This window comes from Hylobates moloch, unplaced genomic scaffold (assembly GCF_009828535.3).
Source record: "Hylobates moloch isolate HMO894 unplaced genomic scaffold, HMol_V3 SCAFFOLD_12, whole genome shotgun sequence".
NCBI classification, from domain to species: Eukaryota; Metazoa; Chordata; class Mammalia; order Primates; family Hylobatidae; genus Hylobates; species Hylobates moloch.
In genome coordinates this window covers 63208753-63279989 of record NW_026652287.1, presented here as the reverse complement: position 1 = coordinate 63279989, position 71237 = coordinate 63208753, and the positions used below count along the sequence as shown (strand labels likewise).

Sequence of the window (71237 nt, the reverse complement as noted above, 5' to 3'; positions counted from 1 at the left end):
ACTCCTAAACCATACTCTCTAATCTTGTGGCGTTTGTTAATCCAACAAAGGCAGTCTGGTCCCCAGACAAGAAGAGGGTTTGTTTCAGGAAAGGGCTGTTTTTTGTTTATTTGTTTGTTTTTGTTTTTGAGATGGAGTCTCACTCTGTTGCCCGGGCTGGAGGCGATCTTGGCTCACTGCAAGCTCCACCTCCCGGGGTTCATGCCATTCTCCTGCCTCAGCCTCCTGAGTAGCTGTGACTACAGGTGCCCGCCACCACGCCTGGCTAATTTTTTGTATTTTTAGTAGAGACAGGGTTTCACCACGTTAGCCAGAATGGTCTCTATCTCCTGACCTCGTGATCCACCCTCCTCGGCCTGCCAAAGTGCTGGGATTACAGGCGTGAACCACCACGCCCAGCCTAGAGGGAAAGGGCTGTTATCTTTGTTTCAAAGTTAAACTATAAACTAAGTTTATCCTGAAGTTAGTTAGGCCTATGCTCAGGAATGAACAAGGACAGCTTGGAGGTTAGAAGCAAGATGGAGTTGGTTAGGTCGGCTCTCTCACTGTCATAATTTTCTCAGTTATAATTTTTTACAAAGGCGGTTTCACCATGTGACATGTAGTATCGGGGGAACCCACCCCCGATAATTCAACGTGGGTTCTTTTCTATTTTCCCTAAGTGTCGGCCGGTCTGAGAAATAAAGGGAAAGAGTACAAAAGAGAGAAATTTTAAAGCTGGGTGTCCGGGGGAGACATCATATGTCAGCAGGTTCCGTGATGCCCCCTGAGCCGTAAAACCAGCAAGTTTTTATTAGCAATTTTCAAAGGGGAGGGAGTGTAAGAATAGGGTGTGGGTCACAGAGATCACATGCTTTAAGGGCAACAAAAGATCACAAGGCAGAAGGTCAGGGCGAGATCACAAGGTCAGGGCAAAACTAGAATCACTAATGAGCTTCCATGTCCCGCTGTGCACGCATTGTCATTGATAAACATCTTAACAGGGTTCGAGAGCAGAGAACTGGTCTGACCAGAATTTGCCAGGTTGGAATTTCCTAATCCTAGCAAGCCTGGGGGCGCTGCAGGAGACTAGGGCATGTTTTATCCCTATCTACATCTGCATAAGGCAGACACTCCCAGGGCAGCCATTTTAGAGGCCCTGCCCTGGGAATGCATTATTTTCCCAGGGCTGTTAATTATTAATATTCCTTACTGGGGAAAGAATTCAGTGATATTTCTCTTACCCGTTTTTGGCAATAAGAGAAATATGGCTCTGTCCTGCCCCACCCACAGGCAGCCAGACTTTAAGGTTATCTCCCTTGTTCCCTGAAATCGCCATTATCCTGTTCTTAAGGTGCCCAGATTTCATATTGTTCAAACACACATGCCCTACAAACAATTTGTGCAGTTAACGCAATCATCATAGGGTCCTGAGGTGACATACATCCTCAGCTTATGAAGATGACAGGATTAAGAGATTAAAGTAAAGACAGGCATAGGAAATCACAAGAGTATTGATTGGGGAAGCGATAAATGTCCATAAAATCTTCATGATTTATGTTCAGAGATTGCAGTAAAGACAGGTGTAAGAAATTATAAAAATATTAATTTGGGGAACTAATAAATGTCCATGAAATCTTCACAATTTATGTTCTTCTGTCACAGCTTCAGCAGGTCCCTCCGTTTGGGGTCCCTGACTTCCTGCAACAATGTAGTGTTATTTTTCCCATTTTATTTACTGGATTTCAATGAGAGTCCCTGCTCTAAAGTTGGAGCCAGCATTGGAGTCCCCAGAGGGCTTGTTAAAACAGAGAAGGAGGCCTGGCACCGTGGCTCACGCCTGCAATTCCCAACATGAGAGGATCGCTTGAGCTCAGGAGTTTGAGACCAGCCTAGGCAACACAGGGAGATCCAGTCTCTACAAAAAATTTTAAAATTAGCTGTGTATGATGGTGCACGCCTGCATCCCATCTACCTGGTAGGCTGAGGCAGGAGGATAGCTTGAGCCCGAGATGGAGGCTGCAGTGAGCTATGATCAGGCCACTGCACTCCAGCCTGGACAACAGAACGAGACCCATCCCCCACCTCCCCCTCCCCCAAAAGTAGAGAAGGCTGAATCCCATCCCCAAAATTTCTGAATCTTTAGATTTAAGTTGTTGCCCCAGAACTTGCATTTTCAGCCAGTCCCCAGGTGATGCTGATGCTGCTAGTTTGAGAAGCCCTGAATCAGAGCGACATCTAATATTACAACGCAAAGACCCCGCCCATTGGGTACTATCCCCATTTTCCAGTGTGAATTTAGGTCCCTTGGGGTGAAGCGGCTGGCCGATGCCCACACGCGCAGGAAGAGCACTGGGCCTCTCCTCCTGGACCTCCGAGGGTGGGCGGGGTTTAGCGCGGGCTGACGCAGGCTCGGAAGCGGCCCCTTTAAGGGGAAGGCCCGAGGGCTGCAGGCTGCGGCGGTGGAGACCCGATAAGATGTGCTCTCCTTCCCGTCCTGGACCCCCAGCCTGACAAGAGGCTGGGCAGAAACTCGCGATCCCCAGGCCCTGCCTGTGCACCAGCGGCTGGCGCCAGGCCAATGACAGTACGGGAGAGGGCGACTCTCCCGGCCGCCTCGGTGGGGGCCGGAACTTCCTGCACTGCAGCCTCGCAGGTCATTTCCCAGCGGGGAGGCTGAATCCCCAGGAGCTGGGGACCCCGGGTTGGGGGCGGGGCCGGTGGGGCTGCTCCCGTGAAGCTGCCGCGCCGGCTTTCCCAGACCGCGCGGGCGACAGTGAGGCCAGGACCCCCTCCGCGCCTTTGCACCAGCCGTGACCCCTTGCAACGGGGGTACCAGGCGGAGCTGCGCGCTCTCGGCGCCCCCAGAGCCTGCGCCCCGGGCCCCGTGCGCATTTTGCACCGGGGAGACTGAGGCTAGGAGTGCGACCCTCAGCCAGGAGGGGTCACACCTCGCCTGGGGCACGGCCAGGTGGGTGGCAGCCTCAGCCTGCGAGACCCCCTGCCCCCGCCCCTTGGTCGCCCGCACCGTGGGGTCCTGCTCTGACCACAGACTCCGATGGCGGCGGCGGCGGCGCTGCGGGACCCCTCGCAGGTAAGTGCTTGGACGTTAGGCCCTTCGCTGTCGGCCCCCCACGCTTCTGTTCCGGGTGTTGAGACGCAAAAGATGGCTTTGTTCTAGGACTTTTCGCCTTTCCCATTTCCTTGCTTTTGAGTCAGGGGACCCTGGAAGGGAGTCGCTCCCAGCTAGGATCCTGAATCAGGGCAGGGTTTATATAGAGTGGCTTCCGTTACTGAAACGGAATGGGATGAAGGGAGAAAGGGCTTTGTAGGCACAGGAACCAGCATGCGCCAAAGCTTGGGGGGTGGGGTGGGGCACGGTGTGGAGACTGAGTTTGGAGTGTTCAAGGAACCCCACCCAGGTCACTGTTATTATGTCTGCTGGAACCAGAGAGCAGGTGGGCTGAAGACAGCCCAGAACGGCAGGCTGAAGAGCTGGGCCTCTGTTCTGAGGGTGTTGGGAGCCATGGAAGGTTTAGGGCAGAGGAGGAAGATGTTGTGACTCAGGTCTTAACAGGCTCCCTGTGGATGCACAGTGGAGAACTGAATGTGGAGTGAGCCGCAAGCAGGGATGCCAAGGAGTAGCCTAATGGAATAGCCCAGGCCAGTGCTGCTGCTGGCCGGACCACAGTGGGGACTGGAGGTAGAGGAAGTGATTGGGAACTTGATGTCTTTTAAGTCAAGCTGACCAAATTTTCCGATGTGGAGGGTGAGAAACAGGAGGGAAGAATCCATGGTTTTTGGTTTGATGAATCCAGCTTTATGAACTGAGAAGTTGGTTGTAGGAGGAATTTTCCATGGAAGCAGTAGAAGTTAGGTTTTGGCCAGGTTGAGCCTGTGATGTCCCAGAGACCCCCAAATGGAGTTGAAGGTGGGCAGCTAAACACACAGTTAGGGTGTTCTGAGGGAGTTGTTAAGGTTGTGAGAGACTGGATATTCATTCAAACAATGGCCAGATCATGTATACAAATAGAACTCTGCCCCAGAACCTGCCCAGGAAACCAACCCCCTTATCTACAATAAACAACCCATACAGCAGGAAGCCAGCCTGCTGTCTGTCAGACCCACAGGAAGCCAGATTGCTATCTGGACTGACAATCCAGGAAGTTAAAACAATAACTTCTGTAATGAGCAGTCCCAAATGGCCAGAGTTTGATTAATAACAGACAGCTTTCCTAATTTTTGCTCCTGCTTCTAAGAACAACCAGAGAAAGGCAGATATGCACCCTAACCAATCACATAGGATGCCCACTTCTAGTTCACCCACCTACGAACGGGAGCCTCCAACCAGGGCACGCCTGAAGCCTTCCTTTTCTTTTGCTATAAAACTCTCCCCCTCCCGGCTTGCATTGAGTCTCTCTTGCTATAGTGAGCTTTGAGTAAGTAGCCTTGGCTTTTCTCATTTCATTGGTCTTTGTTTATTTCAACAGTTAGAAACATCCAAAATGTGACATCTGGTGTATGGACGGGAGCGTAGCTGTGTGTCAGATGTAGGAGGTGAAACTTCAGGTCATGGTGACAATGATGTTAAAAAAAAAGAGGAAGGTGGGGCTGGAAAACTGAGAGCAGGGTTCCTGCTTGGGGACTGTGGCTTGTTTGGCATCATAAAGACAGGTGGGGAACAGTAGTGGTCATGGTGGTGATGGGGGGGCTATGTGGGTGTATCAGAGGATCTGGCAGGTGGCCAGATCATCCCAAAGAGTGTAGACATGAATGAGATGGATGCTGAGGCTTAGCAGTAGAGGAGGTAATATTGCAGTGAGGCCTGGGCTGGTGCTTACACACTCACCTATGTTCTCACCAGGCTTCTGTGGTGACCCTTGATGGGGTTTGTCCTCAGGCTGGGGAATTAGCTTGGGGCAAGAGGAGTCAGTTGGCAGAGTTGCTGGGCTTAGGTGGGTGGGGGTAGGATGGCCAGAGAGGTTGGCTTTTTTTTTTTTTTTTAAATGAGTGTGAGTGATGACAGGGTCAGAATGTGCAACAAAGAAGGCCAAGCGTATGTGACATCCATGTGTGCCGTGGGTGGCTTCCGTTGAAGCCAGGCCAGGGGAGCTAGGGGGCTCCAAGGCAAGGGTGGAGTGCTCCCTCTCCCCCTTACCTGGGTGTTGCCCTTGGCAGTGGAGGCCATCAAAGGTCTGGAGCAGGCTGGGATGGTGCTTGTGTTTGCCAGGCACTCTCTGGATGCCATGTGCAGAGTGACACGTGGGAGCCCATGGAGATGGCTAGGATGGGGGCTCGGATGGGGAGAAGGTAGCAGTGGCAATGGGAGGCTGTGGTGAAGGTCTGGAGCTGTGAAGAAGGTGCAGTCCAAAGAGTGAAATGCACGTGGGAGGGAGTGTGAGCTGTTCACCCCAGGGCTCTGGACTGGGGTTTAAGGGAGAAGCCCACAGTTGTATCTGAGAAGCGTGACATTGGTGACACTAGGGGAAGAGGCTGGCAGAAGAGGGAGCTGGGCCCTGGACTTCAGGCCCAGACCTTAGAGGGTGCCTCTCTGCGCCCTGCCTGTTGCTGCTGTGGGCTGACATAGTGGTCACATGAAGCGCCCACAGAACCAGGGCCTGCTACCTCCTGGAGCTGTAGAGCTGGGGAGGAGAGTGAGCAGGGGATGGATAGGGAGTCCCAAGGACAGAGACTGATCATGGAACGAACTGTTCCCATCATGGCAGAGCTGCGTGACCTTTGAGGACGTGACCATTTACTTTTCCCAGGAGGAGTGGGTGCTCCTCGATGAGGCTCAGAGACTCCTGTACTGCGATGTGATGCTGGAAAACTTTGCACTTATAGCCTCGCTGGGTAAGGCTGTCACCCCTACCCCGGTGTCCCGAGTTCCTCTCTGCCTGTCCCCTTTGCCCAAGAAACAGCTGTTTCCTTCCCACTGGCACTGCTTCCATCCCCACTTTCCTGGTATGTGTGTTGTGGCTTCTGGGGCTGAGCTATGTGCATTGTTCCCTCCTCTCCCTAAGCGGCCCCCACACCTGCTGCCTGAAGCCTTGCAGGGAAGCTCCAGGCATGAGGGGTCTTGCGGTTAGCCACATGACTCCCTCTGACTCGGCCATTCCCTCCTGGGTGATTATCCAGATCTGACAGTTCTGTGGTTTAGATTCTGTGCCTTTCCTCTTGCTAATATTTCCTAAGCCTGAGTGTGCCAGGAATTCCAATCACTGATGTGGTTACTGCTTGCCGTGACCACCCAATGTCCCTGTGTCATACAGAGTTTCCTGTCCTGTAGTCTATCATGGGGTAGTTCAACTGGGCACGTGCTGGCCACTGACCCACTGTGTCTTTCCCTTAGGACTTATATCTTTCAGGTCCCACATCGTTTCCCAGTTGGAGATGGGGAAAGAGCCCTGGGTGCCTGATAGTGGGGATATGACTTCAGCCATGGCCAGAGGGGCTTATGGCAGGCCTGGCTCTGGTAAGCAGCGATGGGAGCTGGGGGAGGATGTGACGTCACCACTGTGTTTACATCATACCAGCACCTTCTCTCCTATTCATCATCATTTGATACGAACGCCAGTAGCCAGACCACGTCTCTGCTTTTCCTTACCTGTGCTTGACACACTGTCTACTTGTCATTACTATTCTGAGTTGGGCCCCTTGGCTGTGCCCCACCTTTCTGGCCTCCGTTTCTCTCTTTCAGCTTCTTCTGTGGCACTTTCCAATACCGGCCTACACTTAATATGTTGTGAGATACGTGCTTTTCCTTGACGTGCTTGAACACCAGCTACTCAGTTGCAGGTTTTGCTGGGTCTAGATGCTCTCACTGCATAGCCCTCACAGGTTACCAGCAGCCCAGGCCCTGCCAAAAGGCCTTTAAAGAGAAGTGAGTGGGAGACCCTGCCTCTCTGCCCAATACTGTCCCCCATCCTTGTGTCCCTGGTCCTGATAAGGCCTCCTATATTTTGTGACCTGGCCAGGCACAGTATGGCAGAGCAGATTATTCCTTACCCTGACCTGAGCCTTCTTGTGTTGCCAACAATCCCATGGACTCATTCTTGGGTCAGCCAAGCATAGGTGATGGGGCTCTTTCCTTCTATTAAAGTTTATACGAACTTCACCAGCATTTCTCTGCTTTCAGATTTTTGCCGTGGAACAGAGGACAAGGACTTACCTTCTGAGCATAATGTTTCTGTAGAAGGAGTGGCACAGGACAAGAGTCCTGAGGCAACTCTATGCCCCCAGAAGACCTGCCTCTGTGACATATGTGGCCTACGTTTGAAAGACATTTTGCGTTTGGCTGAACACCAGACAACACATCCCAGGCAGAAACCATTTGTGTGTGAGGCATATGTGAAAGGCTCTGAGTTCAGTGCAGACCTTCCCCAGAAACAGGTGCAGCAGAACGTACACAACCCTATCAGAAGGGAGGAGGGCCAGGCTTCCCCTGTAAAGACCTGCAGAGGCCACACATCAGATCAGCTTTCCACCTGCCGGGAGGGTGGGAAGGACTTGGTGGCCACAGCAGGGTTTCTGCAGTGTGAGGTCACTCCCAGCGATGGGGAGCCACACAAGGCCACCGAAGGTGTGGTGGATTTTCACATTGCACTAAGGCATAACAAGTGCTGTGAATCTGGGGATGCCTTCAATGACAAATCCACTCTTGTTCAGCACCAGAGAATCCACAGCAGAGAAAGGCCTTATGAATGCAGCAAATGTGGAATCTTCTTCACTTATGCCGCTGACCTCACTCAACACCAGAAAGTTCACAATAGAGGAAAACCATATGAGTGCTGTGAATGTGGGAAATTCTTCAGCCAGCACTCCAGCCTTGTTAAACATCGCAGGGTTCACACCGGTGAAAGCCCTCACGTCTGTGGTGACTGTGGGAAATTCTTCAGCCGAAGCTCCAACCTCATTCAGCATAAGAGGGTTCACACTGGTGAAAAGCCATATGAGTGCAGCGACTGTGGGAAGTTCTTCAGCCAACGTTCCAACCTCATTCATCATAAGAGGGTTCATACAGGCAGAAGTGCCCATGAGTGCAGTGAATGTGGGAAATCTTTCAACTGCAACTCCAGCCTAATTAAACATTGGAGAGTTCACACTGGAGAAAGACCTTACAAGTGTAACGAATGTGGGAAATTCTTCAGCCACATCGCCAGCCTCATTCAACATCAGATAGTTCACACTGGCGAGCGGCCTCACGGGTGCGGCGAGTGTGGGAAAGCCTTCAGCCGTAGCTCTGACCTCATGAAACATCAGCGAGTTCACACTGGTGAGCGGCCTTATGAATGCAACGAATGTGGGAAGTTATTTAGCCAGAGCTCCAGCCTCAATAGCCATCGGAGACTTCACACTGGTGAACGGCCTTACCAGTGCAGTGAATGTGGGAAATTCTTTAACCAAAGCTCCAGCCTCAATAACCACCGCAGACTTCACACCGGTGAGCGGCCTTATGAGTGCAGCGAATGTGGGAAAACCTTCAGGCAGAGGTCCAATCTGAGGCAGCACCTGAAAGTTCACAAACCAGATAGGCCTTATGAATGCAGCGAATGTGGGAAAGCCTTCAACCAAAGGCCTACCCTCATTCGGCATCAGAAGATTCACACCAGAGAAAGGAGCATGGAGAATGTGCTCCTTCCCTCTTCACAGCACACACCAGAGATAAGCTCTGAGAACAGACCTTATGAGGGTGCTGTCAACTACAAGTTGAAACTTGTTCATCCAAGTACCCCCCCTGGGGAGGTTCCCTAGGAATGCTAGCTATGTTGGAAGCTTTCTGGAGACAAGTTACATTCTCTTACTGTGGATTTTATCAGCGTTTTTTCACTGCTGGGGTTGTGATAGAAGCCATGTCAGCACCACACACTGCAGCTCTCCAAAGAGTGTGTCCACCACTCCACTGTGCTCAGGGAAGGCAGACCTCTCCTCTCTCTTTCCAATCCCTAAAGGGAATTAGGAGTAATCTGAAGCCATGGGAAGATGTCATTCCCACCCTGTATGGCTGGTTTAGCCATGGACATGACTGGCTTTTGGCTCTGAAGACCTGAGCAGGGTTTTGCCAACAGCTTGTTCTAGAGATTTCCCTTTTTCTGGGACATTGTTGGTCTCTTGTTATGCCTGTGAAGGATTTGTCCAGCCTTCATGTTACTCTGCACAACTTATCTCCTGTGCATTGCCCTGGTTCATGCGATGATAACGGCCTTATGATAAAGCCTTTAATCCTCCATGTTCTGATCACTGTGTGGGGTGGTTCAAGAACAGAATTAAGATCTACCAAACTGAAAGGGTCTCCAGATTATCTTGGAGGGGACAGGAGGATGGCAGAGAACAACTGTTAATCCAGACTTGACGTCATTTGCATTGCCACCAAGGCCTCCTAGGAAAAATTGTAGGAATTTATGGGTATAATATTGTGATCTGAATGGCATGAATTTTTACCCCAAGGAAGGGGCAGTTGTGACAACCTCTAGTGCATGTGGGAACAGCATGAATTGGGTCCCTTATTCCCAGGGGGTGCCCCATATTCCCCAACACTGTAAAGCAGATGCTGTTTAGCACCTGCCAAGGAGCCATATGCCCTGAAGTTCAGCATTAGGCAGATATCTCTTAACTGTAAGACATACCAGGCCCAGCTGGGACCATAATTTGTACAGAAACACTGGATGTGATTAATAGGGAGTAGGTGAGATTATAGCAAACCAGCAGAAATGGACCTGTTCTAAAGGTGCATCCATGAATGCTCCCTTGAATGTGGCTGTGCAGGATTCAGGGTTTGCAGAAATTCTCAGGACCTCTAGACCTCTGTCCTATGACTAATGTTACTGGCAGAGCAAATAATCTAAAGGTTTTGGTTTTGTGGATTACCATCTCTGTGCTGTGCATCTCAAGGCCAGTGCTATGCTAGCAGGAAAATAGGGACTGAGAAAAAGCAGATCCTATACTATAGGGACTGTAGTATCTATGACGTAGCCAGCCATTCTTTGCTCCCAAGGCAAGAAGAAAGAGATGGCAGAGTCAATATAGGGTTGCCAAATCGGATTTTCTAAAATGAGTAGGAGGTTGGATTTTTATGTGCAACAGTTTCTTTTAATGCTTTGTTGATATGTAATTGTCATGCAATTATACGTATTTGGTAAGTTTTGTACATATATTATGTACACTCAGGGAACCAATACCATAATCATGATAATGAACGTATCCATCACCTGCAAAGCTACCTCATGCCCCTTTACAGTCCCTCCTTGCCTTCCCTAGGAAACCGTTGATTTACATTTTTTACCTTAGATTTGTTTGCCTTTTCTAGAATTAACACAATTGGAATCATAAAATATTTTTACTCTCTTTTGGTCTGGTTTCTTTCATGCAGCATAATTATCTTGAGAATCATCCATGCTGTGTGTATATATAGTTCATTCCTTTTACTACTGAGTAGTGCTGTACTGGGTGAGTGCACCATAGTTTTTTACGGTTTATTTAAAAATGTTTAAAAAATCTGATGAAATATACTTAACATGAAATTCACTATCCTCACCATTTTTAGTGTATACTTCAATGGTATTAAGTAGATTTGTATTGTTATGCAACCATCACCACCATTCGTCTCCAGAACTCTTCAATCTTGCAAAACTGAAATTCTGTACCCGTCAAGCAATAACTTCCCATTTTCCCTTCCCCAGCCCCTCAAAACCACCATTCTACTTTCTGTCTGTATGAATTTGACCACTCTAGGTACCTCATATAAGTAGAATAATAAGTATTTGTCTTTTTGTAGCTAGCTTATTTCACACTTAGCATAATATCCTCAAGGTTCATCAATGTTGGAGCATATGTCAATTTCCTTTTTAGGGCTGATTAGTATTTCCTTGTATGTGTTGCATTTTGCTTATCTATCACATGTCAATGGATGCTTGGGTTGCCTCCACCTTTTGCCTATTGCGAATAATGCTGCTCCGAACATGAGTGCACAACAAATATCTCTTCAAGACCCTACTTTCAACTCTTTTGGGTATATGCTCAGAAGTAGAATTACTAGATGATATGTAAATCCATTTTTAGTTTTTTGAGGACCTGACATACACTGTTTTCCACAGAGCTGCACCCTTTCACATTCTTACCAACAATAAACAAAGTTTTAAATTTTTCAGGGCCAGGTGCGGTGGCTCATGCCTGTAATCCCAGCACTTTGGGAGGCTGAGGCCGGTGGGTCATGAGGTCAGGAGATCGAGACCATCCTGGCTAACACGGTGAAACCCCGTCTCTGCTAAAAATACAACAAATTAGCTGGGCATGGTGGCGGGCTCCTGTAGTCCCAGCTGCTTGGGAGGCTGAGGCAGGAGAATGGCGTGAACCCGGGAGGTGGAGCTTGCAGTGAGCCAAGATCGCGCCACTGCACTCCAGCCTGGGCAGCAGAGCGAGACTCCCTCTCAAAAAAAAAAATTGTTTTCCTACATCCTCACCAGCACTTGTTTTTGTTTTTTTTTGGTGGTAGCCATTCTAATGGGTGTGAAGTAGTATCTCATTTGATATGCTTTCCCTAATGATTTGTGACTTTAAGTATCATTTCATGTGCTTACTGGCCATTTGTATATCTTTGGAGAAATTTCTATTCAAGTATTTTCTCCATTTTTTTTTTTTTCACTCACCCCTCCTTATCTCCATTTTTTTTTTTTTCTGAGACAGAGTCTCGCTCTGTCACCCAGGCTGGAGTGCAGTGGCACGATCTCGGCTCACTGCAAGCTCCGCCTCCCAGGTTCACACCATTCTCCTGCCTCAGCCTCCCGAGTAGCTGGGACTACAGGCGCCTGCCACCACGCCCAGCTAATTTTTTGTATTAGTAGAGATGGAGTTTCACCATGTTAGTGAGGATGGTCTCGATCTCCTGACCTCGCAATCCACCCGCCTTGGCCTCCCAAAGTGCTGGGATTATAGGCGTGAGCCACTGTGCCCGGCTTCTTATCTCCATTTTTGAATTGAGTTGTTGAGTTTTACAACTTTTCTGTATATGCTGGGTACCAATCCCTTATCAGATATTTTCTCCCATTCTGTAGACCTTTTTACTCTGTTCATAATGTCCTTTGATCAGAAAATTTTAAATTTTCATGAGGTTCAATTTGTGTTTTCTTTTGGTGTCTTTGCCTTTGGTGTCATATCTAAGGAACCATTGCCACCTATGTCTCTAAGAGTTTTTATAGCTTTAGCTCCTACATGTAGGTCTTTGATTCATTTTGAGTCACTTTTTGGAGTTAATTTTTGTATATGGTGTTAGGTAAGGGTCCAGCTTCATTGTTTTGCATGTGGATATCCCATTTTCCTAACACCATTTGTTCAAAAGACTGTCTTTTCCCCATTGGTTGGTCTTGGCATCCCTGTCAAAAATCATTTGAGCATATATGTGAGGGTTTACTTCTGAGCTCCATTGTATTCTACTGGTGTGTATGTCTGTCCTTACACCAGTTTCATGCTGTTTTGATTACTGTAGCTTTGTAGTAAGTTTTAAAATTAGGAAGTGTGAGACCTTCAACTTTGTTCTTTTTCAATATTCTTTTGGCTATTCAGGATCCCTTGAGATTCCATATTAATTTTAGAATGGATCTTTATATTTCTGCATAAGACATTATTGGGATTTTAGTAGGGATTCCACTAAATCTATAGATCACTTTGGGTGGTATCGACATCTTAATAGTATTAAGTTACCCAGTCTGTGACTATGGAATTTCATTCCATTTATTTATGTCTTTGTTTTCTTTCAGGAGTGTTTTGTAGTTTTCATTCTACAAGTTTTCACCTCCTTGGTTAATTCCTAAGCATTCTGTTACTTTTGATGCTAATGTAAATGGAATTGTTTTCATGATTTCCTTTTCAGATTGTTCATTGTTAGTGTATGGAAATGTAAGTCATTTTTCTGTGTTGATTTTTTTTATCCTGCTAGTTTGCTGAATTCATTTATTAATTTTAACAGTCTTTGTGTGTGTGTGTGTGTGTGTGTGTGTGTGTGTGTGTGAAAACTTTAGAATTATCTACATATAATATCACCTGTGATCAGAAATAATTTTACTTCTTCCTTTCCAATTTGGCTGCCTTTTACTTCTTTTCTTCCATAATTACTCTGGCTAGGACTTCCAGTACCATGTTGAACAGAAACAGAGAAAGAGGACATCTTTGCCTTGTTCCTGATCAGAAAGCTTTTGGTTTTTCACCATTGAGAATGATGTTAGCTATGGGTTTTTTATATATGGCTTTCATTATGTTGACATAGTTTCCTTTTATTTCATTTTTTGAGGTTTTTTTTTACATGAAATGGTATTGAATTTTTGTCAAATGCTTTTTCTGCATCAAAAGAGATGATTGGTTTTTTTTCCTTTATTCTGTTAATATGGAATAGTATATTGATTGTTTTTCATGCATTGAACCATCCTTGCATTCTAGGAATAAATCCCACTTGGACATGGTGTATAATCCTTTTAACATGCTGCTTAATTTGGCTTGCTAATATTTGATTGAGGATTTTGGCATCAGTGTTCATAAGGGATATTGGTCTGTAGTTTTCTTATGTTTGTCTGGCTTTGGCATCAGGGCAATTCTGGCTTCATAAAATGAGTTAGGAAGTGTTCTCTCCTTCAGTTTTTTGGAAAAGTTTAAGAAGGATTGGTGTTATTCTTTAAGTGTATTCACCAGATAAGCTGTCAGGTCAGGGCTTTTGTGTTGTTCTTGTTGAGAGGTTTTTGATTCTCTATCTTTACTGTTGATAGGCCTATTCAAATTTTTCTTTTTTCTTTTCTTTTTCTTCTTCCTCTTCTTATTCTTCTTCCTCTTCCTCTCCTTCCTCTTCCTCGTCTTCTTCATCATCGAGAGTGAGAGAGAGAGAGAAAGAGTCTCACTTTGTCACCCAGGCTGGAATGCAGTGGCATGATCATGGCTCACTGCAGCCTCAACCTGCTGGGCTCAGCAATCCTCCCACTTCAGCTTCCTGAGTAGCTGGGACTACAGGCATGCACCATCATATCTGGCTAATTTTTATTTTTATAGAGACAGGGTCTCTCTATGTTGCCCAGGCCAGTCTCAAACTCCTAGGCTTAAGCATACTCCTGCCTTGGTCTCCCAAAGTGCTAGGATCACTGGCATGAGCCATGGTACTCAGCCTTTTAGTTTTTCATGATTCAGTCTTGGTAGATTTTGTGTTTCACAGAATATATCCATTCTAGGTCAACCAATTTGTTGGCATACAATTGTTCATAGCTCTCTTGTAATTTTTTTATTTATATAGACTCTATCATAGTGTCTTTATTTTAATTTCTAATTTTATTAATTTGAATCTTCTGTCTTTTTTTCTTAGTCATTTCTAACTAAAATTTTTGTCAATTTTGTTAATCCTTTCTAACAACCAACTTTTGGTTTTGTTGATTTTCTCTGTTGCTTTTATATTCTCTAGTTATCTCTGCTCTAATCTTTATTATTTCCTTCCTCCTGCTAACTTTTTGGCTTAGTGTTTTTTGTGGGTTTTTTTTTTTTTTTTTTTTTTGAGACTGAGCCTTGCTCTGTTGCTGGGCTGGAGTGCAGTGGCACAATCTTAGCTCACTGCAACCTCCACCTGCCAGGTTCAAGCGATTCTCCTGCCTCAGCCTCCTGAGTAGCTGGGATTACAGGTGCACGCCACCATGCCCGGCTAATTTTTGTATTTTCAGTAGAGACAGGGTTTCACCATGTTGGTCAGGCTGGTCTCGAACTCCTGACCTTATGATCTGCCCACCTTGGCCTTCCAAAGTGCTGGGATTACAGGCATGAGCCACTGCGCCTGGCCAGTTGTTCTTAAGTTTCTTAAGTTATAAAGTTTTTCTTAAGTTTTTTTAAGTTGTAAAGTTAGATTTTTGATTTGAGATCTTTCTTCTCTTTTAATATAATCTTTATAGCTATAAATTTCCTACTTAGGCACTGCTTTTGTTGTATCCTACAAGTTTTTGTATATTGTTTTCATTTTCTTTCATCTCTATTTTATAATTTCCTTTGTGATTTCTTTGATATAATCATTATTTAAGAGTGTCATTTACTTTCTACAAATTTGTGAATTTTCAAGTTTTCCTAACTTTATCCTGTTGTGATCAGGTAAGATATTTTATATGATATATATCTTTTTAAATTTATTGATCCTTAATTTATGGCCTAACATGGTCTATTTTGGAGAATATCCCATGTGCAAGTGTATTCTATTGTTATCGTGTATTCTGTATATTTTCTGTTAGATCTAATTGGCTTATTGTATTGTTCAAGCCCTCTATTTCCTTATTGGTCTTCTGATTGTTTTATTTATTATTGAGAATCGGTTATTGAAGTCTCTATTGTTGTAGAACTGTCTATTTCTTCTGTTAATTCTATCCATTTTTGCTTTGTATATTTTGATGGTCTGTTATTAGGTATATAAATGCTTATAATTGTTATATGTCCTTGCTGTCTTGAATCTTTTGTTAATATGTAATGTCTCTCTTTGTCTCATGGAACCTCGTTTTGATTTAAGGTCTATTTTGTTTGATACCAGTATGTCCATCCCTGCTTTCTTTTGGTTACTATTTGCATGGAATATCTTTTTCCATTCTTTTACTTTCAATCTATTTCTGTCTTTGGATCTAAAGTTAAACTTTGTAGACAGCATATAGTTGGATCATGGGTGTTTTTTGTTGTTGTTGTTTGTTTTTTAACTCATTTTGCCAGTTTCTGTGTTTTGCTCTGAGGATTTAATCCAGTTATATTTAAAGTAATTACTGATAAGGAAGGACTTCTGTCATTCTGCTATTTATTTTCTATGTGATTTTAGCTTTTTTGTCCCTTATTTCCTATATTACTCTCTTTTTGTGTGTTTGATTTTTCAAATGTGAAACATTTTAATTTCATTCTCATTTCATTTTGTGTATATTCCATAACTATTTTCTTTGTGGTTACCATGGAGATTACATTTCACATCCTAGATTTGTGATACTCTGATTTGAACTTTTACCAGCTTACCATTAATAACACAGAAAAACGCTGATCTTATACAGCTCCATCCCTAACACTTTTAGATAGTAATGTCACAAAATTACCTCTTTATACAGTGTGTGTCCAAAAACATAGATTAATAATTTTTTTAATGCATTCATCTCTTAAATCACACAAAAAACAAAAAGTGGAGTACAAAGTTACAATAATATGAACTTTAAAATTTTCCCAGGTATTTGTCTTTACTAGAGATCCTTATTTCTTCTCATGGCACTGAGTTACTGTCCAGTGTCCTTTCATTTCAACTGGAAGGACTCCCTTTAGCATTTCTTGCAGAGCAGTTCTCTTAGTAACACATTCCCTCAACTGGGAATGTCTTTATTTCTCCCTCAGTTTTGGTGGATAGTTTTGCCAGATTTAGGAGTCTTGGTTGTCAGTTCTTTTAGCACTTTGAACATGTCAGCCCACTGCCTTCTGCCTTCTGCCCTCTAAGGTTTCTGATGAGAAATCTGATAATCTTAGTGAGTATCCCTTGAATGATGAGTCACTTCTTTTTTGCTGCTTTCAGTATTCTCTTTATGTCTCTGTCTTTTGACAGTTTGATTATAATGTGCCTCAGCGTGAGTCTCTTTGAATTCATCCTTCTTGGAGCTCATTGAGCTTCTTGGGTGTTTATATTTATGTCTTTTTACATCTGTGTAGTGCGTTAAAATAAAAAAAAAGTCTTTCATCAAATTTGGGTAGTTTTGGCCATTTCTTAAAAATAGTCCCTCTTCCTTCTTGTTTCTCTCTTTCCTCTGGAACTCCCACCTTTTCTTCTATTAGCTGCATGTTGGTTTTTGTCCGTTACAAATTGAGCTACTGTAACCATTAGTGTGTAGGTCTTTGTGTGGGAATATTCTTTCTCTTCTCTTGTGTTATTGTCTAAAAGTGCACTGCCTTTGTTGCAGGGTAGGTGAATATTTTACATTTTAAGAAACTGCCAAATTGTGTTCTAAAGTTATTATACCATTTTACATCCCCTGCATCCCCGATTATGAGCAAGAGTTCCAGTTTCGTCACATAATCACCAACAATTGCTATGATCTGTGTTTTTAATGTTCATCATGCTACTAGGGATGGGGTAATAGTATCTTATTGTAGTTTTAACTTGCATTTCTCTAAGGCTTCATGATTTTGAGCATATTTTAAATCATGTTTTTATTTGCCACCCATATAACTTCTATGGTAAAATGTCTACTCATATCTCTTGCCTATTTTAAAAGTAAATATTAGTTGATATTGAAATAGTAAAGAAATTTTTTGGAACTGCAGTCATTTATCAATAATGCCAGTGACTTGTTTTATAGGGTAATTTTGAATATTGGAATGATATTTCCTCAAAATTTTGTGCTGTTCACCATGGGGAACTAGAGACATGAAACACTTTTAAGTTTAATCTGAATTATTAACATATTCTCTACTTTCTTAAGTCTACCTGGCCAATAAAACAACAGATCAAGTTCTGGTTTATAGTGTTTACCAATTACCCTAGGTGTAAATATTTCTATCTTGGCCAATTTCAAGCTACAACACGATGTCTATGAATATGGAGTTGGGAAGATATGTGCAATAGCATACCATTGTATTCTGTTTCCACTGAATAGATGCAATAAATGTAAATAACCTCTAAAGCACAGATAATAGTAAAATAATTAGGAAATGAGGATTTTTTAAGTATTTTTTTTTTTTAGGAAAACAGCTTTATTGAAGTCTAAACTACACATATTTAACATGTACAAGTTTTGGTACATGTTTATAGCCATGAAATTAAAGGTTTTCTTGGGCTTTTTGTAATCTCTTCCTCCTTACCCACCTACCCGTCTTTAGGAAACCACTGATCTGCTGTCACTCTACATTTGTTTACATATTTGAGAATATTACATTAATCTGGGAGCAGCTTAGGTAGGTCAAGGTTGAGAATCCCCCATGAAATTGCAGGTAAGCTGTCTCTGGAGCTACAATCTCAGGAGACTTGCTGGAGGCTGGAAGATTCAATTCTAATCTCTTTTCCATGGCAGTTGACAGGAAGCTTTAGTTCCTTACCACATGGATCTCTCCATAGGGATGCTCGTCACATGGATTCTTTCAAACAGAGAAAGTGATCCAAGAGCAGGAGAGTCTACCCAAGAAGGAGACCAGTGTCTTCGATAACCTAAAATTGGAAGTTACATGTCCTCACGTTTTCTGTTTTATACGGGCTTTACAGATCAACCCTTGTAAAATTCTTGCCCAAGGGCAAGAATTCCAGGAAGTAGAGATTTGGGGTTCTTTTTAGAGTTTACCTGCTACAATCACATTTTACCTTGTTTTAAAGTCTTTTTTTTTTGAGACGGAGTTTCAGTCTTGTTGCCCAGGCTGGAGTGCAATGGTGCGGTCTTGGCTCACTGCAACCTCCACCTCCCAGGTTTAAGCAATTCTCCTGCCTCAGCCTCCTGAGTAGCTGAGATTACAGGCATGCACCACCACGCCCAGCTAATTTTGTATTTTTAGTAGAGACGGGGTTTCTCCATGTTAGTCAGGCTGGTCTCAAACTCCCAACCTCAAGTGATCTGCTTGCCTCAGCCTCCCAAAGTGCTGGGATTACAGGCGTGAGCCACCGCACCTGGCCTTAAAGTCTTTTAATGGTAAATTGCATTGATTTTCAAATATCAAGTGAACTTTTATATTTTGAGGGTAAATCTACATTTTCTTGATGTGTTATCCTTTTTTTGTATTGTTGGTTTTGATTTGCCAAAATTTTGTTGAAGTTTCTATATCTATGTTCATGAAGGATATTGATCTGTGGTTTTCTTGTAATGCCTTTGTGTGGTTTTGGTATCACTATAATAGTTTCACCAATTAAGTTGGAAAGCATTCCTTATGCTTCCACTTTTTTGGAAGAGTTTCTGCATTCTAAGGTTTTCTTCCCTGAATGTTTGGTAGACTACACCACTGAAGCCATTTAAGCCACAGTTTGCTTTGTAGGAAGGTTTCTAATTACAAATCTGATTTTAAAAATAAATATAGGGATATACACTTTTATTTATTTTTCTTAAGTGAACTTTAGTGGTTTGTGTCTTCAAAGAGAGTTTGTTCATTTTATTTACCAGATTTATTGGCATAAATGGGTTCATGATTTTCCTTTCAATATCTGTAGAATCTGTCATGTCTCTTATTCCCAATCTGGGTAATTTATGTGCTTCTTTGTAACTTGATAATCCTTGGCTAGAGGTTTATCAGTTGTATTGTTCTTAAGGCTTTTGGTTTCACTGATTTTCTTTACAGTTCATTCTGTTTATTTCATTGACTTCCATTTTAATCTTTATTATATAATCTCTTCTGCTCATTTTGCATTTCTCTTCCTTTGTTAGTTTTTTAATGTGGAAACTGATACTCTTATTTTTGGATATTTTTTCTTTTGTTTAATGGGTTTACCTAACCCATTAAACCTAGGGTAAACCTAGCCTTCAGTTCTGACAATTTTCTCCTGTATTTTCTTCTGAACATTTTGTACTTTTATATTTTATATTTTAATCTGTGATCCATTTTGAGTGAATTTGTATTTAAAGTATGGGATTAAGTTGATGTTCACTTCTTTTGCCTATGGATGTTCAATTGCTCCAGCATTATTTGTTGAAAAGCCTTATCTGCCTTCATTTATTTGCTTTTACTGGTTTGTCAAAAATCAGTTGGTTATATTTCTTTGCACGTTTCTGGGTTATCTATTCTGTTATTTAGACCTACGTTGTTTATCCCTCCCCAGTACCACAGTCTCTTGTATCCTTAGCTACATAATAACCCATAACATCAGACAGGGTGATTCCCCCCAGCAAAGTCTTTAAAATCTGTCCACATTGACATCAACAGACACATTTGTTAGCGCCCTAAGAGATCCCTTCACTGTCAAGGCTTTGGTAACCTCTTCTCATGTGTCCTTGAGTCTCTAGACCACCTCTGATGGCCAGAAGTTTCCCAAGGGCTGCTGATACAAGAAACTGCCCTTCTCAAACTCATGCTATGCCTCCATTAAAACAAACTGACTAACTACATACTAGGCTTTTCTAGAAATAGAGACTTTCACAGACCTAATACTTAGCTGCCCATTTGTTTTGAGTCAAGAAACAGCAACCTACAAACTTGGCATGGCTACCGAGGCCTCCTTAATACAGGATAGAGCCAAATCTGGGCCTTCTGGCGTATTCCATCTACAGGAAAGGTGGTCTCCTTTGTCCTCAGTCTCTTGCCACATGCCATGGTACTGGAGGAAGTCACCCCCTCTCCTAGACCAGTTGGCTACCTGGGGAGACCCTTGGGATTAACCAAGTAAACAGCAATAGCAGTTTGCAGACCATATGAACGACACTGCCAACCATCATAAATATTGATTTTTTGTGTGTTGTTTTTTAAATTAGTGGAATCTTGCTACTTTTGCTGTGGGCGGCAAGCCACCCAGGTGCCGAGGCAAGAGACCGAGGACACGAGCTGTTCCAATATAATAAAATATAAAACAAGAATAGTCATACCAGATATAGATTTTAGATATGATTATATATGAATATCATTAATCATTAGTTGGTAGTAATTACTCTTTATCCCAATATTATAATAATCCCCGCTCTATAATCATAACCTAGGAAAAACCAGGCCATACAGAGATAGGAGCTAAGGGGACATAGTGAGGAGTGACTAGAAGACAAGAGTGCGAGCCTTCTGTTATGCCTAGACAGGGCCACCAGAGGGCTCCTTGGTCTAGCGGTGACGCCAGCATCTGAGAAGATGCCCGTTGCTAGGCGGACCGTGGTCTAGCGGTAGCAAAAGGTGTTAAGGAACAACACCCGCTACTTAGCAGACTGGGAAAGGGAGTCTCCTTTTCCCCGGGGCAGTTTAGAGAAGACTCTGCTCCTCCACCTCTTGTGGAGGGCCTGACACCAGTCAGGCTTTCCCACAGTTATCCGGAGGCCTAACTGTCTCCCTGTGATGCTGTGCTTCAGTGGTCATGCTCCTAGTCCACCTTCATGTTCCATCCTGTATGCCTGGCTCTGCCTTCTAGATAGCAGTAGTAAATTAGTGAAAATACCGATAGTCTCTGATATGTAGAAATAATGACGTAAGCTGTCTTTCTCTTTGTCTTCTCTCTCTGCCTCGGCTGCCAGGCAGGGAAGGGCCCCCTGTCCAGTGGACATGTGACCCATGTGACCTTACCTATCATTGGAAAAGACTCACATTCTTTACCCTGCCCCTTTTGCTTTGTATCCAATAAAAGCGCAGCCAGACATTCAGGGCCACTACCGGTCTCCGCGCATTGGTGGTAGTGGTCCGCCGGGCCCAGCTGCCTTTTCTTTTATCTCTTTGTCTTGTGTCTTTATTTCTACATTCTCTCGTCGCTGCACACAGGGAGAGACCCACTGACCCTGTGGGGGTGGTCCCTACACTTTGCATCTTAGACAGGATGTCCCCAACAGTCAACACAATTGGCCAAACTTCAGGCAGTCATCTTAGCACTGGATGACCTGGTCAACAAATGGCCTCATCTTCACATTTATTGCAAACTATCGGGCCATTGCCTAAGACTTGTGCACTTCAGAGTAAAAACTCTAGGAATCTCCTACCTTACAGATACCTAAAATATAAATGTAAATCACACATGTCTCTAGATACACTATGGCCACAATACAAGGCCAAATAACTCCTTATTTCCTTCAGTGTTACATATTACTGATAATAACAAAGGCACACATTTCACTTCCCAGAATACACAATTCTGGGTTCTTGGTAAAGCTATCCAATGGAACTCTCATGTCCCTGATAGGTGCCAGATAGCCAATTTATTCTATTTTATTTTATTTTATTTATTTTTTTTTTTTGTGGAGACAAGGTCTCTTTACATTGCCCAGGCTGATCTCGAGCTCCTGGGCTCAAGTGAACCCCCCACCTCAGCCTCCAGACTTCCCATTTGAACTGTGCCCAGCTCAGATGCCCAGTTTGAGGTCTCAATTTTTCTTTCTTCTTTTTCTTTTTTTTTTTGAGACAGAGTCTAGCTCTTGTCGCCAGGCTGGAGTGCAGTGGCATGATCTTGGCTCACTGCAAGCTCTGCCTCCCAGGTTCATGCCTTTCTCCTGTCTCAGCCTCCTGAGTAGTTGGGACTACAGGCGCCCGCCACCATGCCCAGCTATTTTTTTTTTTTTGTATTTTTTTTTGTATTTTTTTTTTGAGACAGAGTCTTGCTCTGTCGCCCAGGCTGGAGTGCAGTGGCGCGATCTCGGCTCACTGCAAGCTCCACCTCCCGGGTTCATGCCATTCTCCTGCCTCAGCCTCCCGAGCAGCTGGGACTACAGGCGCCCACCACGATGCCCAGCTAATTTGTTGTATTTTTAGTAGAGACGGGGTTTCACTGTGTTAGCCAGGATGGTCTTCATCTCCTGATCTCGTGATCTGCCCGCCTCAGCCTCCCAAAGTGCTGGGATTACAGGCGTGAGCCACCAAGCCTGGCATTTTTTTTTTTTTAAATAAGAATGTAGGTTCTATTATCACCATTTTAAAACAATGCTGTCAGGTGATAAGTGTAGTGCCTAATATCTAACTGGCTGCAAGGCAGTGGAATAACAATGATGACAGTTAACGTGAGTGCCATGGCTAAAGGCTTTCATTACATTGTTAACTGGTTTTAAAAAATAATGATGAATTATTTGAAGTTCAACAGTGGTTTAGGAGGTACAAGGTTTTTTATTCACTTGTTCATACAATCACATTAGAATAAATACATCATATAAAATCTCATGCTGTCAATGCTGTAACCATTAAGTAATAATGTTTCCCACTTTTTCTGAATGGTCCACCAGTATAAATATTGGTATTACAAACCTAGAAATGACAAACGAAGATTCTCATGTTTTCTGAATTATATTATGAATTATCTCATAAGAAAGATGAGAATATACCTGCCAATATTCTTCACATTTGAAAGTTTCCTACCAGCATAAATTCCCTGATGTTCAACAATGTTTGAGCCATACACGAAGCACTTCCCACATTCCTCAGACTCTTAGGGTATAACACTCATATGCTTTCTCAGATGCACTTTAAGGGCTGAACTGTATCTAAAGGTCTTCCCACATTTTTTACATTTAAAGGGTTTCTCACCAGTGTGTACCCGCTGATGTTCAGTAAGGAATGAATTAAGTCTAAAGGCCTTCCCACATTCCTTACATTCAAAAGGTTTCTCACCAGTGTGAACACTCTGATGTCCAATAAGTTGTCCATAAACAGTAAAGGCTTTCCCACATTTGTTACATTCATAGGGTTTCTCCCCAGTATGAATTCTTTGATGCTGAACAAGGTATGAGCCAGAACTGAAGGCCTTGCCACACCCCTTACACTCATAGGGCTTCTTACCAGTATGGATTCTGCCATGTTGTACAAGGTACGAGGCTCGACTAAAATTCTTTCCACATTCCTTACATTCATAGGGCTTTACATCAGTATGAATTTTCCGATGCTGTGTGAGATGTACGTGCACTCTGAAGGCCTTGCCACATTCCTTACACTCGTAGGGTTTCTCTCCAGTATGAACCCTTTGATGTACGGTAAGCTGATGGCGACTAATAAAGACTTTGCCACATTCCTTACATTCATAGGGTTTCTCCCCAGTATGGATCCTCTGATGCTGAACAAGGTATGAGCCAGTACCAAAGGCCTTGCCACACTCCTTACATTCATAGGGCTTCTCGCCAGTGTGAAGTCTTCCATGTTGAACAAGATATGAGGCACGACTGAAGGTTTTCCCACATTCCTTGCATCCGTAGGGCTTTATCCCTGCGTGAATTCGCTGATGTGCATGAAGGAAGGAACTAAGTCTAAAGGCCTTTCCACATTCCTTACATTCAAAAGGTTTCTCACCAGTATGAATACTCTGATGTCGAGTAAGCTGTCCATACACAGTGAAGGCCTTCCCACACTCCTTACATTCATAGGGTTTCTCGCCAGTATGAATTCTCTGATGCTTAGCAAGGGGTGAGCTAGTGCTAAAGGCCTTCCCACATTCTTTGCATTCATAGGGTTTTTCACCAGTATGAATTCGCTGATGTTGAACCAGGTACGAAAAGGTACTGAAGGCCTTCCCACACTCCTCACACCCAAAGGGTTTTTCACCAGCGTGAGTACTCTGATGCCGGGTAAGCTTTCCATATACTAGAAAAGCTTTCCCACATTCCCCGCACTCATATGGTTTCTTCCCAGTATGAATACTCTTATGCACTGTAAGTTGATAGCTACTGCTAATAGTCTTTCCACATTGCTTACATTTGAGTGGCTTCTCACCAGTGTGAATTCTCCCATGCTTAACAAAGGCTGAGCCACTGATAAAGGCCTTACCACATTTCTCACATTTATAGGGTTTCTCACCAACATGCAATCTCTGATGTATGGTGAGTTGATGTCCATTACTAAAGTTCTTCCCACATTCTTTACATCTGTTGGGTTTTTCACTACTATGTATTCTTTCATGTTGAACAGGCTTTGAGTCTTGACAAAGAGTCTTTCCATATTCCCGACATTCACATGGTTTCTGTCTACTTATTTTCTGATGTAGAGCAAAAGATGGACAGTTTTCAGAGGTGGGCATTTCTTTACGGCCAATTGTATCATCTTCCAACTGCAAATCTGAAAGACAATTTAAAAAATATCTTATTTTTCTATATGAAAAAAAACTCTAGGGAAGAAAAGAGAAAAACTGAAAATAACACCAACTAGAAATAAATAGCTCAGTAATATTAAAACACCATTATGAAATTCAAAAAAAAAGGAATGCAGAGATTAACAAGTATTTATGTAAAATAGAAAGGTTGGTGATTAGTGAAACAGTTTTCATTTAGGTGTGGATAAAAATCTTTGAAGAGCCTGTTAAAAAATGGATGTTCAAGCAGCATCCAGGCCCTCTGAATCAGATATAGGGGAAGTTCCTGGGCATCAATACTGTCAACCTTTCCAACAAATGTTTCTGATGCAGAAGAAATTTTTATAATCCATATTTTATTGTTCCTTCTAGGGGTTTCTTGTGGTGCTTACATTAAAATCCATGTATCTTTCCACAAATAATATGGTCCCTGCTCACCTCTCAGACCTCATATCAAGACACAACTCTCACTGTCCCACACTGACCTAATTTCCCCTTTTAGCACCTTGACGTTCTTACAAATTTTCTCACCTTTTGGTTCCATGTGCAGGTGGCATCATCGCCTAAAAATCTTCTGGCATGTTTTATTTGTAGACTGGAGATTTCTTATCCTATCCATGTTTAAAATAAAATGTCACTTTATCAGGAATACGGTAAACTGCTAACTTTGTCTAAGGACGTCCATGTCTTTATTTTCTAGCATAGCACTTCATTCTTTTTTTTTTTTTTTCTTTTATTATACTTTAGGTTTTAGGGTACATGTGCACAATGTGCAGGTTTGTTACAGAAGTATACATGTGCCACGTTGGTGTGCTGCACCCATTAACTCGTCATTTAGCATTAGGTATATCTCCTAATGCTGTCCCTCCCCGCTCCCCCTACCCCACAACAGTCCCTGGAGTGTGATGTTCCCCCTTCCTGTGTCCATGAGTTCTCATTGTTCAATTCCCACCTATGAGTGAGAACATGCGGTGTTTGATTTCTTGTCCTTGCGATAGTTTACTGAGAATGATGGTTTCCAGTTTCATCCATGTCTCTACAAAGGACATGAATTCATCATTTTTTATGGCTGCATAGTATTCCATGATGTATATGTGCCACATTTTCTTAATCCAGTCTATCGTTGTTGGACATTTGGGTTGGTTCCAAGTCTTTGCTATTGTGAATAGTGCCGCAATAAACATACGTGCGCATGTGTCTTTATAGCAGCATGATTTATAGTCTTCTGGGTATATACCCAGTAATGGGATGGCTGGGTCAAATGGTATTTCTAGTTCTAGATCCCTGAGGAATCGCCACACTGACTTCCACAATGGTTGAACTAATTTACAGTCCCACCAACAGTGTAAAAGTGTTCCTGTTTCTCCACATCCTCTCCAGCACCTGTTGTTTCCTGACTTTTTAATGATGGCCATTCTAACTGGTGTGAGGTGGTATCTCATTGTGGTTTTGATTTGCATTTCTCTGATGGCCAGTGATGATGAGCATTTTTTCATGTGTTTTTGGCTGCATAAATGTCTTCTTTTGGGAAGTCTCTGTTCATGTCCTTTGCCCACTTTTTGATGGGGTTGTTTTTTCTCGTAAATTTGTTTGAGTTCATTGTAGATTCTGGATATTAGCCCTTTGTCAGATGAGTAGGTTGCAAAAATTTTCTCCCATTTTGTAGGTTGCCTGTTCACTCTGATGGTAGTTTCTTTTGCTGTGCAGAAGCTCTTTAGTTTAATTAGATCCCATTTGTCAATTTTAGCTTTTGTTGCCATTGCTTTTGGTGTTTTAGACATGAAGTCCTTGCCCAAGCACTTCATTCTTTGGTTTCCTACTGGTTTTCTTTTTCTTTTTTTCTTTGAGATAGGATCTCACTCTTGCCCAGGCTGGAGTGCAGTGGCACAACCACAGCTCAATGCAGCCTCAGCCTCCCAGGCTCAGGTGATTCCCTCCCACCTCAGCCTGCTGGGTAGCTGGGACTACAGCTGTGTGCCACCATGCCTAGCTAATTTTTTTGTAATTTTTATAGAGATGGGGTCTTGCCACATTGCCCAGACTGGTCTCCAATTCCTAGGCTCAAGTCATCCTCCCACTTCACCCTCCCAAAGTGCTGGGATTACAGGTGTGAGCCAATGAGTCCAGCCTCCTATACAAAAGAAATAATAGTAATAAAATATCTCCATACAAAGAATGATATTTTATAATTCCAATGAGAATTATCATTTGTTGTTAAAACCATGACAAGATATACTGCTAAACTGAAGAAATGTATACTCCTTGAGAATAAACTAAGATCACACAGATTATTGTTTAGTCACAAGGAGAAACATAACGTGGGGTTGGACCATTATCCCTGTAATCTAGTAGACAGTCTTTGAATGAGGAGCACAGCCAGACATTAGATGTCTCCTGATAAGATACACATTGCCTCCTTTGATATATTGAGACAAAACTGTTTACCACCTTTTAAAATATTACCATATTATTTGATAAGCCCATAGGATGAGATCACTGGGGCGGCCACTAAAGCACTGGGTTTGTACATAAAAACCAACTGCAAAACTGGATTAGATATGTTATCTCACTGAACTCAATATCTGCCTTTAGGATGGTTCCTGTTATCTCCCAGGATCATTGTGGCCCATTCATCCCCCTTGTCAGAAAAAAGAGACCTTTAGATAACTTAATTCAAAGAGGAGAGAAACTGGACCTTAGTTTGTGGCAAAAAACTTCAGTCAGGCTGGGTGCAGTGGCTCACACCTGTAATCCCAGCACTTTGGGAAACTGGTGGGCAGATCATGAGGTCAGGAGTTCAAGACCAGTCTGGCCAACATGGCAAAACCCTGTCTCTACTAAAAATACAAAAATTAGCTGGGCATGGTGGCGGGCACTTGTAATCCCAGCTACTCGGGAGGCTGAGGCAGGAGAATCACTTGAACCTGGGAGGTGGAGGCCGCAGTAAGCCAAGATTGCACCATTGCACTCCAGCCTGGGCAACAGAGTGAGACTCCATCTCAAAAACAAAACAAAACAAAACAAAACTTCAGTCACCACTGAAAGAGAACTTTGGACTGTTTTCTTCTACCTCCGAGCCTTTTAATGTCATGCTACACAAGAGGACCCTCAAAATGGGGAGAACCACATTAGCACTGTAATCCAGATAACAGATCTGGACAATGTCACAAAGACACAAATTCATGTTCATGAAACTGGATAGGCAACTGGTTCAAAATCCATTGTTTAGAAAAAGTACCATGCCTTCCAGGCAAGAAACATTCTCATGAGAAGAATGTTGTACTCACATCTTTAAAGACCTCTGAAATCTTTAAAAACTCTAAAATGATTCAAGACACAAGAAATCAGGAAATTAGATAATTGGGATAATTCTTCTATATCTGGTTCTGTGAGCTCTTTGGATTAGGGATGGGATCTGTTCATGTGGTTGCATTTGGGTACAAGTCTTTGATCCTGGCCTAGAAGTGAACTATAAATTCTGATTGTAACCATTCTCTTAGGATTTGTCTATACTCTAGGGTTCAATGCCTAGAGTCATAAATGCTATTGTGCAACCATTTTCTTGTCAAACAATCCAAATGATATTCTTTTTTTTTTTTTTTTTTTTGAGACGGAGTCTCACTCTGTTGCCCAGGCAGGAGTGCAGTGGTGCCATCTCAGCTCACTGCAACCTCTGCCTCTTGGGTTCAAGTGATTCTCCTGCCTCAGCCTCCCAAGTAGCTGGGATTACAGATGTGCACTACCACACCCAGCTAATTTTTGTATTTTTAGTAAAGACGGGGTTTCACTATGTTGGCCAGGCTGGTGTCAAACTCCTAACCTCAGGTGATCTGCCAATCTCGACCTCCCAAAGTGCTGGGATTACAGGTGTGTGCCACTGTGCCCAGCTCCAAATGATATTCGAAATAAAAGAATAGAAAAAAAACTTTTGGAGGTTGAAATGCCATAGTTGTGTACATTTGGATAATCATGGTCCCAAGAAGATAATGGCCTATCTTCAGATAAGGCTGAAGCATGACCAAAAAAGAGACAGGGGACACTGAGAACAGAAATCAATGAAATCCCGTATCTCTGTGTTAAAGAAAACTGAGACCAGCATACTTCCCCAAACCTGTCTTAACCTTCAGTATTCTATCAGGGCCCATTTTTAGTTTTTGAGTTTCTTTTTCGAGCAATTCTAACTATTTGTAAGAATTAGTATTTCATGACTTTTAGTCTTTCTTAAAGGCCTTCAAGAGAACAAAGAGAAAACTTACTTATTTTCAAAATATACTAAATTTCATTCAATTTTACAATTAGGGCTCTACTACACCTTTTTATAAAACTACAATCTACTACGAGACAGTAATCTTATTTTTTCCAGTAAGAATCATGTGTAAGAATAAGTTTCCTGGGAACATTTTTCTGTCTTATCATCCTAAGAGTTATTTCATCATTATTTATCAATTATGCCCAAGCACGTGAAAAGAGAAAGACTAAATAAGAAAGTGGATGAACGATGGCACTGCCTAGAAAGATGATGCAGTAGTGAAATAAATCAATGCCATGCCATCCTTCCGTATCCTTACTGTGTTGCTCGAAAACCTGCACACCTTTGAAAGCTTGAAAAAAGTCTGGACACATCACCTGCATGTCTTTTTTAAAAAAAATTAGCTTTTAGGCTGGGCATGGTGGCTTATGCCTGTAATCCCAGCCCTTTGGGAAGCCAAGGAGGGTGGATCAGTTGAGGTCAGGAATTTGAGACCAGCCTGGCCAACATGGTGAAACCCCGTCTCTACTGAAAATACAAAATTATCCAGTGTAGTGGTGCATGCCTGTAATCCCAGCTACTCCGGAGGCTAGTGCAGGAGAATTGCTTGAACCTGGGAGGCGGAGGTTGCAGCGAGCTGAGATTGCGCCACGGCACTCCAGCCTGGGCAACAGAGCAAGACTCCATCTGAAAGAAAAGAGTAGAGAGAGGGGAGGAGAGGGGAGGAGAGGGGAGGGGAGGAGAGGGGAGGGGAGGGGAGACGAGACACTGATAGGTAAGTTGCATGTGGACTGAGTGGAACTCTAAGTCCCTGATGGGAACTCCATACTCTGACCTTCCCTAAATGTAGAATCTCTTTTAAATGGCACGTCTTCTGTGGGGACCTGGAAACCATGCCCGTGGAATTGCTATGGGTACTGAGTTCTGTGAAGTGCTTGTATCTTCTTTAAGTCGTGGCAGCTCGCCAACTCACCTGGTGTGTGTCTCATCTTTCTGCACCTTACTTTTGGAGGGCTATGCAAGTGTATCCTGCGTGAACCACTGTAAGGATGCAGCCTGACAGAACAGGTGAGGCTGCCCTGCTGGCAAGCTGGGGTTCCTGCTATGGCATTTCCTAAACAGATAGAGCCAAGACAACCACAGGCAGTCTTAGTCTGAATGCGCAGTTGAGCCTAAGATGAACCTCCGGTGGGCACTGCAGGTGAAATGGGTTTTTGTGTGTTGGACTATCAAGAATCATATCCTTAATTCTTAGTACCTTCTGAAGTATTTAGGAATAAAGTCTTGCAATTGCACAACTTAAATGGTACAGCAAAAAATTTTTATATATACAGATATAGAGCAAAGTGGTAAATTATTAAGAACTAGTGAATCTAGGTGAAGATTATCATGGAGTTTTTAACTCAGTTGGCAAAATGCAAAAAAAGTTCCCAAATTCAGACTTTTAAGAATGGTATAATACTTCTAGATATTAAGAGATATTATAAAAAAAAAAAAGAAAATCCTCAAAGTAATATAAGGAGACTAATAGGATACAAGGTGTATTGGTTTGAACAGTATCCCCCAAACTCCTCTCCACCCAGTACTTCAGAATGTGACCTTATTTTTATTTTTATTTTTTATTATTATTTTTAAAAATCTCTTCAGAACCAAATGCCTCAAGAGGACTGCTGTGCTCATTCTTGGCACTGCCTTGCCTCCCATTCTGTTTTTACCAGACCAGTCAGGCTTTCACCCCTAGATGCCCCTGAAAATTTCCTCCTTTAGCAAGGCTAAATATTGTGGTCAGACTGGGCGCCATGGCTCACACCTGTAATGCCAGCACTTTGGGAGGCCGAGGTGGGCAGATCACTTGAAGTCAGAAGTTTGAGACCAGCCTGGCCAACATGATGAAACTCCACCTCTACTAAAAATACAAAAATTAGCCAGGCATGGTGGCAGGTGCCTGTAGTCCCAGCTACTCAAGAGGCTGAGGCAGGAGAATCACTTGAACTTTGGAGGCAGAGGTTGCAGTGAGCCAAGATTGCACCAGTGCACTCCTGCCTGGGCAATAGAGTGGGACTCCGTCTTGAAAAAATATATATATATATAGTGGTAATTCTCATCACTGCTTAGCTTAGTTCACTTTTCAGGTGATCGTTCTTTTATTTTTTTTTTCTTTTTAAGAGATGGGGTCTTGCTCTGTCACCCAGGCTGGAGGGCAGTGGTGTGATCATCGCTCACTGCAGCCTCGAACTCCTACGCTCAAGCAGTTTTCCTGCATCAGCCTCATGAGTAGCTAGGACTACAGGGGCATGACTCCATGCCTGGCTAATTTTTAAACTTTTTGTAGAGATGGGGGGGGGGGGTCCTGCTATGTTGCCCAGGCTGGTCTCGAACTCCTGGCTTGAAGTGATTCCTCCTGCCTTGGCCTCCCAAAGTGTTGGGATTATAGGAATAAGCCACTGTGTCTGGCCTACTCTTCTATCTTGAAACACTTTCTTCATTTGTCTTTGGTGGCACCACTTTCTGGTTTTAATTCTACCTTAAAAGAGGCAGTCTCTTTTGCAGCCTCCTCTAGAAGACCTCTAAATGTTAAGAGTAGTCACTACTGGCTGGGTGCAGTAGCTCACACCTGTAATCCCTGCACTTTGGGAGGCCGAGACAGGTGGATCACCTAAGGTCAGGAGTTCGAAACCAGCCTGGCCAACATGATGAAACCCCATCTCTACTAAAAACATAAAAAATTAGTCAGGCATCGTGGCAGGTGCCTATAATCCCAGCTACTCAGGAGGCTGAGGCAGGAGAATCACTTTAACCAGGGAGGCAGAGGTTGCAGTGAGCTGACATCACGCCACTGCACTCCAGCCTGGGCAACAAGAGTGAAACTCCATCTCAAACAAAAACAGAAACAAAAACAAAAAAATAGTCACTACCTGCATTGACTCTCTAAGGGACCTCAGCCAGTGCCATGGCTTTAAATAGCAGCCAAATGCCAATGAATCCCAATTTTTTTTTTTTTTTTTTTTTTTGAGACAGGGTTTTTCTCTGTTGCCTAGGCTAGAGTGCAGTGGTGTGATCATAGCTCACTGCAGCCTTGACTTCTTGGGCTCAAGCCATCCTCCTGCCTCAGCATCCCAAGTAGCTGGGACTACAGGTATGTACCACCATGCATGGCTAATTTTTACATTTTATATAGAGATGGGATATCCCTATGTTGCCCAGGCTGGTCTCAAACTCCTGGGCTCAAGTGATCCTCCCAACTTGGCCTCCCTAAGTGTTGGTATTCTAGGCACGAGCCACCAAGCACAGCTGCATCCCAAGTTATCACGTGTAAGCCTAAACTCCCTGAGCTCCAGACTTGCATATTCCACAGCCCACTTGGCATCTTTGCTTGGATGAGTAGTAGTCATCTCCAACTTAACATATGGAAAGCAGACACCTTTAGATCTGCCCTGCAACTTGCCCTTCCCTCTTTACCATCTCATGTGACTGTACCCCCATTCAGCTGCTCAGCTGCTCAAATCAAACCTGTTGATCCTTCTTGATTTCCCTCTTTGCCTCCATATCCATTTACAATCCACCAACATGTTGTGGGTTTTACATTAAAATGTATGATGAAACTCCGCCTTCTCACCACTGTCCACCATTAACATCCTAATCAAAACGACTCAGACCCCCAGCTTGCACTGCTCTTGCCCCCATTCAGACTACCCACTACAAACACCTGGAGTAATTATCTAAAAATATAAACTAGGATGATGGCTGATAGGGTTTGGTTGTGTCCCCACCCAAATCTTATCTTGAATTGTAGCTCCCATAATTCCCACGTGTTGTGGGAGGGACTTGGTGGGAGATAATTGAATCATGGGGGCAGTTTCCCCCATACTGTTCTCATGGTAGTGAATAAGTCTCATGAGATCTGTTGGCTTTCTAAGGGGAAATCCCTGTCACTTGGTCCTCATTCTCTCTTGACTGCTGCCATGTAAGACACGCCTTTTGCCTTCTGCCATGATTGTGAGGCCTCCTCAGCCACATGGAACTGTGAGTCCATTAAACCTCTTTTTCCTTATAAATTACCCAGTCTTGGGTATGTTTTATCAGCAGCATGAAAATGGACTACCACAGTGGTGGAAGTGGTAGCATTGTTTTTGAATTTAAACAAATACCCCCATAAAAACAAACAGGATAGCAAAACTGTAAAAAAAAAAAAACTACAGACAACATATACAACAAAACTACATGAAGAGGTACCCTCAAAATGGCAAAATTCTAGCAGACAAAGACAAAATACTACAGCTAAGACTTGTGTGGTCTAGGCATCTGTGCAGGAAAAGGCAGAGGGGGACAATGTGGGGTGTCTGACAGACCTGAGAACCTCAAAATAACCAGGTGTCCATAAGCATAGCAGGCTGATTTGAGAAGAGCAGGTAAGACTGGGAGTGAGAATATGGGATGCCTGGCAAAGTTTAAAGTGGCTAGAGGTGATTAATCAGGGAGGGAGAAAGGTAACTGTCATTAGGTAAAGGGCATGAAAACCTTAAGGGAAGGTAGAAGAGTTTTCTCTCTTCATTTGGAGAATCTGGGTTGAAGGGTATATGAAAATTCTTAGTACAACTTTCCAGCTTTTCTGTAAGCCTGACGTTATTTTATAAAAATTGTTTAAAAAATTTTTTTTTTTTTTTAGACGGAGTCTTGCTCTGTCGCCCAGGCTGGAGTGCAGTGGCACAATCTTGGCTCACTGCAAGCTCTGCCTCCCGGGTTAACGCCATTCTCCTGCCTCAGCCTCCCGAGTAGCTGGGACCACAGGTGCCCGCCACCATGCCCGGCTAATTTTTTGTATTTTTTTAGTAGAGACGGGGTTTCACCATGTTAGCCAGGACGGTCTCGATTTCCTGACCTCCTGATCCACCCACCTCGGCCTCCCAAAGTGCTGGGATTACAGATGTGAGCCACCGCGCCCAGCCTGTTTTTTAAATTTTTTATTTTACTTTAAGTTCTGGGATATGTGTGTAGAACGTGCAGGTCTGTTACATAGGTATACATGTGTCACGGTTGTTTGCTGCACCCATCAATCCGTCATCTAGGTTTTAAGCCCTGCGTGCATTATGTCTTTGTCCGAATGCTCTCCCTCTCGTTGTCCCCCAGCCCCCGTAAAAATGTTTTATCTTTTGACCAGAGTGATGGTTACAAAGGTATCTGCCTCATAATAACTCATCAAGATGTACATTTTAATATGGTGTTTTTGGTATCTGTTTCCTATTTATTAGAATTTTCCAAAATTCAAAAATTGGAAAAATGTAAATTAGGTCATAGTTTCTAGTTACATTAGAAAATAATCCAAATTCCTGGCCAGGCACGATGGCTCATGCCTGTAATCTCAGTACTTTGGGAGGCCAAGGCAGGAGGATCACTTGAGCCCAGGAGTTCAAGACCAGCCTGAGCCACATAGTGAGACATTGTCTGTACTGAAGATTAAAAAAATTAGCCAGGTGTTGTGGTGTGCGCCGGTAGTCCCAGCTACTCAGGAGGCTGAGGCAGGAAAATGGCTTGAGCCCAGGAGTTCGAGGCTGCAGTGAGCTATGATTGCACCACTGTATGCCAGCCTAGGTGACAAAAGAAGACTGTCTCATTCAAAAACAAAACAAAACAAATAAATTCAAATTCCTGCTAACACTCTAGATTTTTTCCTCTTACTCCTCCCATTAATTCTGCCTGAACCTACTTACTGCTCCTGAAGCACACAAAACTCATTCCCACCCAAAGCATCCACATCTGCTATTCCCTCTGCTTGGCATGTCTTATATAATTACACGGCCTGAACCCTCACTTCTTGTTCCTGTCTCTGTTCAACTATTACTGTCTAAGAATATATGAATAAATCCAAATGTAAAAGAGGAGGTGAAGGCAGTGAAATTCAAAACACAGATGGAATAATGCACTGGGAAAGTGACTAAGTCCGTAATAAAATGAGAGGGAAACAAGAGGTGAGTGAGTGTTAAAATGGGTAAAGATGAAGTTCCTTTGGAGAGGCTGATGAGATATTTCTTACCCAAGTCTCAGCCTTTTTCTACCCAGGCCCTAGGGCTTTGAAGGGAAACTTCTAAACATGGCCGAGATGCACCTCCTCCCTGACAGCTGGGCTGTTTCCAGCAACGATGGCCTTCCTACCTGCCATGCTCTTACTCACCTGTGCACCATCTTCTTCCATCTTTCCTCACTATCACTTCAGGCTCTTTCCATTGTTCCAATAAGGCGATCACATGTGGTTTAGAAAGGGAATGTCCTGCTTATGAGATAAGAATGTAGAAAAGAAATAAAATATGAGTTCAAAAATACTTTCAGCTTTGGTTAAATTTGCCATAAATGAAAGGTCAAACGATATTGGCCTTTATATCTCAGAGACGAGAAGGGCAAGGGGATTCATAATTCCAGACAGGTAGAGAAAGGTTTTATTTATGTAGAGACAGAGTCTCACTCTGTCGCCAGGCTGCAGTGCAGTGTGCGATCTCAGCTCACTGCAACCTCCACCTCCTGGGTTCAAGCAATTCTCCTGCCTCAGCCTCCCGAGTAGCTGGGACTATAGGCGTGTGCCACCATGCCCAGCTAATTTTTGTATTTTTAGTAGAGACGGATTTCACCATGTTGGCCAGGATGGTCTCGACCTCTTGACCTCGTGATCCGCCCACCTTGGCCTCCCAAAGTGCTGGGATTACAGGCATGAACCACCACGCCCAGCTGAAAGGTTTTATTTGAAATGAAATCTATCACCTATCTATCTATCTATCTATCTATCTATCTATCTATCTATCTATCTATCTATTATAAATATAGATAAGTGTATACTCATTTAAATATTTTTTGTGTCTTGATAAAAAACCAGGCCCGGTGGCTCATGCTTATAATCCCAGCACTTTGGGAGGACGGGTGGGCAGATCACTTGAGGTCAGGAGTTCAAGACCAGCCTGGTCAACATGGTGGAACCCTGTTTCTACCAAAAATACAAAAATTAGCTGGGTGCGGTGGTGTACGCTTGTAATCCCAGCTACTAGGGAGGCTGAGGCAGGGGAATCGCTTGAACCTGGGAGGTGGAGGTTGCGCTGAGCTGAGATCATTACACTGCACCCCAGCTTGGGCAACAGAGTGAGACTATGTCTCAAAAAAAAAAAAAGTATGACATTGTGATTGAGAACACGGATTGTGGAACCTAAGTGCCTGGGTTCAAGTTTCTGCTACCATCACCTATGGGCTGTGTGACCTTGCGTAACTCACTTAAACACACTGTGCTTTAGCATTCTCACCTAAAATGGTTAGTACCTATAGAGTGCTTGTAAGGATAAAAATCTGTTAATACAAATGTATATTAATATAAAGAGCAGAGAACAGTGAACCAGCACACAGTAAGCACACTGTGTGTTAATAACATTATTATTATTATTTTGCTAAGATAAAAACAAAGTCTCCTTAGACATCTATATCTATAGGATACAGATTTAATTTGCATTTACTCTTAAATGCAAAGTTCAGAGATGATGAATTTTAACCACAAAATCAGATTATTTTATATGAAATAAAATGAGGTAACTTCAGTTTTAAATGATTTGCTTATCCAATCTGCCGGCATTAAGTTGTATAGGTCTTCAGATAGAACAAATCAAGACCCTTTGTCTAGCTGTTTTGCCTGCAAGGTTGGTCAGATTTTCACAGAGCATTTAGAGCAATTTAGAGCAAAAACATAATAGAAAACCTGGCCTCTTTTGTCAGTGTTTTGCAATAAACAATCTAGAATTCTAATCCTGCCACTGGATCATTTCCAACCTAACAAAGCTCAAATCGTTTCTCTGGCAACAAGAAGAAATTGTGTTCAGTTCTTAAGATAGCCCTAAAATCTGCAATGGAGAAAGTATAACAGGGAGCAGATTCTCAATTATTTGAGAGAAGTACACTTACCCATTGACACCAAGTTCCTGTAGTTCTCCAACATGACATCTCTGTACAAGCCCCTCTGGGAAGAGTCCAGACTCTCCCACTCCTGCTGGGAGAAGGCTATGGCCACATCCTCAAATGTCACTGATCCCTGAAACTGCAAACCCACATATTTCTGGTAAAATCAAAGAAAATGCTTTCAAGGTGAAAGGAGAGGGAATAAAACGTTTCAATGTAGTAAGGGAAAATAACATAACAATCACATAGGCTGGAAGCTTATGATGTGGCAAATGGATGAGCATGGTATCTGCATTTTCTGGAAGAATCCTGCTGCTATGGACAAAATGTCCTATATGTTGTAGGATATCACAATACTCCATATTTGTGGTGAAATGGATAAAATAATCCTAGTTTCCCTGTTAAGTAAAAGAGTATATACAAAGATATTGCCTGCTAGGTATCCAATGAAACAAATTCTCAAAAATGATTAGTCTCTATATTACTTTCCCTTTAAGAAGAAAATAGCTATGATTTCTTTCTCCAACTGTAGAATAAAATCTGTCTTAGAAAACAGCCATGACACAAATTTGTTGAATAACTCCTCAAGCTTCAAGTTCATTATGTCAGATCGTAAGTGTTTTTCCTTATATTAATAAACACTTTTTTCCAAAGTGACATAAAAGTTATCTTGTGGATCTGTATTAAAGGTAAGTAACTTTGCAAGGCTGAGGTGGGTGGATCACATGAGGTCAGGAGTTCGAGACCAGCCTGGCCTATATGGTGAAACTCATCTCTACTAAAAATACAAAAATTAGCTGGGTGTTGTGGCATGTGCCTGTAATCCTAGCTACTTGGGAAGCTGAGGCAGGAGAATCACTTGAATCCAGGAGATGGAGGTTGCAGTGAGTCAAAATTGTGCCACCGTACTCTAGCCTGGGTGACAGAGCGAGACTCAGTCTCAAAAAAAAAAAAAAAGAAAGAAAAAAAAAGTAATGATTTTATACTTATAAATGAAGACTGGACCAAATGCCTCAGTTTTCCCCAGTTCTGGTCATCTGTTCATCTACTACTGATAACAATATGCTGATAGTGTCATACAAGATCCTTAATACTTTGGCTGTTGTTTTTTTTAATTTTTTTTTTTTTGAGACAGAGTCTCACTGTGTTGCCCAGTCTGTAGTGCAGTGCTATGACCACAGCTCACTGCAACTTTGAACTCCTGGGCTCAAAGTGTCCTTCTGTCTGAGGGCCCCAAGTAGTTAGGACTACAGGCATGTGCCCCCATGCCTGGCTAATTAAAAAAAATTTTTTTGGTAGAGACAGGGTCTTGCTATGCTGCCCAGGCTGGTCTTGAACTCCTGGGCTCAAGTGATCCTCCCACCTGGGGCTCCCAAGGTCCTGGGTTTACAGGTGTGAGCCACTGCTCCTGGCCATTTGGCTGTTCTTGAGTTAGTGGATTAGGGTGAAAAATGACTCAGAACCAAATGCATGTTGTCCAAGTCTGGCAGGTCCCATTCCATAACAAAATTGACGTTAGTATCACTCTCAGGCAACCCAAGAAGAACCATGATATCAATGTTTCACATCATAATCACATCCCCAATCAATCTTAAAAGCTTCATTGAGCATGTTATCTCATCATATTGAGACCAATCAATACAAAATTCCATCTTATCAGCTCTGTGGAAAACTCCAAATCTTCTGATGTGCGGCCAAATGAAGCCAACAGATTGAATTCATCAAACCACAGGTGGATGTAGGAAGCTCAAATACTTCTGCCACAGGACTTCAATCTTTCACTGCTCTATCACAGCCTTTCAGCTAAGACTTACTATTTACCTGCTTAGTAATTTGCTCAATGAATTCATGAACACCGATCAGAAACGAGGACCTTGTAAGGAGGAAACGATACTTTGACATCATTCTGCCAAATGGAATCAAGTAGGCAATTAGATGGTACACTCTGATAAAGAATGCTTCAGGTCAATTAAGGAAAATAGCCACGTAATGTAAAAATCCCAGTATTTCAAGAAGAAACACCAACTTACGTGCGCCATGCTTTGAGAACTGTAAGAACTGATCAGTCTTCACTGGGGTTCCTCTATCTGAGAAGTTCAAACGCTAGAAAATCCAGAGAGAGGAAAAGGAGGCTTTAGTGTTCTCAATGACATACATTAATAAACCTTCCTGTCCCTTCATTTCAGCTTCCAAACTGTGTTACAAACACCCTCAAACAAAATTTGGAGAAGAACAGCAGAATTCAAACCCCAGTGAACTAAGCCGTACAGTTGATTGCAGAGGTATGGCACTTCTTAAGGAAGGCAGAATCAGACACAGGCTTTCCTACCAGGCCCCCATTTTGGGAATGTTGATCTAGGTCTCAAATTGGATTGCACAGTCTTCTCTTGAACAGATTCTCTTCACTTCATTCCCACGTTCTAAGCCTAAAAAAGAGTCCACATCACCCAATCCAGAGCTTCTTTAATGGTGGCAGTATAAATCTGAGGCTGGTCAAGACATGGGAGGTAGAGAACATAGGAGAAAATGACCAGGCAGCTACTAATATGGCTGTTTTCTCATCACTAAAATAGTAATAGGAATATCAGCTCCAACATGTGGTTGTCCTGAAGAATAAGAAAACCCACCCCAAAACTTAATAGAATACTTGCTTAACATGAGTTAGCTCTTTTGTTTTGTTTTGTTTTGTTTTGTTTTTTTGAGACAGAGTCTCACCCTGTCATCCAGGCTGGAGTGAGTGCAGGGGCGCCATCTTGGCTTACTGCAACCTCCGCCACCCAGATTCAAGTGATTCTCCTGCCTCTGCCTCCCTCCCGAGTAGTCAGGACTACAGGCGTGTGGTCACACCCAGCTAAGTTTTGTATTTTTAGTAGAGACAGAATTTCACCATGTTGGCCAGGATGGTCTCCATCTCCTGACTTCGTGATCCGCCCGCCTCAGCCTCCCAAAGTGTTGGGATTACAGGCGTGAGCCACCGCGTGCAACGGAGTTAGCTCTTATTATGGTAGTTCCCTCTTATCCACAGGGGCGAGATACACTCAAAGATCCTCAGTAGATGTCTGACCTAACCCCATATATACTATGTTTTTTCTTATACACACCTATGATTAAGTTTAATTTAAAAATTAGGCACCATAAGAGACTTTTATTTTTCTGTTTGTTTGAGACAGTCTGTTGCCCAGGCTGGAGGGCAGTCATGTGATCTTGGCTCACTGCAACCTCCACTTCCTGGGAGCCTCCCTAGTAGCTGGGATTACAGGTGCCCACCACCACGCCTGGCTAATTTTTGTATTTTTACTAGAGACAGGGTTTCACCATGTTGGCCAGGCTGGTCTCGAACTCCTGACCTCAAGTGATCCACCCACCTCAGTCTTCCAAAGTGCTGGGATTACAGGCGTGAGCCACGGCACCCGGCCACCATAATTGAGTAACAACAATAACTAATAATAAAATAGAACAATTATAACAACATACTGTAATAAAAGTTATGTGAACATGCTCTCTCTCTCTCAAACTATCTTATTGTACCAAATCACCTATTTTCAGATCATGGTTGACTGAGCGTAACTAAAACTGAAGAAAGTGAAAATGCCGATTAAGGGGGCACTACTGCATTGGAGTTACTACATAAACATTATACATCCTTTATTTCATTTTAATTAAAGAAACACTTTGTTTCCACTTAATTAATTTATGTATCTATTTTTTTTTTTAGAGACAGGATCTCACTCTGTCGCCTAGGCTGGATTGCCGTGGTGCCATCTCCGCTCACTGCAACCTCCACCACCTCCCAGCTTCAAGCACTTCTCCCACCTCCGCCTCTCAAGTAGCTGAGACTACAAGCGCACACCACCACGCCTGGCTAATTTTTACATGTTTAGTAGAGACAAGGTTTCAGCATGTTGCCATGTTGCTGGTCTCGAACTCCTGAGCTCAGGCAATCTACCCGCCTCAGCTTCCCAAAGTGCTGGGATTACAGGCATGAGTCATGGCGCCCGACCTGTTTCCACTTTTTACTTAAAACGTTAAGTTTCTCTGGCATGCTTTCTTTTAATTCTAACTAAAAAATTAAGAGCAACTCTTCTTTAAAAACAAACAAACAAAAAACCAACAGAAAAGATTCTCTGACATTTCAATTTCCACTGTCCCCTAGCAGCTAGAGAGAGCTACTGCGGTGGGATAATGCAAAATTGAAGAACCTTAAGCAAAGGCTGGGTCCTATTTCTGTGCAATATGGAGATTGATGGAAATGTTTACAGCTGTCATCTTGCTCTCCTTTCTTACATAATTTTGTCATTAGGAAAGTAATCTGCACAACAGATCCTTTGAAGTCCTTTTCCCTGCACTGATAATTTTCAGATGACATTGCTCTCATCTTTAAAAGGTGTAAATACTTTATACAGTTTTTTCCAAACAAGAAGAGGCTTCCTGGCAATCCCATTTCTTCCCGCTGCATGCACAAGGTATCATATCTATCGTTTCCTTTTTAAACTGAGAGTTAAAGAGTCTTTTGCTCCTTTACATAAATCAATTACAGTGATTTTTTCCAAAATAGCTCAGGTTCGCATGGAGGCCATGCACCCAGTCTTCGAGGGTGCACACCGGCCCCGTCCCACGCACCCTCCCTGACCTGCCGCTCCAGCACTCACGGGCCCAGGATCCTCGCCCGGTCCACCCAACGCTCACGCATGTCTCAGTCCGGGTTCCGCGCCGACCCGAGTCTGCAGAGTTCCCGGTGCTGTGTTCGTTTGCAGAAATTCAAGTTGCCCGGCGGGGCTGCTCCAACCTCGGAGCCGGGCGCTGACTTCTCCCTCGCTGAACTCCAAAGCTCGCTGCTGGGTCAACGACCACAATGAACTGGCGAGGTGGCAGAGGTAGAGGTCGTTCCAGCGGCCGCTGAGAAATGTAGTCTCAGGCTACATTGGCCGGATAGCAGCGGCCTGTGGGAAATGTAGTCCGGAGCCGTTACACCGCCGAGTATGCGCGGCGCAGTCCACAAGACCGCCCACCCGCGCCCGGAGACTTCTGGGCGCTGCGGTTGGGCTGAGAGTGCGCACGCGCAGGCGGTCGCCGAGCTGGGCGCTGTAGAACTCCAAGCTGAGTGATTTTGGGAAGTCGGGGGGCGTCTGACACCTGAGACCCGAAGTAGGTGGCCAGCTTCTTAGAGGGCCAACCCAGGGCACTAACACACCAGGTCAGAAAAAGCAAAAGCAAAACAAACAAAAAATGATAATCTATACCAAAATATGTTATTACTTTAACACAAAAATATGAAAACTAGGTGTTTGAAATTATCTTTCCGTACTGTTTGCTTTTCGCTACAGAAATGCTATTATTTAACAAAACATTAATAGGATTTATAGTGGCAATTAGACTAATCACGTGTGAGAAAAATATGTTTCTGTCCTCTGATACAGGAATTTTAAGTTTCTATTAAATATTTAAATTTTGTGGGTTCTATCTGAGATGCTAAATGTAAGACTTTTTAAAAGGAGAATGTAAATAAGACTAATCAAACAGATATTAACTATATGTAAAAGGCATTTATCTTTCTGTCCTATCGTACGTTTAGGAGATATTTACCCTTTCTGGTTCCTTTTCCAGTAATACTTCTCTGTATCATCTGCCTGTAGCCTTTATGGCATTCTTCTTTTGGTTTATGTAATGCTAAAACTGAATACAGGCAAACGTGAAATTCACCTTGACTGTCAGCTCCGATTTTTGTTTGTTTTGTTTTTGTTTTGTTTTGAGACAGGGGCTCCCTCTGTCGCTCAGACTGGAATGCAATGGCGCAATCTCGGCTCACTGTAACCTCTGCCTCCCAAGTTCAAGTGATTCTCCCACCTCGGCCTCCAGAGTAGCTGGGACTACAGGCGCGCGCCATTACACCTGGCTAATTTTTGTTTATTTTTTGTACAGATGGGGTTTTGCCATCTTGCCCAGGCTAGTCTCGAACTCCTGGGCTCAAGCTGCCTCAGCCTCCCAAAGTGCTGGGATAACAGGGTGAGTCACCGCGGCCAGCCGAGCTCTGTTCTTATTAAGCTCACATTACAGTGATTCCTGGAGTCAGTCCAGGGTGATGACATTGATAAGGAGGTGGGGAAGGGGAGTGCTGGGGAGGGAAGGGCGGGGTTCCTTTAAATGATATGGAAGGGGGGAAGGGAAGTGCTGGGTACGGGAGGGTGTGGTCCCTGGCTAGGGCTCCACCCCGGCCCTGTGCCCACTGACCTAGGTGAGGGCAGGCATGTTTGTTTTCCTGCCCAAATGTTGCATTTCCCAAGACCACCCTGGCCTGCCACGCCCCCATCCTGTTCCCGCCCCCATCCTGTCCCTATAAATACTCTGAGACCCTAGCAAGCAGACACACAAGCCGCTGGACATCCGGAGGAGCATGTTGGCGGAAGAAGACATGACAGACGCTGACACGCGGGCAGGCCACCCACCAGAAGGACGCGGAGTTTGGCTGGGGCAGTCCAAGGAGAGCCGGTGCTGCGGAACAGCCCGACTCCAGGGGAAAACCATCTCTCTTCTGGCTACCCGAACTGTTGAGAGCTACTTTCACTCAAAACCCTGCAGTCATCTTCCAAGGCCATGTGTGATCTGATTCTTCTGGTACACCAAGACAGGAACCCCGGGATACAGAAAGCCCTCTGTTCTTGCGATAAGGCAGGGATCTAATTGAATTGACTAACATAAGCCGCCTGCGGATGGCTAAACTAAAACAGCACTCTGTAACATGCCCACTGGGGCTTCAGCTGTAAACATTCACCCCTAGACACTGCCATGGGGTCGGAGCCCCACAGCCCGCCCCTCTGTGTACTCCCCTGGAGGTTTGAGCAGCGGGACACTGAAGAAGCGAGCCACACCCCCATCGCACGCCCTGCCAGGGGGACAAGGGAACGTTTCCCTTATCAACATCAACCTAAATAGCCTCGCATCAAAAGTATTTGACTGTCAATAGTTAGGATTTTCCCTACCAGCAGTAGCAAGTTTTTAGCTTTATTGGAATTAGTTTCCAGCTCTGCAAAAATGTTCATCCGCTTTGTAACTCCAGGCTTTTTTGGTAGAGCAGCTGTTAGTTGACCAGTCACTTCGCCTCTGTAAGTTCACCATATAGGCTATTCATGTCTAAAGTGTTCATTTTCAAACCCTCTGAAACTCATTGGATATCTATCATAATGTCTGAAGACAAATATTTCATTAACAAATAAGAAGGTGATAGACCTGGAGTGAGAATCCACCCAATTCATGTCAATCAGAGACAAATTTGCAAGATCCTGTGATTCCTGAACCAGCTGTGGTCACTGATCACTTCTGTCCTGGAGGAACTAGAGACATTCAAGACAAATAAGGACTCATCTATTCCCCTGATTAAAGGACTGTTCATAGAGGCTCCATTAGGGGCCAAATTATGTACAATATGCTCTCTGAGATGGGGATGTGTAAATAGCTGTCAAAATGTCATCTGGGCAGAAATTTGTTTGTGAGGATAAATTTATGTTCGGGGTGAGGGCTGAATACAATAGAAATTTGTATTTTGCAGAGGGAAATGTGGGTTCCATGGTGGGTAGAAATACAATAGATTAGTAGAATACTTAGAATCTCAAAGAAATTCTTAAATCACAGGGTTTTTTTTTTTTGAGAAAATTTTTGAAATGATTTATTCAAAAAGTGCCCCGCAAACACCAAGTGATCACTCTATAGATGACAGCTAAAGATCACAATCTTACTGCTATGCCCTTGTGTTTTCAGTGAAGACTTGTGTGACTATAGTGAGGTTCTAGGTGTTTAATCGTCGGGGGTAAATTGGAGATTTCAGATGAGGCTGTCTCATGGAAGAGGGAGGAAGGATACTCACAAACCCTACAGCCGGAATCTGAGCATCCAGTGGAAAATGACAGTCCCTGATCCCTCAGGAAACTTTCTCTGGCCTCTGTCAGTGGTGTTCTAATCCAGGAGAGCAGAACTTTCCCCCCCTATAATGTTTCTCACTGCATTTCCTGAAATATATTTCATCTAAGTTCCATATGTTTATCTGAAAAGAATAGCCACTTACCAAATTGTGTTTCCAACTAGGGTAGTGGCCGCAGTTGTATTATCTTGTGCATTTGTCAAGAGAGGTCATCCGAACGCTGAGATAAAGGCTTGGGATTCCATTGTCTCATCTCTTTCTGGGAGTGATTTTCCTCTCATCTGGAAGTGCAGAGACAGAGTCTTCATGGGGAACTGAGATTACCTCCAAAAAACATTTGTGAAGTGAGCGATTCCCAGAAGGCTGTTAATGTTGATTAATGAAATTATACAAAAGGAATCATAAGATAGCTGGAGAAGAAAATTATCTGTGATGCCTGGAAAAGATACGTCCCAGTGGGAGGTAAGTACAGAATACTGAGTTCTGAGATGTGAGGAAATTTAGTTGAAGTAATGGTTCTACTAGAATTGTGGCTACCATTCAATTTTTGTTTCTTCAAATTATGATTTATTTCTCTTCCTGATAACATTGAACAATCATAAATGTGGAAGGAAAGGAATCGTTGAGGGTAGATTTAGAGAGAGTAAGCAGGTGCAAAGCCATGGTTCCTCTGTGTTTTAGCAAATACTGAGCACGCGCCCTGTTGCAGATGCATTTCTAGATGTGTGAACAAAGAAATTTATCTACCTTAATTTGAATTGAGAGAAGCAGACAATAAATAATAAAGGAAATGTTATAAGTTACATAGTGACTTATAAGGTGTTATAAGTTATGTAACCTATGTTACACATATGTAACTTATGTTATAAGTTATAAGTTGTGTTATATACAAGTATATATTATATACAATATAACATAACAAGTTAGTTATATATGTTATGTTATAACTTATGTTATAAGTTACATAGTGACTTATAAGGTGAAAAGTGCAATAGGAAAGGAAAAAGGAGGAGCAGAACCCAGTGATGAGAAGCCTGTGGAGTAGGAGGGACTCCAGTAGGGAATGGAGGGGGTAGGGTTGATCTCATAGGGAAAATGATGCTTGAGCAAATATTTAAAGGAGGTGAGGGAATAAGTGGTTTGTATTGGGGGAAATTCAGCCCCGATGTTTCACATAGGTTCTTTTCTATTTTCCCTAAGTGTCGGCCGGTCTGAGAAATAAAGGGAAAGAGTACAAAAGAGAGAAATTTTAAAGCTGGGCGTGGGTGTTTCTCATCGGGTGGGACAAGAGACTGAGAAAAGAAAGAGACACAGAGACAAAGTATAGAGAAAGAAAAGTGGGCCCAGGGGACTGGCGCTCAGCATAGGGAGGACCCGTGCCGGCACCGGTCTCTGAGTTCCCTCAGTATTTATTGATCATTATCTCTACCATCTCGGAGAGGGGGATGTGGCAGGACAATAAGGTAATAGTGGGGAGAGTGTCAGCAGGAAAACATGTGAACAAAAATGTCTCTGTGTCATAAACAAGGTTAGAAAAGGTGCTGTGCTTTGATGTGCACATACATAAACATCTCTGGTGCATTAAAGAGCAGTATTGCCGCCAGCATGTCTCACCTCCAGCCTTAAGATGGTTTTCTCCTATCTCAGTAGATGGAACATACAATCAGGTTTTACACTGAGACATTCCATTGCCCAGGGATGAGCAGGAGACAAATGCCTTCCTCTTACCTCAACTGCAAAGAGGCCTTCCTCTTTTACTAATCCTCCTCAGCACAGACCCTTTACGGGTGTGGGACTGGGGGATGGTCAGGTCTTTCCCTTCCCACAAGGCCATATCTCAGACTATCGCATGGGGAGAAACCTTGGACAATACCTGGGCTTTCCTAGGCAGAAGTCCCTGTGGTCTTCCGCAGTGTATTGTGCCCCTGGGTACTTGAGATTAGAGAGTGGTGATGACTTTTAACAAGCATACTGCCTTCAGGCACTTGTTTAACAAAGCACATCCTGCATAGCCCTAAATCCATTAAATCTTGAGTCAACACAGCAGGTGTCTCTGCAAGCACAGGGTTGGGGCTAGGGTTACAGATTAACAGCATCTCAAGGCAGAAGGATTTTTCTTAGTACAAAACAAAATGGAGTCTCTTATGTCTACTTCTTTCTACATAGACACAGTAACAGTCTGGTCTCTCTTTCTTTTTCCCACAATTTGGAGACACAGGAAGATGTTCCATGAAGAAGTGGTCAGAACAATGCCCTTTTGGCAGGAGGATGCCCACATTCATTGACTAGTTAATGTGAGACCATAAAACCTAGCATTCCCTCCCAACTTGGGACCACACTGAAGGTCTTTTACAGATCCAGAGCTTCCTATGGGATTGGCTGAGGCCTTTGTTGTGAATGCATAACATGTCTACTCCCTCTGCCCAATCCTGTTTACTTCCTCCACCTTCCCCAGGTACTGAGGCCAAGAGCCATTCCAAGTAATTGTCCTGTGTGATAATCTCCATCTCAATGTCTGCTTGCCTGCAAACCCAACCTGTGATAGAGTTAAATTAATTTGATGTTATCAAATATTCAGTTGAATTGTTAAAGCAAGCAATCTATATATGCTAGTAAAGAAAGTATCAATATAGGAAGAGGCTATCAGAAATAGAGATAACAGAACATCTTTTGTACTGCAGATTCAGAGGAAGACCAAGAAGCTATATTTTGAAGCATTGATCTAACAGCTTGGGTGACAGAACGAGACCCTATCTCAAGAAAAAATATAATAAAAGGGTCAGTTTAGACTAGGAGAATTCTGAGATCTCCTGGGCTTTTTCAGATGGTGGACTGAGGGTTGCAATTGGAGTCAGGTGGCCCATGTAACTGCATATTTCCATATGCAACTTCTATTTGGTGGAAATCAGAAGAGTTTAAAAAGCTAATAGGGGAATACAAGGACACAAGGGGTTTATCCATGAAAACATTTTAGATCTGGAAAGCCACTTTCTAAAACCACTAGCCTGGCATTGGTGCCATTCACAGTTTCCAAGTGGAAGTGGACAAGCATTTTAAAGGTATAGGGAAGGACTTTTCTCCAGCTCATATGGTGACAGCAAATTATGTGTAAGCATGACAACTAGAAATCATATTTTGTCCCAAACCAACATATAACATGTTCTGTCAGTGCAGGTGTGCCCTGAAGAGAAGATACAACAATAGGATTAAACTTACAAGGGAATTGTTGGGGCAAAGCACCTTTAAAGGATAAAGGGAAGCTAGAAGTGCAGAGAGAGAGCTTTCAGAACCCTGGCTGGGTGCGGTGGCTCATGCCTGTAATCCCAGCATTTTGGGAGGCTGAGACAGGCAGATCACCTGAGGTCAGGAGTTCAAGACCAGCCTGGCCAACATGGTGAAACCCCATCCCTACTAAAAATACAAAATTAGCCAGGCATGGTAGCACATGCCTGTAATCCGAGCTATTTGGGAGGCTGAGGCAGGAGAATTGCTTGAACCCGGGAGGCGGAGGTTGCAGTGAGCCGAGATCACACCACTGCACTCCGGCCTGGACAACAAGAGTGAAACTCTGTCTCAAAAAAAATAAAAGAACTCAGTACCTGTGGGATTCCTGTTGTGTTATTTTATATATCTATATATCTATATCTGTATATAGATATTGACCTGATATCTATCTCTCTCTCTCTCTCTATATATATATATATGTATATATATATATATGTATATATATATATGTATATATATATATATATGTATATATATATATCGACCTGATCAGTTCTTCCTGCCCACTGCACAGAAAAAATCAATCCACTGAGACCATGGCTTTGCAGTAAAGAAGAAGTTTGATGAGAGGCTGGCCATGCCACGAGGGAGATGGAGTTATTACTCATCAATCTCCCTGAAATTTGGAGGCTGGGGTTTTTCAAAGATATTTTGGTGGGCAGGGGACTAGGGAATGGGTGCTGCCGATTGGTTGGGGAATGCAATTGTAGGGATGAGGAAAATGGTCCTTGTGCACTGAGTCTGCTTCTGGGTGGGGGCAACAGGACTGCTTGAGTCACAGGTTGGGTGGGGCCATCTGATTGTCAGAAATGCAAAAGCCTGAAAAGATATCTCAAAAGACCTGTCTTAGATTCCACAATAGTGATGTTAATTACCATTAACATAGTAATTAACATAGGAGGAGCTGGGGAAGTTGCAGATCTTGGGACCTCTGGAATAATGGCTGGTAATTGTTTAACTACACTTACATTTTAGTAGAATTCAGGCCCTTCTGATTTTCCTAACGTGGTAGCCTTTCATTAGTTTTACAAGGGTGGTTTAGTTTTTGGGAAGAGCTATTGTCTCCCAAATTTAGTCTGACTTATGCCCAGGAATGACCAAGGGCAGTTTGGAGGTTAAAGGCAGGATGGAGTTGGTCAGAATTTTCTCTTACAATTTTTGCAAAGGCAGTTTTATATATATTGGTTTTCATCCACGGCTCCTGGCTCATAACTCTCGTAGCTCTTGTTACAGTCTTTTGTTATAATGTTGGGTGTGTTGGGCCCCAAGGGCAGGCCTCAGGAAACAGAATCTCTCTCCTGCCCTCATTTCACCTGCCTCAGGGCATGACTATAATCTTCCTGTGAAAAGTAAAGTAGAGGTTTCTCTTCAAAGACTTTCTTCCCTATGTAATTAGGAATAAATAGTAACTTCTCTTAGAAGCAAAATTTATTCAAAGACCTGTGCTAACATTCTTAAATATCTGCTAACCATAATAAAGAAATCAATGTACTTTATGTTCTTAGCTTCCACAATTTAGCCTAAATATTTGCCCTGGCATGCTTATGCTGGTCCAAGCAAGCATTAGGTCATAGCCTGTTCCTCTTCCTTATTTGAAGGTGTTTTTACCTTTCTCAGCATTCCACAAGTTACTTCCTCCTTCGTTTGTTCTCATCTGCCTTTGCCTCTTTTAAAAACTTCTAAGTTGCTAGCCAATCAGGACAAATACAGAATGTGAAGTCCCATTCCAGCCAATGGAAACTGGACACAGCAGTAGGGTGGATGCATCAGGTTATAAATGACCCTGTCTCTTTGTTCGGTATACTATCATGGCAAAACTTCTGGCGAGTATACCCTTTCTGCAGAAAGCATAAAAATGACCTTGCTGAGAAAATTAAATTTATGTTCAAGTGCTATTTCCTTATGGCACCAGGAAACAAGCATTTCAAACATTCCCCTGCCTTTCTGATTGTGGGTCTGAAGACCCTCCCTTGAGAAGTTCCTGCCTCATACGCTGGGGGAAGGAATGCTTCAATAAGAACCCAAGAGGATTGGCTTTGGAGAGCTTTCAGATAGCTGAACACGTGGGGGTTCCTGGAGGATGGTGTGCATGGGGAGGGCATGGAAGCTCTGTGCTCCTTCCCCCATACTGCCTCTTCATCTGTGTCCTTTGTAATGCCATTTATAATAAAGTATAATAGTAAATGTAAATAAGTGCTTCCCTGAGTTCTGTGAGCTGCTCCAGCAAATTAATCAAACCCAAAGAGGGGGCTGTGGGAACTGTAACTTGAAGTCTGTTGGTCAGAAGTTTTGGAAGACCGGACTTGTGATTGGTGTCTAAGGGTATGGAGGGGGCAGTCTTGGGAACTGAGCCCACCACCTGTGGGATATGGAGCTATCTGCAGGTAGGTAGTGTTGGAATTGAATTGGAAGACACCCAACTGGTGTCCACTTCCTGGTGTGTGGGGAAAGCCCCCACATTTCATCACAGAAGGCTTATTCTGTGTTGATGATTGTGGTGGTGGTGTGAGTGCAGAGGAAAAACATGGTTGGAGAGAGTTTTTCCTCCACCTGTGAAAGCAGTGAAAGAAGGAAGGACTAGATAGCAAATGAGTCACATCTCAGCACACTTCTGATAAGTTTTTGACCAGGCCAGTGGGGAGTCCTGGAGCCACACAAACCCTGTAGAGGATTATCCCATTGGGCAGGAAAGGCCAGATTCTTGTACCTTTGTTGTACGTGGTCATTAGATGGAAGGAACCTAGGGGAAGGGAGGCCTGGAATAAACACTGTGGTGGATCTAAAGCACAGCTCCTGGAAGCTGTCCATCAGCTGTGCCTGTGCCCCAACAGGTCTCATGAAGGGAGTTCCAAGGGAGCACTTCCATGGCCACCACAGTCTACCCCTGGTGCTGCACAGAGCCACTTTCCTGGGCACGTTCATGGAGCAGCTCTTCCAAAGTCCCCAGGGGGAGCAGCCATGACTGCTAGCTAGTTCAAAAGGATCCTGCTGTGTCCCAGTCAACAGTGGCCTCTTTTGGAATTAGGACCACTAACCCAGCAGATCCTAAAGGTATGGGTACTCCAAGCAAATGTCTCATTTCTAGCATCTGGGCTTCTATGACATGATATTAGAAGTAGTCTATTTGTAGTTTGCTTCAGAAAGTGAAAATATTTCTCAATATTTTAGAGGAAGTTTCTGATCATGGCAGGGTGTCGGTAAATATTCTTCTCCTTACCTCCAAAGACAGTCCTTTTGGTGAGTCCTGCTAAAATGGCAGGGCACATGGCCAGTGCTTGAAGTAGTCTTTGGGAACAACCAGTGGAGCTCACATAGCACCTTTCAGCTGCAAAGATACAAACTTGGAGTCAGCCTGTTCTGTTTCCTGAAGACCCTCGCAGGCACCCGTGCTCACTAGGCTTCTTAGAGACTGCTCTGGCCAGCTCTTCCCCACACAACTAGTCAGGCTGGAGGTTCTGCTGCTTTCTGTGAAGGTCAGCCACTTGTTCTTTCCCCTCTGGAACATGTTAGCACCACCTTCACAATGCTCTTTCCCTGTTCTGAAGAACACACTTCAAAGGGTCCCCAGAGAGCATGGTGGGATATGTCTCCATATCTAAGGACAGGATCTGGGTCTTCAGAATCACCCCAAGAGGTGCTGAAGTAGCCCAGAACACAGTGTGGAGTGGCACTTCCCCTGCACGCCTCTGCAGAGTGGCCAGTTCTCTACAGGGATGCCATTTCCTTTTTTTCTCCATCCATTTCCTCTTCTCAAAATAACACATTTCCCCTCCCTCCCTCCCTCTCTCTTTTTCTTTCTTTCCCTTCCTTCCTTCTTTCCTTCCTTCCTTCTTTCCTTCCTTCCTTCCTTTCCCTTCCTTCCTTCCTTCTTTTCTTTTTTCTTTTCTTCTCTCTTCTTTCATCTTGCTCTATTGCCCAGGCTGCAGTGCAGTGGTGTGATCTCAGCTGACTGCAACCTCAGCCTCCCAGGTTCAAGTGATTCTCCTGCCTCAGCCTCCTGAGTAACTGGGACTGCAGGTGCCCGTCACCACATGTGGCTATTTTTTTGTATTTTTAGTAGATATGGGGTTTTGCCATGTTGGCCAGGCTGGTCTCGCACTCCTGACCTCAAGTGATCCGCCCACCTCAGCCTTCCAAAGTGCTGGGATTACAGGCGTGAGCCACCACACTCAGCTTCATCTTTCTGTCTTGGCCTTCTGTCTTTTCATTTTTCTGTCTACATTATCTGTGATTTCAGTTTTGTTTTTATTTTTAGAAGTTGGTCAGTAGATATTAATAAGGAGAGGGAGTGTTTGCAAGTTGACATATACTTTCTGAAATGTAGGATGAATGTATTTTCCCAAACTGAGTGTTGGTATACATATAGGGAAAATCTCACAAAACAGGATGCAAATGAAATCAAATGATGGATCGAAAAACAGTACCACAGAGGCCATGCAGGATTTCCATGTTCTTAAATGATGCTCAACTTATTGATAAATCTTTTATTTTAATTTTATTATTATTGTTATCATCATCATATTTTTTTTTTTTGAGATAGAGTTTCGCTCTTGTTGCCCAGGCTGGAGTCCAGTGGTGGGATTACAGTTCACACTCAAACTCCTGGGCTCAAATGATCCTCCCACCTCTGCCTTCCAAGTAGCTGGAACTGTTGGCGTGTGCCACCATGCCTGGCTAGACTTTTAATATTTTTATACTTATAAGATTGTTTATTTATTTAGAGATGGAGTCTCACTCTGTTGCCTAGGCTGGAGTGCAGTAGTGCGATCACAGCTCACTGCAGCCTCTATCTCTTGGGCTCAAGCGATCCTCCTGCCTCAGCCTCCTGAGTAGCTAATACCACAGGTATGTGCCACCACACCTGGCTAATTTTTAAACTTTTTTTGTAGAGACAGGGTCTCGCTGTATTGCCCAGGCTGGTTTCGAACTCCTGGGGCTCAAGCAGTCTGCCTACCTCAGCCTCCCAAAGTGCTGGGATTACAGGCATGAATGCCTGGCCTTATAAGATTATTTAAACAATCAATCTAAATTTTATATTTTCTTTAATAATAAAACATTGCTTTATTATTAAATGTTTAAAAATATTAACTATAAAATGCTTAATGTTTTTTCTACTTTAAAAATGTTATGCAACCCCTTGTTCTGTCAAGGCTAATTCATTATTCTTCAAGGTTGTTGTGACCTTCCTGCTCCTACCTGATTATCGTGTGCAATCCAGGGAGCAGATTCATTCTTCCTATTCTTGGTTTCTTTCATCCATATCTGAAACTCTTTAGTGTACTCAAATTCTTAGTATATCTTTTGTTTGTTACTGACACAGAAAGGGAAGAATACACATTTCTATGTAAAAAATGGTCATATAAAAAAACCCAGGATATATATACACATATGATATATGTCGTGTGTGTGTGTGTGTGTGTGTGTGTGTGTGTGTGTGTGTGTGTATGTTTTTCTCCTAGATGAAATGGACAAGTCTTGGAAACACACAAGCTACCAAAACTCAAGAAGAAATAGAAAATCTGAATAAACTTTAAGAGACTGAGTCAGTTTTCAGAAACCCCACACAAAGAAAAGCCCGGACTGGATGGCTTCTCTGATGAACTCTAAGCACAGCAACATGAACCTAGTGGGAGCAGCAGATGGAAAGGAAATAGAGACAGGCCAGAGGTAACGTTCCATCACTATTGCCAAATCTGAACCATCACTGTCCCTCACCCTGACCACAGCCTTAGCCTCTTGGTGTTCTCCTAGCTTCCATGCTCCTGCCCAGCTACAGAACAATGCTGTCAGAATGGCTGTTATTAAAAAGTCAACAGATCCTAGCGGGGTTGCAGAGAAACAGGACTATTTTACATGGTTTGTGGGCATGTAAATTAGTTCAACCATTGTGGAAGATGGTGTAAGATGGTGTGGCGATTCTTCAAAGATCTAGAATCAGAAATACCATTTGTCCCAGCAATTATATATGCAAAAGAATATAAATCATCCTGTTACAAAGATACACACACGTGTATGTTCACTGAAGCACTATTCACATTAGCAAAGACATGGAATCAACCCAAATGCCCATCAGTGGTAGACTGGATAAAGAAAATGTGGTACATATATACCATGGAATACTATGCAGCCATAAAAAGGAATGAGAACATGTCCTTTCCAGGGACATGGATGGAGCTGGAAGCCATTATCCCCAGCAAACTAACTCAGGAACACCACATGTTCTCACTTATAAGTGGGAGCTGAACAATGAGAACACATGGATACATGGAGGGGAACAACACACACTGGGGCTTGTTGGGAAGTGGGGTGGGGGAGGGAGAGCATTAGGAAACATAGGTAATGCTTGCTGGGCTTAATATCTAGTTGGTGGGTTGACAGGTGCAGCAAACCACCATGGCACATGTTTACCTATGTAACAAACCTGCACATGTACATGGAACTTAGAATAAAAATTAAAATTAAAAAAAAAAAAACCTAAGTTGGCCAGGCCATCCTCCAATCATTCCCATCTCTAAGTTAAAGGCCCCTTTCTGATGACTTCTAACAAGGCCTTCATAGACTGTGCCCTGTCCTCTGCGCTCTCCTCTTGCTCTCATGCTTGACTCCGTGCTATCTCCATTGTCTTTAATATCTACTCCCTGGGACCCCGGGCAGCCTTCCTCTGGACCTTTGCAGTGGCTATTCCCACTCTCTGGGTTGTTCTTCCCTCAGATATCTGCATGGTTCCCTCAACTGCCTGCTTCTTGATTTTGCTGAAATTTCACCTTCCTAGCGGGGCCCATCCTGTCCATCCTGTGTAAACACAGAAACCCATGATTCTCCCTACTCCCAAATTTAGTTTCCCACAAACTGCTTTATCCTCTATAGCACTCGTTAACTAGCTAATCTACAAAATAATGCACATATTTTTTATGTGTGTTGTTCATGTTCTCCCCCCGTCCCCCATTAAGATAGAGGCACCAATAAGGCAGGAATTTACCTTTTTTGCAATTGATGCTACTTGAAATTGTCCCAAGTACATCCTTGATACTCAATAAGTATGTTAAATTGATAAATGAACGAATGGCCTTCTGAGTAGTACCTGGACTCCACAACTAAAAACCGAACTCACTATATGTTTGTCCAAATGAGTCATGTCCATTTGTCCAAGCCAGATGGCTAGAATAGCCCTGGCCTTGCTGTCACCTACTCCACTTTCTCTTCTGTTGCCTCCTCGCCATCCCCACTGTCAGGTCCTCACCTTTGCTTTAGTCACAGCTTTAGCCATTGTCTCACTTTGCTTTAGTCACAGCAAGGAGTCCCTTAGCCCCCTCACCCCTGGAGTGACACCCATCTAATCTCCCTTTCAGGTAGCCACAGTGTATTTCTCAAGCATACATAGAATTGTGCCACTTTTTTTTTGTTCCCAATCCTTTGGTGACTCCCTATATGCTCAGGATAACGAACAAATGTTGCATCATTGTATATATATTTGTCAAAATGTGTCCTTGCCAAATGCCGCAGCCACATCTCCCACTTTGGTTTCAGTTTCTATGCATACCTGACTATCTTCCTGGTGTCCCACTGGCTCTCTTTCTTCCCTGCCTCTTCACATGCTATTTTCTTGACCTTGGAAATAGCCCTTCTCCACCTAGTTGTCTGTTCTTCCTTCTTTAAGGCACAATTCATGTTTTATCTCCTCCAGACTTAGTTTTATGTCCTCCTTCCTTTCCTGCTCCCTATCCCTATCACCATTCCTTCCAGTTGCAATTTCTGATTATTCATTTATCTCCCACACTGCATTGTAAATTCTGCCGGGCTGAAAGATGTCTTCTTCTTTTTTTTTTATTTTATTTGAGATGGGGTTTGACTCTGTCACCCAAATTGGAGTGCATTGGTGCAATCACAGCTCACTGCAGCCTTGACCTTCTGGTCTCAAGTGATCCTCCTGCTCTAGCCTCTCGAGTGTCTGGGACTACAGGTGCATGCCACCAAGCCCAGTTATTTTTTTTTAATTTTGTAGAGATGGGGTCTTACTATGTTTCCCAGGCTAGTCTCCAGCTCCTGGCATCAAGTGATCCTCCTGCCTCAGCCTCCCAAAGTGCTGGGGTTATAGGCATGAGTCACTGTGCCCAGCTAAGAGATGTCTTTCAACTCAATATGAGTAAGGCCTGAGAAAGACTCTCATGTAGAATCATAACTGTTTTATAAACTAATATGTAAGGAGCTGAGGAAATGCTTGCATGAGTCACTTTCACTAGCTTCTGATGGTTCTCCTGGCCTATGAAAATATGTTACTTCAGCACATAAGTCTAGCAGAGATGAGAACTGCTCTACCATCAGCCAGATCTGAATGAAATTGTAGCACTTGTGGGGTAATATTTTAGGGGTTTAGAGTACAGCCAGACTAGTTAGTTTTCCAAATAGGTCTCATCCGGGCATTTCCTTAATTTTTTTTTGAGTTGGGAGTCTTGCTTTGTCGCCAGGCTGGAGTGCAGTGACATGATCTCGGCTCACTGCAACCTCCGCCTCCTGGATTCAAGAGATTCTTCTGCCTCAGCCTCCCAAGTAGCTAGGACTACAGGCATGTGCCACCATGCCAGGCTAATTTTTGTATTTTTAGTAGAGACAGGGTTTCACTATGTTGGCCAGTATGGTCTCAATCTCCTGACCTCATGATCTGACCACCTCAGCCTCCCAAAGTGCTGGGATTGCAGGCATGAGCCACCATGCCCAGCCAAATAACTTTATTATTTTTTTAAAGCAGCATGCTAACAGCTTCTAAAAACAGGATATTTGTGCATATCTGTCATATATATGTGTATATACATATTCTCCTAGATGAAATGAAAAAATATGCTCACCTAGGCTTAACATTTTCAGTAATTACAGAGTAGGTACGAGCTTTTAGTTCCTTTGTTTCTACAGGCCCAAGAGCCTGGATACCAAATCCACTCTCTCTGGTTGAAGTATGAATGTTTGGGATGATTGACCTAGGTCAAAGTGAAAGAGACCTTCAGATGTTTAAGCATTTTTAGTTTTTTTGAGACAGAGTCTCATTCTGTCACCCAGTCTGGAGTGCAGTGGTGCAATCTCGGCTCACTGCAACCTCCACCTCTTGGGTTCAAGTGATTCTCCTACCTCAGCCTCCTGAATAGCTGGGACTACAGGCATGCACCACCTCTCCTGGCTAATTTTTTAATTTTTAGCAGAGATGGGGTTTTACCATGTTGGCCGGGCTGGTCTTGAACTCCAGACCTCAGGTGATCCACCCACCTTGGCCTCCGAAAGTGCTGGGATTACAGGCTTGAGCCACTACCCCCCGGCCAGTTAAGCATTTTGAAAGGATAAAATTGTCAAATGTCATCTAACACATGTCCAGGATATCTGGCCTACATTGAGGTCAGATGGTTGGGGGAGAAGCACAGAGGGAGAAGGAAAGGACAAGTCATCCCATCTTTTATATAATCTAGGAAAGAAAGGTGAGGGCCCACCAAGGCAAATGGGTGATGGGAAATGAGACAGCTGCAGGTAGCACTGAGCATCCTTCTAGTTTCATGACAGGAAAATTGGGCCGGGGGTTAGGTCTGGCAGGCTGACAGTCAAAGCCAGGGATGCATGGTAATGATACCTAAATAGTTTTCTCTACTCCTCACAGTGGAACTGCTTAATACCACTGTGTTGGCTTCTGACTGGTCTCATCTGCCTCACAATGTGTGGGCTTCCACCTTGTTTAGCAGGACAGAGAGCAGGTTTGGTTTGTTTGACATCTCTAGGTGGGACTGAGCCTCTGTCCCAAAGTATAAGGTCTATTCATGACTGATAGTGGCCTCTCTTTGCTTCTAGAGGAAGCTTTTGCTCCATAGTTGATGAGATCCTCATTCTTTCACCAAATAAAATAAATTGATTGGTCACCCCAAATCTCTTGTCTCCAGTGAGCCCTGAGCATGCAAAAAAAGTGCCCCCAAAGCAAGACTGTTGCTTGCCATGTCCACACCAGAAAGGAAATTGCTCTGACCAAAGCTAGGAACACAAATGCTTCCAAGCACATGTATTTTCTCGATGGTTCTGAAAGGGGGCTGAGCACAGTGGCTCACGTCTGTAATCCCAGCACTTTGGGAGGCTGAGGTGAGGTCGGGAGTTCAAGACCAGCCTGGCCAACATGGTGAAACCTTGTTTGTACTAAAAATACAAAAATTAGCCAGGTATGGTGGTGGGCGCCTGTAATACCAGCTACTCAGGAAGCTGAGGCAGGGAGAATTGCTTGAACCTGGGAGGTGGAGGTTGCAGTGAGCCAAGATCATGCCACTGCACTCCAGCCTGGGAAACAGAGCAAGACTCCATCTCAAAAAAAAAAAAAAAAGTCAAAGGTGCTACTCTGAATGGATGGACTCTGGGTGTTCTGACTGAAGGCAAGATTAGGAGTGGCTCCCTAATATTATATGCTGTTATACCCTCTGATTACAACAAATATGGTCTGGTCAGGACTATCTCAATCATTGTAGAAAGAGACATATATACAAACACAGGTATGGTGTGGTCTCCACCCATTATAGCCCTGTGCTTTGTCCAGATGAGCCCTTACTGCTCTGATTGGGAGACAGGAATACAGGGACTTTTAAACACACATTTGCACCTGCAACAGATGTGCTACACCCAGTTGAACCCCAGGTACTCTGACTGAGGTCATAAGCTTTGTACTGAAGTCATCTGTCTCCAACCAGAGGTATGGCACTATCCTCTCTGATAGCAATTCAAGAGCACAGTGCTAGCATCTGGTGAAGGCCTTCTTGCTGTGTCATTACATGGTGGAACACATCACATGGCAAGAGCAAGATCCTGTCAGTTCAGGTGTCTCTTCCTGTTACCAGTCCCATCATAGGGGTCCACCCTGATGACTTTATCTAATCCTCGTTACCTCCCAAAGGCCCCCACCTTCAAACATATTTACATATGAATTTGGGGATTGAGTTTTTAATACACGAAATTTGGTTGACACATTCAAACCACAGCAGATGCCAAAGGTGGACACGGGGGAGTCAAATTCCCAAAAGCTGGCTGACTGGTGCTGTCATTGGGTTCCAGGGCTGCAGTAGAGGTTAAGTAGGAAGGGTCTTTGGGGGCTGCCAGGTTCTTCAAAGGGAAACAGCTGTTAACATTGCAGGGAGAGACAGGAAGATAACAGACGGGGAAATGGGCATGGTATCCGTGTTGATTTCATCAGAGTCAAAGGCAGGCTTGGATGCCAAGTCTGAAGAGGGTCTGCTTACTATAGTGGAGGTGACTGCAGAAGCAGTGGTAGGTGGGCCAGAAAAGACGGCATTGAAGAGAGTGGTTTCCTGTTGAGGCCTGTCAGGAACCTTAGATTTCAGCTGACAGATGTTTCCTGGGTCAAAAGGCAATGTTGGAAATTCAGGTAGGGCTGTTGACCATAAAAGCAGGTGGGCTGGTGGAGACTGCGTTCTTTACAAGGGATATCTGCTCCATACTGGGATGGAACTGGTCAAATGGGAGGATACTCATCCTGGATCCTAGGGGAGACCAGGAGATGAAAACCTGTGAAAAGGGATTGGTATCCATGTAGTTTATACCAAAGTACAAAGTAGGCTTGAGGTTGAGTCTGCAGATTACTGGCTGTGATAGTGAAAATGCCTGAGGCACCAGTGATGGGCCGGTCTGTGAAGATGGGCATACAGGTGGAAGAGTCTGTAAGAAAAAGGGAGAAAAATCCACAATGACTCAATTCTGATTAGATGACTAGATAGATTCTGATTAGATTGCTAGACTGATAGATGACTCAATTCTGCAGGAGGTAGACTTGAAGCAAAGGCCAAGGGGTTAGGAGATGTGATGAGGTTAAAAGTAGAGATCTAGGCCAGGCGTGGTTGCTCACACCTGTAATCTCAGCACTTTGGGAGGCCGAGGCAGGCAGATCACGAGGTCAGGAGATAGAGACCATCCTGGCCAACATGGTGAAGGCTTATCTCTACTAAAAATACAAAAAATTAGCTGGGCATGGTGGCACATGCCTGTAGTCCCAGCTGCTCTGGAGGCTGAGGCAGGAGAATCACTTGAACCTGGGAGGCAGAGGTTGCAGTGAGCCAAGTTCACACCACTGCACTCCAGCCTGGTGACAGTGCGAGACTCCGTCTTAAAAAAAAAAAAAAAAAAAGTAGAGATCTGGGCTGGGTATGGTGGCTCACATTTGTAATCCCAGCACTTTTGAGAGGCTGATGCAGAAGGATCACTCGAAAGCAGGAGTTCCAGACCAGCCTGGGCAACATAGCAAGACTCCATCTCTAGAAGAAAAAAATGCCTGTAGTCCTAGCTGCTCTGGAGGCCGAGGTGGGAGGATTGCTTGAGCCCAGGAGTTTTAGGCTGCAGTGAGCCATGATTGCACCACTACATTCCAACCTGGGTGACAGAGCAGGACCCTGCCCCACCACCCCCCAAAAAAATCTGCAGATGAGGGACTGAAATGGAAATGGCTTTTATTCTCATAAAGGGGAACTTCCAAAATGATATTGAACCTAAGGGGAGAAACAAAAAGAACAGGAAAAAAAAAAAAAAAAAAAGGATAGTTAGGATATGGGCATTTCATTTAATGATCTGTATATGGGGTGAGGACTGGTACAGGGTCACAAGGGACTGGGGGCCTGGAAGACAGGACAGCCAAGTCAGTGGCTGATAAACATGGTAGTATCAGCAAACTACAAGGTGAAAATGGCCAAGGGTGGGGTGCCTGCCATCCCTGAAACAAGCAGGAAGAAAGAAGGGGCAGGCTGAGAGGCACTGCACTGCTATCTGAAGGGGCCTTAGCTTTATCATCTAAGAACATGTGGTTAGACTGGGGCTCTGCTTTCTTCTTCAAGCCTCGATCTTCTCCAATGACTATACAAAAAAGCTTAGGAGAGTTTGGGGAGCTCACCTTGACCTCAAAAAAAAGCGGCAGTGGCAGCAGCAGGTGCGTTGGAACTTTGTTTACAGAGTCTACAGCTGGCAGAGGTGGGTTGAGAGTTCCTGTTTGAAACCCTTCCTCCCTGCATCTTCTCTGTCTTCAGAGAGAAATGGACCTCCAGAGAGGTAGGAATCCCCTAGCAGCACTGCCTGAGCTGGTGATGGCATGGCCTTTGATGAATGAGCTCATACAATACCTCTTCACTTTCTCATCTAAGGCGTCTTCTGGGGGTTGGAATGGAGGTTTCCCTTCAATGGCCCGGGTAGGATTTCTTTGTCTTGGGGGTAGATCTGATGACTCACTCCCACTGCGATTGGTGGGGGTAAGGGAGCTTCTCTGATCGCGCTGGGGTCACTATTTATACTCATCCTCCACCTTCACTATCCCTGGCTGCTGTCTCCTAGGGTTCTCATCTCAGTCTTCCTGGGCAGGGATCTAGGCAGTATGGATGGGACCGACCTCACAGAGGAGACTGCCTACTCAGACAGCAATGGAGGAGAGTCGGTTTGCGGCCTGGATGACAGATCGTAACTGTCTTGAGTGGCTGGACATCTTAGAGTGAACCGCAGACAGCACCGGCTTCATGTGAGAGTCCTGCCTGGACATTGAGGATGGATCCGAGAGAGAAGTGCAGAGCCTGACGGATCAGACACCACCACCCCTTAGCCGCGACGAAACCGAGGGGTAAACGCGCTGGATCGCGGGAAGCACTTGTCTAGCTAGGCCAAGGAGAGAGGCGCAGGGAGAACGAGGTGATCCAGACCAGACAGGGAACCCTGTGGGGCGTGGCGGGGCCGGGGGTGAAGCTTGCAGAGGTAGTTGCCCGTGAAGAGCAGCTTGTGCGCTGTTGGATCCTTGGAGTGGAGTGGTAACTCCGAGGCGAAGCGCAGCCTGTTCAGCCCGATGCCAGTGAGCGGCCGTTGGAACGCGTGGCAGAGAAAGCTTGCGCGAGCTCAGGGCGCCAAGAAATACAACAAAGGACCAACGGGGAGGTCCAACGGTCCGACCCCAGCCGGACTCGAGCTCACTCGGTTGCAGGCGTTAGGCTCCCAGCGGCTCTCCGCCGTTAAGTGGAGATTGTTCAGGACTGTGGAGGCTCGCTCGGCACCTGGCCTGAAGGCGGGAGATTTGGCAACCAGTACGCGTGGGTGCGCCGGCCCTTGCCGCTGGGGACTCTGGAGGCAGACTTTGCCCAAAGCCAGAGGCGGGAACTCCCCAGATCCTCCCAGGGTAGGGAGCTGGCTCACAGGGAAGGTGCCTGGGGAGGGGCCGGGCGGTGCTGTCTCCTGACTCCGCCCTGGCAGCCCCGCCGCTGCAGCCGGCCTGGGCTAAGGTGGGGAGAAGACACCAGCACAGGCAGGGAGCAAGAGTCCCCAGCTGCTTCCTTTCAGGCAGCCGCCACAGAGGACCCAGTTTCCCTTCTCTCTTCTCTATGCAGGTAGCATGGGAGGATGCTGCGTCCTCCAGGAAGCTCTCTAGCGCTTTTCCGAGTCCTGGAGCCAGGCGGGACTTCTCTGTGGTCGCCTAGAAGGGTATGAACTTAGGGCATCCGCATCTGGGCTGTGAAGGTTTCTGACTTGGGGACCAGGTGCTCAGACCTTCCTGGATGCTGCTTTCCACAATATCTCTACCTGGCAGGCAGGTTCTCTTCATTTTGCAAATTTGGTGAAACAGCATTTGTAAAACTTTAGAACCTTCCTTGGCTCACACAGGTGGTAGTGGCCCTGTCAGGATTTGACCCAGACTCTCAGATTCCAGAGTTCCTGAATTTAACCACTTGTACTGTGATGCCTCCTTATCATGTGTGCATCGTGCATTACTATTTTTTATAGCCTGTAGGGTTCTTAGCACCATGCACACCTACAGTGATCACAGGCACTGCCTACTGGAAGGTCTTCTTTGGCTGGGTTCCAGTTTCCTCAGACGATGTAGGGCAGGGAGTTCCACTTGTCAGCATATCCCACAGGGCTTTTCTCTTCAAATGGACCCCAGCAGCCAACCATACAGCTGTCTCAGCAAGCGTAGGAGATGGCACATCAAGTAGGTGCAAGATTCACCCTGGCTTAAAATCCTTGTGCCCCAAGAGACCAGGATCTCCTGCAATAATTCCACAAAACAGATTTCAGAGTTTGGCCAAAATGGAAAACTTAGCAATACTAACTTTTCTAATCCATCTCATGGGATATATCTCTATATATTATAAACTTTTACATTTTTTTCTCAGCAATGTTTTATACCAAGGGTCAGCAAATTTCAGCCCATGGGCCAAATGTGGCCTATAGTCTGTTTTAGTTTTATTTTTGAGAGGGAGTCTCGCTCTGTCACCCAGGCTGGAGTGCAGTGGCACGATCTTGGCTCATTGCAACCTCCACCCACCCCCGGGTTCAAGCGATTCTCCTGCTTCAGCTTCCTGAGTAGCTGAGATTACAGGCGCCCACCACCACGCCCGGCCAATTTTTGCATAAAGCAGAGATGGGTTTCACCTTGTTGGTCAGGCTGGTCTCGAACTCCTGACCTCAAATGATCCGCCTGCTTTGGCCTCCCAAAGTTCTGGAATTACGAGTGTGAGCCACCATGCCCCACTCATAGCCTGTTTTTGTAAGTCCAGTTAGCTAAGAATGATGTTAATGTCTTTAAAAGGTCTTTAAAAACAACAGAAAATTCCAGAAAATATGTGACAGAGATCATGCGTGACCTGTAAAACCTATATTATTTACTCCCTGGCCCTTTACAGAGAAAGTTTGCAGCTACTCTTTTGTAGTTTTCTGTGTATAGGTCTTACTTGGCTTTTGCTAATTTATCCCTAAGTATGTTATGGGATTTGCAAATGTTATTTTCAAATAGTTCATTGGTAGAACACAGAAAATGCATTAAATATATATGTGTATATATAGTACTTGTATACACACATACATATATACACACACACCTTATATTATTGGGATCTTGCTAAATTCACTGTTTATTTCTGATAGATTTTTTTGCAGATTCCTCTGGGTTTTCTACATATATTTTCCATGCATCATGTATGAATAAAGTCAGTTTTACTTCTGTTTCCACCTGCATGCCTTTTATTTCTCTTTCTTACCTTCTACGTTTGCAGAGACCAACAATTGTCTGCACAGCAAAACTGGGCATTTCTTTTCTTGCTGAGCTTTGCAGCTACCTACACAGTTGTGTGTGGCATCTCCTCCTGGGGGCAAGGACATGAGATGACATCAGGTGGGTGCAGGATCTATCCTGGCTTAAAAGCCTTATGCCCCATGGACACCAATATCTCTGGTAATAATTTCATAGACAACTTTCAGAGTCCTGGTTGAAATGGATGACTTACCTTTCTTAAATGTCATCTTAAGTGGATGACTTACCTTTTTCCAGTCCACTATCATGGTATGCATTTTGTGTGTATGTGTGTGTGTACATATAGATGGGCATTTATATATACATATATATGCATGTACTCATATGTGTATATATACATGCACATATATATCTATGTCTATCTATCTATCTATTGGTATGTAGTAGGATACAGCAAAAATAATTGCTTTTCTATATGGCACCTCAGTAAATTCCTTTCTTATCTCTTGTAGTTTCTTTGTATATCGGATAGTGTTTTCTACATATACAATTGTGTTTTCTATGCATATTCTTTTTAATCTGTATGATTTTATTTTTCTTACCTTTTACAGTTACTGTGATCTCCAGTAAAATGTTTAATACAAGTAGAGACAATAGATAACCTTTTCCAACTCCTGATGGGCAGGGGAAGTGCTCAGTGTGCTATTAACTTAAGGCTTTTATAGATGTGCTTTATCATGTAAAGGCTGTTCCCTCCAATTCTTTCTATACTGAGAAATTTTTTCAAAGAGGTGTTACATTTTTTCAACCCATGTCACAAATCTGCATATGTACTCCCCTAAACCTAAAATAAAAGTTGGAAAGAAAACTAAAACTATTACTTGAAACCCATGTTGTCATAGAAAAGATGTTTTTATAAATTAAGTAATGATTGCTTGTGAACTATTGTGTCTGGAGTCAAAGGTGTATTAAAATTAATCTCAGAACTCTTGCCATAACTACAAAAACAAATGTGCCAGGCCACAAAAAAATACATCTTAAAAAGTTTTGTGCATCAAAAGACACTATCTAACAGAGTGAAAAGACAACCCAGGCAATTGGAAAAAATACTTGTAAATCATATATTTGAGAAGGGATGGATATTCAGAATTAGAATTTTTTTCAATTACTCTGTCCAAAGCTATTGAGATAATCATATGACTTTTTGTTTGTTCTCTTAATGTGGTGAATTACATTTTAAATTTTGAGTGTTAGACCAACCTTACATATCTGGGACAAACCCTACTTGGTCGTGCTAGGTCATTCTTTTCTATTTGGTTGAATTTAATTCCCAAAGATGTTGTGAAAGAATTTTATGTCAGCCGGGCGCAGTGGCTCATGCCTGTAATCCCAGCACTTTGGGAGGCTGAGGTGGGTGGATCACCTGAGGTCAGGAGTTTGAGACCAGCCTGACCAACGTGGTGAAACCCTGTCTCTACTAAAAATACAAAAATTAACCGGGAGTGGTGGTGCATGCCTGTAGTTCCAGCTACTCGGGACGCTGAGACAGGAGAATTGCTTGAACCTCCCAGGCAGAGGTTGCAGTGAGCACTTGTGCCACTGCACTCCAGCCTGGGTGACAGAACGAGAAGAAAAAAAAAAAAGAATTTTATGTCTATGTTCATGAGGTTTATTAATCTATTGTATCCCTTTCTTGCTAGGTTTTTATATTAGGGTAATGTCAGTTACACAGAATGAGTTAGGAAAAATTGCTTTCTTTATTCTCTGAAAGAGTATGTTTAATACTGGTAAAACATCTTTCTTATATGTTTGATAGAATTCACCATTAAAATCATTTGGACCTGCAGTTTTCTTTTTGGAAAGATATTTTTAATTCCTTTTTGTACTTTTAATAATCTTTCAGATCTGCATTCATGCCCCGTTTTTATTCATGATATTGGTAATTTTTGTTTTGTTTTTACACTTTATTGGGCTATAGTTCACATAGCCATATAACTTACTCATTCAAAGTGTATAATTCAGTGTTTTGTAGTATATTTATAGATACGTACAACCATTACTAGAGTCCATTTTAGAACCTTTTATCATCTCAAGAAAACCCTCTACTTTTCAGCTACGAGCCTATATCCTTCAACCCTTGGAAGCCACTGATCTGCTTTCTGTTTCTATGGATCCCCTGTTCTGGACATTTCATATAAATGGAACCGTATGATATATGGTCTTTTGTGCCTGGCTTTTTTCGCTTGGCATAATGTTTTCAAGATTCATCCATGTTGTAGCGTGGGTGTTTTTATGGCTAAATAATATGTGTTTTTATGACCAAATAACATTCTATTATCTGGATGTAGTACTTTTGTTTACCCATTAATCACCTGGACATTTGGATTGTTTCTACCTTTTAGCCATTATGAATAATGCTGCAAACACTCATATACAAGTTTTTGTGTGGGCTTGGGTTGCTTTCATTTATCTTGGGTACATGCTTTGAAGTAGAATTACTGGGTAATACAGTAACTCTTTTTGATAGTTTGAGAAACTGATAGATCATTTTCCAAAGTGGCTACACCGTTCAACATTCCCACCAACAGTGTTCGAGGTTCCAGGTTCTAACTTCCCCAGGTTTTTTCCAACACTTTTTGTTATCTGACTTTTTGATTCTAGCCATCCTAGTGGGTATGAAATGGCACATCATTGTGGTTTTGATTTGCATTTCTCTAATGACTAATGTTGCTAACCATCTTTTTGTTTGCAAATTGACCATTTGTATGTCTTCTTTGGAGAAATGTCTATTTGTATCCTTTGCTTATTTTTAAATAGGTTTTTATCTTTTATTATTGAGTTGTAAGAGTTATACATTATGAGTATAAGCCTCTTACCAAGTATATGATTTGCAAATATTTTCCCCCATTCTATGGGAAAGTAAAATCCTATGGGTTTACTTTCAATTTCATGATGCTATCTTTTGAAGCACAAAAGTTATTCATTTTAATGTAGCAAAAAATTTATCTAGTTTATCTTTTGCTTGTTATTTGCTGTCACATCTAAGAAACCATTCCCAAAATCAATGTCATGAAGCTTTTTCTATATGTTTTCTTCTAAGAGTTTTATAGTTTTAACTCTTAATTTATGTAGTCGATTCACCTTGAGTTAATTTTTGTATATGGTGCAAGGCAATGGTCCAGCTTTATTCTTTTGCATGTGACTATCCAGTTGCCCCAGCACTATTTGTTGAAAGATTACTTTTCCCCCATTGAATGGTCTCAGCACCTTTATTAAAAAATCAGTTGACCAAAGATATATGGGTTTTATACTGGTACTAGGTCCAAAATGGTAGAGTAGAAGCAAGCTGGCTTCACTCTCACCACAGAAAACAGAAACAAATATCCAGCACAAAGATAATCACCAGCAATATCCCAGAACTCAAATAAGAGGGTCTCCTGGGCAGAAACCCCTAGTCAGCCTTCCCACCCTGCCAGGGTAGCCCCTTTGGGACCTCCCTCATTCAGGATGGGCAAAGCTCAAAATGTTCACTAGAGCAAAGACACACCTGGGCTTAAGGTGCCACCTAGCACCATAAAGGAGAGAGTGACCTAGTGAAGAAGATACTCGACAGATAAACTGCAAAGAATCTCTAAGCAAACATATCTAAGAAAAACAAAAACAAACCAGACAGAGAAAGCTGAAATAACTAACACATTCTTCAATGCAAAGACATAGATGTAGATCCACAAGAAACAACAGCAGACAGGGAACCATGACCTCCCCAAACGGACAAAGTAAGGAGCCAGTGACCAACCCTAGCAAGATGACAATAGGCAAGCTCTATGATCAGGAATTCAGAACAGCAGTTTTAAGGCAACACAGTGATTTCCAAGATAATACCGAAAAGCAATTCAGAAATTTATCAGAGAAATGTAACAAAATGATTGAAATAATTAAAAAATCGAACAGAAGATTTATGGGTTTATTTCATGCAATTGTAGACAATTCTATTTTATTGATCTATATGTCTATCCTTGTGCCAATACCACACAGTCTTGATTACTATTGCATTGCAATAACTCTTGTTTTCTTTTGTTTTGTTTTTGTTGTTTTTGAGACAGGGCCTTGCTGTGTCATCCAGGCTGGAGTGCAGTGATAGGAGCATGGCTTACTGCAGCCTCGACCTCCCAGCTTCAAGCAATGCTCCCACCTTGACCTCCCAAAGTGCTGGTATTACAGGCATGAGCCACCATGCTTGGCCCATTGCCATTGCAGTAAGATTTGAAATCAATAAGTGTGAGTTCTCCTACTTTGTTTTTCTTTTTCTGTCTTTCTTCTTCTTCTTCTTCTTTTTTTCTTTTTTTTTTTGAGATGGAGTCTCACTCTGTCACCAGGCTGGTGTGCAGTGGCGTGATCTCGGCTCACTGCAACATCTGACTCCCTGGTTCAGGCAATTCTCCTGCCTCATCCTCTCGAGTAGCTGGGATTATAGGCACGTGCCACCACGCCTGCCTAATTTTTATATTTTTAATAGAGACGGGGTTTTACCATGTTGGCCAGGATGGTCTCGATCTCTTGATCTTGTGATCTGCCTGCCTTGGCCTCCCAAAGTGCTGGGATTACAGGCATGAGCCACCATACCTGGCCTAGTTTTTATATGTTTAGTAGAGACGGAATTTCACCATGTTGGTCAGGCTGGTCTTGAATTCCTTACCTCGGGTGATCTGCCCGCCTTGGCCTCCCAAAGTCCTAGAATCACAGGCGTGAGCCACCGCACCTGGCTGTTTTTCTTTTTCAAAATGTTTGGCTACTTAGGATTCCTTGCAATTCCATAAGAATTTTACAATCACCTTATCACTTTCTACAAAGTGGTCAGCTGGGATTCTGCTAGAGATTGCACTGAATCTGTAGATCAGTTTGGGGAATATTGTCATCTTAAACAATATCAAGCCTTCTTATTCGTGAATGTGCATTCTTTTTCCTATTCTGTAGATATTTTTGACTCTCTTTAAACAATGTTTTGTAGTTTTCAGAGTATATTTTGAAAATGTTTTTGTTAAATTTATTCCTAAATGTTTTACTCTTTATGATGTTATTGTAAATGAAGTCGTTTACTTAATTTTGGTTTTGGATGATTCATTGCAAGTGTATAGAAATACAATTGATTTTTGTATATCAATTTATATCTTATAATACTGCTGAACTAGTTTATTAGTTCTAATAGATTTTTCACTGGATTCTTTTGGACATTCCCCACAAAATAACTCTAATCTGCAAATTTCCCTAGCTAGAGACTCAAGTACAATAATAAATAAAAGTGATGAGAGTAGACATTATAATCTTGTTTTTTTGTTTTGTTTTGTTTGTTTGTTTTTTTGAGACAGAGTCTCACTTTGTCACCCAGGCTGGAATGCAGTGGCACGATTACAGCTTACCACAGCCTTGACCTCCTGGGCTCAGGTGATCCTCCCACCTCAGCCTCCCAAGTAGTTGGGACTACAGGTGCCCACCACCATGCCTGGCTAATTTTTTTGTGATTTTTGTAGAGACAGGGTTTCACCATGTTAACTAGGCTGGTCTTGAACTCCTGGGCTCAAGCAATCTGCCTGCCTCAACCTCCCAAAGTGGTAGGATTACAGACATTAGCCACTATGCCCAGCCTATAATCTTGTTTGTAAACTTAGAGGGAAAGCATCCAACTTTAATCATTATGATGTTTGCCGTGGGTTTTTTGTACTTGCTCTTATCAGGTTGAGGAAGTTCATTTTTATACTACTTTGTTGAGTTTTAAAAAAATTATTATTATGGCCAGGCATGGTGGCTCACACCTGCAATCCTAGCAATTTGGAAGGCCAAGGCCAGCAGATTGCTTGAGCTCAGCAGTTTGAGAACAGCCTGGGCAACATGGCAAAACTCCATCTCTATATTAAAAAATAAAAATAATTTAAAAAATTATTATTATGAAAAGATGTTGAATTTTGTCATATGCTTCTTCTGCATGTGTTGAAATGACCATATGATTTGTTTTTTGTTCTACTGATATTATGTATTACAATAGTTTATTTTTGGATGTTAAACCAACCTGGCATTGCTGGCATACATTCTTTTTACATATTGCTGGGCTTTGTTTACTAGTATTCTGTTGAGAGTTTTGAATCCATATTCTCATATCCATAAGAATCATATTGGCCTGTACTTTACTCTTCTTATGATGTCTTTGTCTTGTTTTGGTATCAAGGTAATACTGGCTTCATAAAATGAGTTAACTGTCCATAAAATGAACAGTTCACAAAGAATTGGTATTAATTCTTTGTTAAATGTTTAGCAAAATTCAGCAGTAGAGCCATCTGGACCCGGAATTTTTTTTTTTTTTTTTTTTTTTTTAGATGGAGTCTTGCTCTGTTGCCCAGGCCGGAGTGCAGTGCAGTGGAGTGATATTGGATCACTGCAGCCTCCGCATCCTGGGTTCAAGTGATTCTCCTGCCTCAGCCTCCCGAGTAGCTGGGACTACAGGCATGCACCACCACACCTGGCTAATTTTTTTTTTTTTTTTGTATTTTTAGTAGAGATGGGTTTCATCATGCTGACCAGGTTGGTCTTGAACTCCTGACCTCAAGTGATCTGCATGGCTTGGCCTCCCACAGTGCTGGGATTACAGGAGTGAGCCACTCCTCCTGGCCTGGACCTGGAATTTTTTGTGGGTGGTTTTTTGATTATGAATTAATTACTCCTCACTTGTTGTATGCCTATTTAGATTATCCTATTTCTTCTCAAGTTAGCTTTCATAGTTTCTATGATTCTAGGGATTTGTTCATTTCACCTAAATTATATAATTTCTAGGTATAAAATTGTTCATAGTATTCCTTTATAGTTCTTTTAATTTCTATAATGTTGGTAGTAATGTTTCCTCTTTCATTTCTGATTTTGGTAATTTGAATCTTTTCTCCTTTTATCTTGGTCAGTATAGCTAAATGTTTGCCAATTTTTTGTTGAATGGACTGATATTTTATTATTGAGTTGTAGCAGTCCTTTGTTAGACACATATTTTGCAAATATTTTTTCTTATTATGGTTTACCTTTTCATTTTTTGAATTCTGCCTTTTTCGAGCAGTATTTTTTTTTTTTTTTTTTTTTTTGAGATGGAGTCTCACTCTGTCGCCCAGGCTGGACTGCAGTGGCACAATCTCCACTCACTGCAACCTCCCCCTCCTAGGTTCAAGCGATTCTC

At 43.2% G+C, this 71237-nt stretch overlaps 2 protein-coding genes and 1 long non-coding RNA gene across 5 annotated transcripts in view; 2 read left to right on the top strand and 1 right to left on the bottom strand.

The window, feature by feature from the left end:
* The first annotated feature begins 2429 nt into the window (after positions 1-2429).
* Positions 2430-11094, top strand: ZNF792 (zinc finger protein 792). The gene is made up of 4 exons (XM_032170447.2): positions 2430-3073; positions 5706-5832; positions 6332-6454; positions 7118-11094. Exons 1-4 carry the CDS (start codon positions 3038-3040, stop codon positions 8731-8733), a joined length of 1902 nt encoding a protein of 633 aa, XP_032026338.1. The 5' UTR covers positions 2430-3037; the 3' UTR covers positions 8734-11094.
* Positions 11095-22603: 11509 nt separating this feature from the next.
* Positions 22604-41826, bottom strand: ZNF30 (zinc finger protein 30). 3 transcript variants are annotated; one of them, XM_032170442.2, is made up of 5 exons: positions 41462-41826; positions 38843-38915; positions 36819-36951; positions 35059-35157; positions 22604-24627 (listed from the first exon to the last, which is right to left on the bottom strand). In XM_032170442.2, exons 2-5 carry the CDS (start codon positions 38849-38851, stop codon positions 23012-23014), a joined length of 1857 nt encoding a protein of 618 aa, XP_032026333.1. In that variant the 5' UTR covers positions 38852-38915; positions 41462-41826; the 3' UTR covers positions 22604-23011. The 3 variants fall into 3 exon arrangements, with proteins under 3 accessions (XP_032026333.1, XP_032026336.1, XP_032026337.1); XM_032170445.2 differs by having other exon boundaries at positions 35059-35154; XM_032170446.2 differs by lacking the exons at positions 36819-36951; positions 38843-38915; positions 41462-41826 and adding an exon at positions 25172-29576 and having other exon boundaries at positions 35059-35145.
* Positions 41827-61964: 20138 nt separating this feature from the next.
* LOC116477637 (uncharacterized) overlaps positions 61965-71237 on the top strand; it is a 14357-nt gene continuing 5084 nt past the window's right edge. The window contains exons 1-4 of the long non-coding RNA XR_009209155.1: positions 61965-62084; positions 62385-62478; positions 64050-64168; positions 68131-68305. This is a non-coding gene — a long non-coding RNA (uncharacterized LOC116477637). The remainder of the gene's footprint in view (positions 62085-62384; positions 62479-64049; positions 64169-68130; positions 68306-71237) is intronic.

Coding starts and splice junctions, on each gene's coding strand:
- ZNF30 (XM_032170442.2), bottom strand. Junction 35,158..36,818: donor CAGGAACTTGGTGTCAATGG/GTAAGTGTACTT, acceptor TTATCTCATAAG/CAGGACATTCCCTTTCTAAA. Junction 24,628..35,058: donor TGGAAGAAGATGGTGCACAG/GTGAGTAAGAGC, acceptor ATTGTCTTTCAG/ATTTGCAGTTGGAAGATGAT.
- ZNF792 (XM_032170447.2), top strand. CDS start 3,038: ATGGCGGCGGCGGCGGCGCTGCGGGACCCCTCGCAG. Junction 5,833..6,331: donor TGCACTTATAGCCTCGCTGG/GTAAGGCTGTCA, acceptor TCTTTCCCTTAG/GACTTATATCTTTCAGGTCC. Junction 6,455..7,117: donor TTATGGCAGGCCTGGCTCTG/GTAAGCAGCGAT, acceptor CTCTGCTTTCAG/ATTTTTGCCGTGGAACAGAG.